The sequence below is a fragment of the Corvus moneduloides genome, chromosome Z, assembly GCF_009650955.1.
Source record: "Corvus moneduloides isolate bCorMon1 chromosome Z, bCorMon1.pri, whole genome shotgun sequence".
Classification (NCBI taxonomy): domain Eukaryota; kingdom Metazoa; phylum Chordata; class Aves; order Passeriformes; family Corvidae; genus Corvus; species Corvus moneduloides.
The window spans coordinates 25126321-25197849 of record NC_045511.1 but is presented as its reverse complement, the minus strand read 5'-3'; the positions used below and the strand labels follow the sequence as shown (position 1 = coordinate 25197849).

The 71529-nt window shown below is 42.5% G+C and overlaps 2 protein-coding genes across 3 annotated transcripts; both read left to right on the top strand.

Annotated features, from left to right (window-relative positions):
- The first annotated feature begins 32313 nt into the window (after positions 1-32313).
- Positions 32314-36302, top strand: LOC116438118 (sushi, nidogen and EGF-like domain-containing protein 1). Of its 2 annotated transcripts, XM_032096772.1 has the most exons (8): positions 32314-32418; positions 33159-33203; positions 33295-33330; positions 33624-33754; positions 34524-34805; positions 34952-35089; positions 35550-35728; positions 36182-36302. In XM_032096772.1, the coding sequence occupies exons 2-8, from the start codon at positions 33167-33169 to the stop codon at positions 36183-36185; spliced, it is 807 nt and encodes a 268-aa protein (XP_031952663.1). In that variant the 5' UTR covers positions 32314-32418; positions 33159-33166; the 3' UTR covers positions 36186-36302. The 2 variants fall into 2 exon arrangements, with proteins under 2 accessions (XP_031952663.1, XP_031952664.1); XM_032096773.1 differs by lacking the exon at positions 33159-33203 and having other exon boundaries at positions 32316-32418.
- A 1479-nt stretch (positions 36303-37781) lies between these two features.
- On the top strand, positions 37782-49173 carry LOC116438104 (IgGFc-binding protein-like). The gene is made up of 10 exons (XM_032096732.1): positions 37782-37917; positions 39093-39159; positions 40074-41327; positions 42004-42320; positions 42804-43134; positions 43687-44150; positions 45563-46124; positions 46763-47355; positions 47577-48154; positions 49082-49173. Exons 2-9 carry the CDS (start codon positions 39099-39101, stop codon positions 47961-47963), a joined length of 3969 nt encoding a protein of 1322 aa, XP_031952623.1. The 5' UTR covers positions 37782-37917; positions 39093-39098; the 3' UTR covers positions 47964-48154; positions 49082-49173.
- The last annotated feature ends 22356 nt before the right edge of the window (positions 49174-71529 follow it).

Below are 71529 nucleotides of genomic sequence, written 5' to 3'. Positions count from 1 at the left end.
GAGAGACACAGGGAGGAATTCACATAACCTTTTCACCTGACGAACACAGGCCAGATTTGCATGTGTGATTCAACCAAAATTACACTAAAATATACAGGGGGTTGTGCACGATTAGACCATTTCTGTTTTCAGCAGCTGGAGAGCAGGGGAATGTGTTCTGGTGTCAGGTATTCCAGATGCAGTTTACTAATGAAATAATAATTCTTTCAGCCTTTGTGCCTTACCATTTAAAAAGCTGTAGTGGGTTGAACCTGAGTTGATGGACAGTTTTTTAGACTAATGATGCTTCTCACAACTTACATATTTTAACTGCACGGAAAGGCGGGATTTCCCTGTTGTCCGAGCTCGCCTGCTGGAAAGTGGGGGGGCTCCGAGCCGCCAGGCCCTGCCGGGCCGGGCCAGGGCCACTGCCCCTTCCCCCCTTTTCCCAACGCTGCGGCACGGACCCTGGATCACTGCGGGGGGACTGTCCCAGAGCCACAGGCAGCTAAAACCAGCCATGGACTGCTCACAGCTAAAACCAGCCATGGACTGCTCACAGCTGGACCCATCCAGCGCGGCTTCTGGGGACAGGCGGGTGTCTCTCCTCTCCATGCGGAGCCGGCGGAGTCAACGGGAGCCGGCAGAGCCTCCTGTCTGCAGCCAGCACACTTCGCGCTGAACTGAAGAAGACACCACGCAGCCAGCAGCACAGAGGGAGCGAGGCTTTCCCCACCGTAAAGCCTGAACAAGAACACCCTTCAACATGGCAGCTTCAGAGTCAGAGAGAAAGAGAAGTGAGTCCCGTGGGACGGAGCTGAGCATGGCAATGGGAGAAAAGAGGGCGGTGCCGCGATTCTGGCGCGCAGCTTAAAAGAAACCTTCTTGCATGCCGTGGTAAGAAACTGTAATACCACAAACTGTTTGTCTCTTTAATCCATTTGAAGAACATGGGGGGATGGAGGATCCTCGTGTGCCTGTGAAGATTGTGAAGAGTGCCTATGCCAGGCTATATAGAAGCAGTAAGAGGCTTTTAGAGACTTGTGGCGAAGAAAGCCTTTGTGTGCAGGCCAAAATAACTTATCCTTAAAAAGATTAATAACCCCATGTGATGGCCCATGTTTTGCAGTGTGAAGGAACTGTGAGATTTTTCATGGGAGAGATGTTTTACACCACAGCAGATTGATTGTTTCCGGGTGGGTCTGCTGTTGGTGGCAGTTTGGGAACCACGTGCAACTGAAGAAAACCCTTTTTTCCTTAAGCATAAGAGAGAGACTTTTCAAGAACTGCAACACTGACTAACATCCCATGTTCTGTTATCCTTTGTGCAAGTTGGTAAAAGGAGAGAAGTGCTGGAAATTCTATTTTAATTCTATTAGTATTTTTATTATATTTTAATTCTATTAGTAATAAAACTCTTTCATTGTACTGCAACTGTTTAAGGTTTGTGCCTGCTTTGCTTTCTCCTAATTCTTATCTCACAGAGGGAAAATAAGTAAGTAATGAATATTTTGAATCAAAACCACTACAAAAGCAACATTAATTTAAAGCATTTCACTGTTGGGTGTTTATAAAGAGACAAACATGATGGCTTAAAAGGTGGCAATTTTCCATTTTTTTGCAGTGTCTTCTATAACAAATGAGGTATTAGGGAGCTGAAGACTCTGCACTGGTCTTCACCCAGCTCAACTTGCTGTTCACAACAGCAGCCTACAGTGAGTGCTCAGAGAAATCCCAGTTTCCCAAGTGAAATCATTTCAACATTTTCCTTGCGTATTGCTGAAAGACAAGGAATAAAAAACTAGGACATTTTTGAACATTTAAATTAAGGTAATTACGGATCTTAGTAGTATACCTTAACAACCATGTGGAGAAGACTTGCTGTCTAAAGGCAGCTATGAAGGTGTTTTTAGCATGTGGATGTAACTTCATGGTCACTTTAACTACACAGAGTACACTGGAAGTCACCCTGTGAAGAGCTCTTTTATTTCTGAAACTGATGGAAAGTGTTGAGGGGAACTTTATTTCCTGAAAAAAGTGTGGTGTCAGTGCAAGGAGAACTTACAGTCTTCCACCAGTTTAAACTTCTGGTTTTTCAACTGAAAATACATAAAGCCAAAACAATAAACCCAGTAATTTGTAATTCCACCGATATTTACGTCACGATATAATTTTCATTTAGAAAGCATTGAATCTTATTCCAGAGTTAGCAGTAGCAAACCCCAAATTGTCAGGTGTGGCATGGTATTTAATTTCTTCATCTTTTTTGGGTTATTTGAATGTCTCCATCTTTTTTGGGTTATGTGGTTATTTTCCCTCCAAATTGTCTGGAGGTAAGGATGGGGAGGGGAAAACAATGGATTTGAGAAAATATATTTTTTTCAGTCCAGCTGTGACTTAAATTAGTAATCTTGGTAGTATTATGTCTCATCTTTCCCTGGTACCAATAACAATGTAAAGTTCTTTTAATGTCTTGATGAAAAGCACACTCATTGGCTAGGTGCTTGTTTCTAGAGTAATATCACATATTCAGTAAAGGCTAATATTTATCTTCTGCTAATGGTCCAGGAAAATCTAAATTTTATGACACTCAGAGCTTTCAAATCTGTTGCTTTAGAGCTTGAACATTTATGTAAGACTTTCCATTTTTGAGCACACACAATAATACTAAATTAATAAAAATATACCATCAAATATTTAAAAATACCTGTAAAACTAATTCACATGAAATCTTCCTCAAAATCATACGGTGGTTTTATGTGTAAACTGTTTGCTTGAAAAAATGTTTTTAAAAAAATACCCAGAACATTTTTCAGGGACAACCACCTGCTTCCATACCAAAGATCTGCAAACAAATACCATTTCTACATTTAAAAATATTAATAAATATATTGTTTGGTTTATTTTTGGAGTTTCACAAGCAAGACACAGCTTGATAATAGATTTGACAGATAATTGTAGACAAAAAAAAAAAAGGCAGACATAATATTTGAGAAATCCCTATTGCCAAGCCTTTCTGAGTTCTGAATTCACTGAATAGCATATACATTCATCTAAAAAAGACAGAAAAATGTCTTGCTCATAGTAGAACAAAACTGCAAAAGAATTAGACATCTAAATATTTTTATATGTTCAGTGAGAAAGGAGTGTACTTTCAAATCCCAAAATAACAGGATTTTTTTTTTTTTACACAAATTGTTACAAAGGCCAGGGGGCTACAAAAATCCAGGGGTTTGCATTTGAAAAGAAACAGTACAACACTGCTCTTCAGAATTCTGTGATCCTTAGGTATGTGGAGGAACCCATATATGATCCCAACTCAATCAGATTTTTCATGGGATGCCTTTTAATAGACAGCCCTGATTTCCATTTTACTGTGAGTCAGCTCTGGAGGGGATCGGAAGTTTGTGTATAGACTTATTTGGATTCAAGTGAGAGAAAACTTCTGAGCAATATAACAAATTTCAGTAGAAATTAAGGATTATAATCCCTCATTTATACACTCAAAAAGTTGATTGTACTTTGTAAGGTACAGCTGGTTTGGCTTTGGTTTGGTTTGCTCTCCCTTTATCTGTGCAGAGGGGAGTATTTTCAAACGTCCTATGGTTGAACATGTTACATCACACAAATCACTTTTTGGAGCTCTCTGCCACTAATTCCACCAGAATTTGCAGGCTTCGTGTTGAAATGTACTTTTTATTTGTCCAGTTTTGTGTGACAGAGCAAAAGCAAACAGTATAAATTTATGAGGACTGCCATTTTCAGCCCAAACCAAGACTTAAATAAATTTTGACCTAGACAGAGAACTGATAACTGTCCAGAATAAAAGCCTTACTGAAAATAATTTTCTTTTTGTTATTAACCATGTATCTGAATTTGTTGGTAGCTCAGGCACATGCAACCCCACAAAAAATGCAAACTCAAGCTTACATATTTCAGTCTCAAGCCCTTACTGGAGGAACATTATGGAATAAACCACCAAAACCAGAGTGAAACAGCAGCCCATTCACAGAATGCACTCCATCCTCAAAACCTCATGCATCTGGTCATCTACTATCTTTTTCTTTCCTTTTTTTTCTTAATTTTTAATTAATTTGGGTCAGTTGGATACTGTATATATAAATCTCATAGTCTGTATGAGATTTAAAATTGCAAACCTTATCTGGTTCACCTGATCCATTATTTAGCAAAATACTTTTCTGAAACGCTTGAGGCAGCACTTCCAAAAAGCAGGAGGGACAAACTCTGAGCTAATTTCAGTTAGCTGGATGTTTTTAAATTCCAATACTGAAACTGGGAGGGCAATACTCGTGAGATGTTGTGTGTAAGCCTTCCCAGCTCAGTTTATACAGTCCCTAAATCTGGCAGTTTCAGATTTCATAGCTGTATCAGCTGCTGGGAATCCCAGAGTTCCCTCCCGGTCAGAAGAGCACTTTCAGAAGGCATCACATTTGGGTGGACACTTTCAGCTTCATAACTGTTGGCTTGAGCATGTATCTGTAATATTAAAAACACATATTTTGTTCTGCTTCTGCTGATCTCCATTTTCATGTGCAAAGTAATTTGTGAGCTTTATTGACAAGTTTGTAGTCTCAGATTAACAGCATTTCCTGAAGAGAGCTTAGCCCTGATTTCCTTCAAGCTCTTATGTACTTTAGAGAGACTCAGACAAATCCTAGAAAAACATCGTGTCCCTTTGCCCTTTGTTCCTCAGAGGAAGTAAAATTTTAGGAAAACACTTTTCAGCTTAAACTGGCAGTCTGAGATAGATATATGGGGAAAAAAAAAAAGACTAAAATTGAGTGTACTACATCTCCTTGCCCACCATCCCATGCTTGAAAAATATGATTTCACCATTTCTGGGATATTCTGGGAAGTGACCACACTTCCACAGACTCCATTCTCATGAATTCGTAGAGGCCCTGTGTGGATTTTTCCACTCATTTCAGGTGTCACACTTCAAGCCATGGTCTGTTACTATGAGGGGAAACCTGATTTTCCAGCTTCTTTGGACCCAAAATTGTGCAGCCCAGTCTCATTTCCAGCAGTGACAGTAATGTTGGCATTGGAAAAAAGAGAATATTAGCTGAGATTTCTCGAAATTGCCAAAATTAATTTCCCTGTGGTAAGATTTCTTTATTTTAGGGTTTTGTTGGCTGGAATTTGGCACAGAAACACAGGAACCCATAGGCAGCTCTGACCACTTTTACCATCAAGCCTCCCAGTTTGCAGACAGGTTTCCAACTACAGGTCAGCAAGAGACAATATGAGTATTTACATCTGAAAATCTGACCCTCAGCCTTTCTAGGTGTGTAAGTGACCTTATTTTTCAGAAGTTCAGCCCACCTTAAAGACAGGAAAGTACAGCACCTAGTAGAAACTCTTCTACTTAGATATCCAGGACTAGTAAGTTACTTCCGGTAAGTCAGATAAGAAAATCTTGAATAAAATAAATTATTAAAATGTCTAGTCCTTGTGAAATAAAAATATATTTCTTTATCCTGGGGAGTGAGTGTTGGAAATATTTATTTTGAAATATGCCTATTGAAAGATATTTTTAGTCAGACATTGCAGTCAGGTAATTTTTTTATCAAGGAAATTTTCCCTAGGAGACGGGAAGGAAGAGGGAAACTTCTCAAAGGCTCCTGTGTCAATACAACTTGCTCCAAGCATCACAAAATGATTCATCTCTTCTGGCAGACAGGGAATTTCCCTCTTGGGGGCTTTTAAAGGTACCAAAAAAAGTTACTACTGAAAATTTACCACCCTGAATTTCAGTGTAACAGCTGTCTAAGGAATTTTTATGATTCTTCTGGCCACGTTCTTTTTTTCTTCTTCTTTTTCCATAAAAAGGAAGAATCCCTCAAATTGTTATTGGATTACTTGTGGTTTGGAAATGACCACAGAGGAGAAAAAAATAAAAAGGGACATATGGCAAAACAGAATGAAAGATTTAATTAAACTAACCATTGCCTCCTAGATGAGAAATCTTCATCCTGAAGAAAATCCTGAGGAAAAATCCTGAGAAATCTTTACTCCTAAAGTTGAAAGCTTGGAACATACTGGGAAAAGATAATGCTCGAATGATTCATTTAAACTTTGCCTTTAAAGTAAGCAGGCAAGATAAAACCATAACAAAGCACATTCTAAACTACCCATATCTCCCTTTGCTTTTTTTTTTTTTCTTTATCTGCATTTTGCTTAGAAAAACACAGATATGAGGGTTCCAAAGCATAGATAAAAAGATGGGAGATACTAAAAGTTTAAATGGCCAGGAGGATTAAAAGCCTGAAATTTGATTGGCTATCAGAAGATGTTCCCACAATAAAAAATGGATTTAAGAAATGAAGGGGTTTTTAAAGAATACTGTCCTTGAAATTCCTTGACAATTGGAAAAGTCTAATTTTAAACAAATGTCAGAGTGCTTTCCCTCACTCTTAAATAACTCACAGTGAAAAAATATGTTCTCTAGTGGGTCTTCTTTTCTTTTAAAGAAGTTCTTCTAATTGTAGGCTTTTCCTCTCAGTACCCTAGGGGATATTATTGCAACTTATAAGTTATTTCTGAATGTTTTGGTTTTTTTTTTTTTAAAGAATTTTCGATTTCTGAAATTCTGCTTCGTGGTGACTAATGGAATTTAGCTTCAAAAGCCTGACACTTCAAATATTTCAAATTGACCCAACGTGTTCAATGTTGTTTTTAAAAAGAAAATTCAAATCAAAATCCTGCTGGGTTTTGTGGGATTTTGAGATGTGGTTTGTTTTGTTTTGATGTTTTTTCTTCTATCTCTTCACACTTGGGAAATAAAACAAGAGCTGAAAAATTATAGGAATTAATATGCAAGGAGTGAATCTTACTTGTTAGCAAATGTAAGAGGTGTTTTTATCCATTTTTCTTTAAAAAAAAGTGAATATACGGGTTAAAAAAGTTATGCTGTAGGTTTTGGGGTAGTTTTTTGTCTGTTTATTTATATTTTGTTTTTATTCCAAAAGCTTACACTGTCAAGCACTATCTGGCCTGATAATTTATTCACAATGTGAGATACCGGTGAGGACCAGAGACAGGCCTGGAACATTTAATACATGAAGAGAGGGTGCTCAGATAAAATAATAGTAGAAACTGGTATATAACTGGCCCAGGTCAGTGTTAGCAGCAAGAGAGTCTTCAAGTAAGTGCAAAAATGTTGGTTCTCAGTGGTCCTTGGGAAAGCTTTGTAAAAGCACAGTCACCATATGTGACATGGGGAGATAGTCTGAATTTTGGAAACTGAAACAAGAGTTGTGCCTAGGATTTGTTTGAAACTATAAGAGGAGCATTGGTTAAGTGGATGCATTTCTCATGGAAATGATACAGAAGTGTATGTATTATACAGCACATGTAGATGAGAGCAGAGACTTGAACATTTGCCTCCTGGATACTTGAAAAAGTAGATAGAACTGGTGTCTTTCCAGGCACAATTCATATTTAATTGTATTCAATGCGGAATAGCTCAACTCGATGCTGAAAAGAAAAAAAATGTTATAATACATAAGATGATTTACTGTATAAAGCAAACCATTTTCTGCTCAATAAATTCACTTTATTGCACAGATAACTTGTACTAAATTCACTTTTAAGCGGTAAGCATCTTTTAACTGCCAAATAAAATGCACCTGCCTTTACTTGCTATTTGTATTTCTTCATACATAGTATGGGATCATTAAATGCATTTGAAGAACAGCCAGCATCTATATCATATGTGGAGCAAGAGCCAAGAACAACCTGCTCTGTTGCTGTTTAGTCTGAAAACAACAGCATGCTGAACAGAGGGGAATTTTGGGTTTTTTTGAGAACCTGTTTTTCTTTGGAAGCTGAATTACAAACTAATCAGGACTCAGTCAAACTCTTTGTTTTGTAAGACCAGGCAGTGACTGGCATCTAAGCACAGAATGAAGTGCTGCAGAAACTTCATGGCATGTGTAAAAGAGCAGAGGTGTAATGGGTACTTGTGGCACCAACAAAAGATCAGCAGCAGACAGAGTCTGATGCACCAGAGGGAAGAAAACTTCCCTGGAGGAGAAAATGTGACTGAATCCTGTGGTATTTCTGCATTTGAGCCTTTCCACAGCAGTGGATTCAACAGGGCCAGGCTCCCAAGGATCTGTTTCTTAGTTCTGACCTTTATGTTTTTCATATTTACAGAAGGTTATCCTAATATCCAGTCACAGCTGGTAAAAGCAGAATCAGTGAGACTTTGTGACATGCCTGGATTTATTTCAATATCCCTAGTGAAGAGCAATGAGAAAAGTCCTCAAAATAAAACCTGGTATTAATAATTCTGACCACTCACTGGGCTTTCAGCATGTGTTTTCCTGAATGAATTTTTTTTTCCTGGTTTATGAGACCTACATTAAATAGGAAAAAAAAATCTATTTTTCTGCTTGAAAAAGAAAATGGAGGTATAAAAAAATTGTTTCCATTTCCAGAAGTATTATAAAGCCCTTCAGAGCCAAGTACTCGGCAAATCCACTTCAGGGTCCGGGGAGTCAGTGCTGTTACGATCCGGTTTAAACCCAGGAAAGCAAAGCAAGCTAAGTCTCTGAGCATAAACCGGAAAGAACTTAGAAGGTTCTAAATATTTCCAGAAACGAGATTAAAACTAAACAAGATTAAATATTGTTGCCAAAAAATGGATGTATTTTATTTAATAGTAGAGAGGGAAAGAGAAGGAAAGAGAAAAGAAAGAAAGAAAGAAATAGGAAAAGAAGTGTGCGTGGGGTGGGGGGACAGGGAGAGGTGACAGGGGTTAGGTGGAAGCAGATCACCCCTCCGAGGGTCCCAATGATGTCTCGTTGCTCCCCTCCATCTGGTCTGCTGGTGGTGAGGGTCCCCCATCGCCACTGTGGCCACGCCGCTACATGCTGCCACACCACGCTGCCACACCACATGCCAAAGAGTACAGAATCCTATGGATTAATATACACTTTGGGCCAGGTGGGAACGCCCACGTGCCTCTCTTGCAGGGGCTGCCTTGACACACTGTCCCTTGCAACACTGAGGGTCTGTTGCATCATCTCTGGTGCTCTGGGGCAGGGTCTGGGGACCCCTTTGAGGGGGGCCCCTGTGATGGGCCATGTCACCCCCTCCTGCTGTGGATAAGTGTAGGTTACGGGTGTGGGTTCGGCAATCACGGTGGGCGCCAGACTGTAGGTTCTGGGCGGGTTCGGTTGGGACGGAGACGGAGAGATCTCTATAAGCAGGTCTTGGGACACAGTCGGTTTATTGTAAAGGGCGTGGGTATTGGGGCACTGCTCAGAGCTGCTAGACTCAGCTCTGAGCAGGCCCAAGAGAGTAAGCAGGTGAGAGAGAGAGAGAGGGTGTAAAAGCAAGAGTGGAAGTAAGAGTAGAAGTGGAAGAGAGGAATAGAGAAGGAATAGAAGTGAGAATGGAACTGAGAATGAATAGAAGTGTCTGAAGTCCTGGTTACAATACAATAAATCATCTTCTGTACTGAATATTCTAATTGTCACTAACCAATCTAATACAAGATACAAATCCTATAGCATTTACATACAGCCTATAAGAGTTCTTATATTACCATAAAGTGTTACATCTTAACTTCTAAAAACTACTCTTTGGACCCCTTCTGCTGAGCTAGTAGGGTCTGCTCCGACCCTTGGACCTGCCTGCAAGCAGAGGGTATTGTTCAATCAAGAGGGGATTATCTTCAGTGGCCATACCATTGTTTTCTAGTTGTTCAGTAACTAAGACCTGGTATTTCAAAAGTGGCTTTCATTTCAATGTTGCCTGTAGTTTTCATATTCCCAAAATCTTTTGTCAGGCAATCATATTTCCAAGGTTTTCCTGTTTCATCCTCCCCAACAGATAAGCTTCTGACCAGAGGCTTTTCCAAGATACCCAAAGCCTCTCCTCCCCCGCCCTTTGGTGCAAGGGTCTCTGCAAGCCTGGCAGCTGATAGCCCTGGGGCTGTGGTCTCCATCTTGGAGGTGTTAAGCTTGTGCTTTGTGAATGTCCCCAGCCCTGACACTTTATCTTATCTTCATCAGGGAGCGGTGTAAGGCCTCACTCAGGGCCCCATTCAGGGTGCAGTAGTCTTTTTTGCAGCTTTGGTAATACAGTTTTAAAAGTCCTTCAAGAAAACGTTTAAGTCATAAAAGACAATATTTCAATCTCTGACAAGTGCACACCATGGGGAAATCATCTTTCTTGCCTAACTCAGAATTTAAAGTGCATACCTGGATCACAGGTCATGAAACCATTTCCTCTGACAAAGAGTTAGAGCATAACTCTGAAAACCTCTGTAGCTGCCCCCTCAACCTTGGTCCAGTTGCCAGCTGGAGGCTGTGGAGGTGACAACACCTCTGCCGGAACACACAGGTGATGCTGATTCCTCTCCACCTCATCCTTCCTGGGTGTTTGGGAGTTCCTGCTTCCATGTACGAATGAAGGAATGAGCAGCAGAGTGCAACCAGTTCAGGAGATATTTGTATATCACACTTTGCATGATATCATGTGCCAGAGATTAGAGCTTCAAGGTCAAATTGTAGGAAAAACAGCACAACTGCAGAGCTGAACTGAAACTGTGTGTCACAGAAAGGGGTGTGCTGTGAAAGACAGACTGGTCAATTGATATTTTTTCAAATTTGAGAAAAAAAATGGTGAGAAATAAGTCACTTAGGGCAAAGGCAATATATAAGAATTGCAGAAGTAACCAAGCACTAGTAGCTAATAAAAACCTGGTTTTGTCTACCACGTGTTCTGAGTGCTGCGTGGGTTTAACCATGATGAACCTGCCACCTCCTCTGAAAGGCCTGGGTTTGTGTCAGCAAGTGCTCTAAGTTATAAAATAGGAGTTGCTTTGGTTGGCATGAGAGTTATGTTTTTCTCTATTTTTATCTCGTTGATGCTATCAATGTATTACTGTTAAGCTGCACTGAAGAGTAAGTCAGGCTGCTGAGGTGAGCACAAATTCATTTGTGACTCTGTGTGCACAGTGGGATTAAGCAACAGGGCATGAAGGGAGTTTGATAACCCTGAATTTTTTTACTGGTTTTTGGTCCATGTAATTTTGCTCAGTCTAGACAAGTCTGCTGTTGTGACTGACCATTTGTCTTATTTTTGTCTGCAGCGAGGAGCTGTCTGGTGATTGTTCTCTATGAGCACAGCAGGTTCAATTACAGGTTGAATGGGTATTTATGGGTGCATTTTGCAAAAAGCGTGGCATGATTTTGTAGCTAAAGGAACATCTTAGAAAGTCTCTGTTAGGCTTTTAGACACTTAATTGCTCCTTGAGTTGATACAGTAGTTGGTGAATTGGTGAATTTGTACAAAATGAGTTTGAGTCCTCAGTAAAGAGATTTATGTAACTTTATTACATAAATCCTGGGTCAGACCCATTAGCTGATGTAAATCCGCAGAGTTCAATTTCCATATATCTGCTATGATTTATATTAGCTCAGAGCCCAGTCTTATATTTTCTCAGCCTGACTGGATGATTATTTATTAAAAGTGAATTTGCTGTTTACAATACCCTAGAGATGCAAAACAGCCAGGTTTCTGCCTTAGTTTCACTGAATGTGAACTAAAATCATAGGGAAGCAGTAAATTTGGAATATTTTTTTCAGCAGTATTGATACAGAGACAATTTTGTGTTAGCTGTCTGTTCAGAAAGTCTAAACCACATTGCAACTAATGTTTCACACAGGAAGCATATGAGAAAACATACGGAATGAGTTGTCTTTGCTCAAATATTCAGGGAGGTTGTGAATTTGAATTGCTGCAGCCGTTCTGCACATTCCTACAAAGAGACACAAGCAAGAGACCCTGCAGTGGAACTGTCCCCTCAGAGGTACTTGGCACTGATTAATAAGGGCCAGGGTGATGCACAAATCATTTTCTCTCCGAGGATCTATGAAGTAGCCCTAGGAGGAATGGCGGTGATACTACTGCATTTCAGCCAGGCTGAGCTGGCACAGGTAGCAGGAAAACCAGAAGAAATGTGATCCCCAGCTCATCTTGCCATGCACACCATGGAAGGGATTTCCTTGAAAACAAAACCCAGAAGGAGTTGGTCTGTGCTCCTCTACAACAGGGCAACAGAGCAAAGAACACAGGATGGGACATCTTCCTTGGATGGTGGTCAGCCTCAGACAGAATCAGCTCTGTGGGTTATGGGGTACAGACGGTGTTTATTGCTGTCTGGGACATTAAAACAGGTCAGACCATAAGAATGCCACCTGTTGGTCTTCGTTCTCTTGCCTGCAGACAAGCATACAGAGGTGTCAGGCCAAATCAGGCAATTGGTGTCAGTATTTCTGCCAAGAATGTGAAACTCATACTCCAGTCAAAGCAATGGGCAGTGTAAAACGTGAGATGGAAATCATGTCTACACCTGGGCAAATATTTCACCTACACCAGACTTGGCATGCATAAGTGTGTGTCCTGATCAACATTCACATTTGAGCTCTTCCCTAATCTTTACTTTTTTAACCCTTAAGGGGGCTTCAGCTGAAGTGGTGTTTATATACAAGTCTCTGACAGATTTCTTTCCCAGCAGTGCGTATGACAAACCCACTCCATAAGATGACAAGTGACTGCTGGGCTCCCATCGGGCATCTTTGAATCCCCAGCTGAGACCTCAGGAGCTCTGTTTTTATGTCTTTATTTAGCCTTAGTGACAGGGGTGTCTCGGCTGAGCCCACAGAGTGTCAGCCAAGGCGGCAGCTGTCACAGAGAAACACACTCAGACACATCTCAGATGATGCCCTTAGCAGCGAGTTCTGCTTTCTTGGGGCTCCCCTGACACTGCCACTTGTGCATCTACCATCAGGGAAGGGAAATTGCATTTCAGTGCTCAGGTCATTCACTGACCAACCCCTCTGGAGGGATGTGTGTTTCCTTCTTGCTGGTACCCCCAGTGCCTGCAGAGCTCCTGTTACCAATGAAATTCCCTGACTGAACTCATGCTTGATGAGTTTTCTGCCTGCCAATAGCCACGTGGGACCTGGTTCTCATTTTTCTTCAGCATTCCTTCCCTTCCATCTTCACAGAGAGAAGAATGGACCAGAAGTGACAGCTGTCACTCTGTGGCTATTGGAACTAATGGATTTATAGGGTCTGACAGCACTGGGCAAAAGGGCGCAAAATGTGAAAACCTCATTACTGCTAGAGAAGATTTCCTGCCTTTCACTGTTTCTCAGGAATTAATATTCTTTTATAGAAGTTTTTCACTCTTTTTCTCAATTATTGTTCTTTTTTGCCAGGGAATGGCAGCCAGCATTCCTTCAGCAGATCACAGGGAAATGAACAGGGGACTTCTTTTGATTGATTTGTGAAAGTACTAACAGATTTGTATCACAAAAAATAAAAAAGAGGTGGGAAGTTATACCTGCTGACCCTTCTACCATGTGATTAATCACTAAAATAACACTTAATTTTTTTTTTTTATATTGGATGAGCAAGGTCAAGCACACCTGATGCCACATGAGAATGAGGAGATGCTTTTGGAGGCTTTTGAAACCTTGAGGATTTTGACACCAGGATTTGGTGTCCCACCAGCTGCAACAGACCCATGTGATACCGAGAGGACTTTTGCACTTCATGACAATGAACTAGGAAAGTGAAGACAACATGGGGAGTCAGAGGGAGAGGGAATGGAGGGAAGAACTTTGATTTCTGGGTGACTCTGGGGAACATTTAGGACTGTTTTCACATTTATCTGTTGGTTTTCCAGGTCATTCCCTCTGTGTTCTCCCTGACCTTTACAGTTTATCTCAATATGAGGCAGCGAAAAGTCTCCTTAGAGCTACTTTGCTCCAGGATTGCTCTAATCTTAGTTTGTATTTTAGGTAAAAACTTCCTTCCTTCCGAATTCCTTCCTTCCTTCCTTCTGAATTCCTTCCTTCTGAATTCCTTCCTTCCTTCTGAATTCCTTCCTTCCTTCTGAATTCCTTCCTTCCGAATTCCTTCCTTCCTTCCTTCTGAATTCCTTCCTTCTGAATTTCTTCCTTCCGAATTCCTTCCTTCCTTCCGAATTCCTTCCTTCTGAATTCCTTCCTTCCTTCCTTCTGAATTCCTTCCTTCCGAATTCCTTCCTTCCGAATTCCTTCCTTCTTTCCTTCCGAATTTCTTCCTTCCAAATTCCTTCCTTCCTTCCTTCCGAATTCCTTCCTTTCTTCCTTCCGAATTCCTTCTGTCCGAATTCCTTCCTTCCTTCCGAATTCCTTCCGAATTCCTTCCTTCCTTCCTTCCGAATTCCTTTCTTCCTTCCGAATTCCTTCCTTCCTTCCTTCCGAATTCCTTCCTTTCTTCCTTCCGAATTCCTTCTGTCCGAATTCCTTCCTTCCTTCTGAATTCCTTCCGAATTCCTTCCAAATTCCTTCCTTCCGAATTCCTTCCTTCCTTCTGAATTCCTTCCTTCCTTCCGTCCTTCTTCCAAATTCCTTCCTTCCGAATTCCTTTTGAATTCCTTCCGTCCAAATTCCTTCCTTCCTTCCGAATTCCTTCCTTCCTTCCTTCCCAATTCCTTCCTTCCAAATTTCTTCCTTCCGAATTCCTTCCGAATTCCTTCCGAATTCCTTCCTTCCAAATTCATTCCGAATTCCTTCCAAATTCCTTCCTTCCGAATTCCTTCCTTCCGAATTCCTTCCGAATTCCTTCCGAATTCCTTCCTTCCGATTTCCTTCCTTCCAAATTCATTCCTTCCTTCCAAATTCCTTCCTTCCGCATTCCTTCCTTCCAAATTCCTTCCTTCCTTCCTTCCTGGATTCTAATTTCAATTACTTTGTGGTGAACTGATGAGCTCAGAATAGATAAAAGGAAACCCATGAACCTGTATGTCCTGGGCTGATGTTGTGAAGCTGCTTTATTCCTTACCCATCCGCTCAATGCCCAAGGACGCTGTGCCTTTAAGATGGATCCGAGGGAGCCGGTGAACAGCTCAGCCCAAGGGCTCCAGGGGCACGGCAGGGCTCAGGAGGGATGCACCGGGAGCACTGTGTTGATCTTTGGGTTTCTTTTTTGTTCCAGCTAGCTGGAAAAAGGTTCTGTTGTTTTTTTTCTTGTTCTTTTCTCCCTTCCCTCCCCCTTGCCTCACTGCTTCCCTTTCCTTCTCACCGGTCCGGGGAGCCTGTGGGGGCAGCCCTGGCTGGTCCAAACCCATGTGTCTGTTCCCTCTTCGGGAATTTGTTGTATTTTGAGGGGGTTTTTTATCCTGTTCTACCCTGTTTTGTTTGTGTCTTAATAAAATAAAAAGTTCGGTGGGTTTTTTCCCACTTTCACTTCTTGTGACCCATTTGTCTCATTGATGGAGGAAAAGGGGAGTCCCTTTTCCCTTCAGAGGAGATACTCATTCTGGAGTGTTTCCTCCTGAAGTTTCATCCCAAAAACCAAGACACTATAGTTTCTGATCTTGCACTTTGTCATTTCACTCACGTACTCTTTTGAACACTTCTCGTGTTAAAGGGGTTTGTGTCCCTCCATGTTTCAATTCAATGTAGTTATTTTATTTCATTTATTTTATCTTATCCAAAAAGAATTTTAAGGGCCTTGATTTTGTTCCTATTTGGAAAGGAAAAGCAAAGAAAAAAACATCAAAAAAACCCAACTTTCAAATGGTGCTATGACCAGGAATAACCCTGCCTCTTCCTCTGTTAACTTTTCTGAAAAATTTTGCCCAGGTTCTTCCCCCTAAAGTGCTAAAAATATGATGTCACAACTTTCCTTTTCATGGAATCACAGAAAATGGGCAAGGTTGGTAGAGACCACGGGAGCTCATCTAATCCAACCTCCCTGCATAGGCAGAATCTTTCCCCCCTTTAAAAAAAAATTAATTCTTGGCAGTCACACTGAGTCTGATTTTATACAGTGAAGCTACTGAGCATTCATCACAGCAACAGAAAATATTTCTTGGGTGATTTTTGAATTTATTTCTTACTTTATTGATGAGTAGTGGTAAACAGCACTGAAGTGACTTGCAGCTTCACACAAATCTCACACACTGCATATATCCAGGAGGGATGTTTTTGTCAGAGGGGGCTGAGAGGCAAAAACCAAGTGATTAAAATCCAAAATAATGCTTAGAATGGTACAATAAAAGAAGCCATTTATTTCAAGAATAATCCAGGCCCACCAGTATCATTAATCTTGTCTGAAATGACAAAAGAATAGCAGGTGGGGGTGGGGGCAGAAGGAGAAAACAAGACAGAGTGAAAAAAGCTATGTCTGTTTGGCGGGATTTTGAAAGACCAAAGGAAGAATTATGTTTATAACCATCCAAAGAGGGACATTAATAAAATTAAGAGTTTCTCATGGAAAACAACCCTTCAGATTGAAAAATGCATATACACGAAGATTTGTGCTTCTGGCTGGTGTAACCTGGTTGAGGGGCTTTGCACCAAAGGGGGCCATGGACTCGTCAGTCCCTGGAGATGCACCATGGAGGAACTCAGGCACTTTCTGTCCTGCTTTCACTGGTACCTCGCACAGCTGGAGATCAGCTGTGTCAGAACCAGTGCCAGGGGTGGCTCTGGAAAGGGCTGGGACCCTGGGGATGGACAGGCAACCCTCATCTGGCTGCAGCTTGAGCTGCTGCAGTGCCATCCCTGGGGACATCTCAGCTTAATGCTACAAAAGCCACAACACCACAGCCGGGCAGGGCTCTGTGGGGACATGTTCTGCAGGACAGGATGTTTTGGAGGCATGCCAGTCTGTGGGGCCCCAGTTTGGCTGCAGCCCCTGCGTCCCAGTGAGCGTTGGGTGTTTGGGTATGGCAGACCTTTGTTGTTGTTGGCTTGGGGTTTTTTGCAGTTGAAGTTACAATTCCCCCATTCTTCCTACCTGACAGCCCATTTTGTCTCTTTATTTCCTGAATATCCCTGGTGCAGACTGAGTTGTAACAAGAAACCATTACCCAATTAGCACAGAGCCTGTACATGGCAGAAAGAAGCCCAATAGATTAATTTAAAAAGAAGTCAAATAGATTCATTTCATGCAGCTGCAATCTAAATTTCCATTAGTAACAGTTTAAAAAGACTGAGCCCAAGTCCATTCAAAGTAACCAATACTTGGACAACCTGCAATCCTTCCCATCTTATGCTACAGGTAATAATTTTTTCCTCTGCAATCAATGCAGCCAATTGTCTCTCAAGTGCCTTTTAAATATATTAACAAGCAATAAGCTGCTGTCAACACATTACAGAAATTGATTCCCTTCATAAAACACATAAGTACCTCTCAGGAATAATTTGGTCATTCTTTGTATATGTTCAAACTTCACATATTTAGCTGAGCAGGAAGCATTTCCTTCTGCATCCCTTAGGAAAATTTCTTCACAGAAACAGCTAAGTGCTGATATTTTTCTTTTTCCCACCAATATTTAACACTTTAGAGCAAGGACAAGAAGGGAGATGTTTTTCCAAAGAGATTAAGAAACATGTATTTACTTTAAATCTATATTTTTCTTAGAAAATACCTGCAATACTATCATATTTTTCAACAGAAACACAGTCTTTTAAAATACTTTGATTGTGCAGCAAGAGTTTGTCAGACATATTTCTGAATTCCTGCCTGTCCGTTCTCTTTCCACAAAAGATATTGACTTGAAACAGTGTCCTTGCAGCAACATGTTGGGAGCGGTAAAAGCTCTTCCCTGAGATAGTGACATGTTCTGGATCGAAACTTAGTAATACTTGCTGAAAATACAACTCAGGAAACACTTGCAATAGTTGAGTATTGAATTTATTGGACTTGAGTTGAAATACTCCACTTTTGCTTTGTCAAAATAACCTCCTTTTAATTCACCTGGCAAATTTCCACATTGGACTCCCCTTATTATGATCAGAACATATGCTTCTCATTTGCAGGAGGCACAAGTTCCTTTCTCATGAAGGGATCTTCCAACAGCAGCTCTTCACTCCCTTACTTTGCTGTTCAGCTTCTCCTACTGAGGATCTTGTTGGTCTTTACTGCATGGCACCTGAACCTCTCAGGAAATCCAGATAGTATCATTCTCCAGCTTCTCAGTTTGCCTGGCCTGCTGGTTTTCCAGACAGCCAGTTATCCAAGCCTCCACTGTGGAACATCAGAGGTCAGTGCTGTGGAAGTCTGCTGCAAGAATCAGATCTTCAAAGTCATTGCTCACATGGAGATACTTACTCATGAGGGCCAATGGCAGCTGGGCAGAGGGGCTTTCTCTGATTCCTCCAAAATCATTTCCAGGGATTTGCCCACCCAGGGCAGTCCTGCTGCTTGGATTGTGTGGGGCTCCTTGACATCATCAGTCGTGATGGGACTTCACCACCCTGCTCTATTATCTCATCACAGGACTCTGCAAAACTCTGCAAAATTATACCACAAGCCATTGCTTCATTAAAATAATAAAGAAATAAATAAACCTCTGAATTGAGGATCAGGAACACACTCTTTTCTACCCAACTCCAGTGGTTTAATGTTTAGAATATGAGGTCAGTCAATTTCCTCTTTCCCTCTCTAAATCAGTGCATAATATGATGCAATATATTAAAGGAATTGAATTGGTTTTTGCATCTGAACCCTGTGAAACCAACACTTTAGAGAATATTCTCAGTAAAGTTAATGAAAAGCAGCAGCTGTAACCCCATCCATTCCACAGCTTCTGACCTAATTCTACCCATATTGGAAAAAAAATGCCCAGTCACAGGGCAGGTTTCCTCAGTCTTTTGTTTGTCTTTTCAGACATATTCTACAATTGTATTCTGAATTGGCTGGGGGATGTAAGACTCACTATTTCCTCCCAATACAAACACCTCAATCATGTGGCAACTCAACCAATTTGCTGTTTTCTGTCTGGGTAAGTGATTATTATTTTTACTGTTTCCTTCTGTTCGTAGTTCCATGCTGTTTGCTGACCGTAAAATGACGCATTTATTTACTGCAAGTGGCTTGTGTGGATATTGTGGTGAGAGCTCCCTTTGCAGCAAAGTGAAAACACTGCTGAAGCCTCATGCCCAGGTTTCCTCCCTCCCCTGGCCTCCTTCTGACATTCACAGACAAAATCTGCAAAGGACTTCAAGGGGAAGGCTGAAAATTAAACAGGGTGGTTTGAGATGTTTTGTTTCCATCCAGCCTTTCTCCTGAAGGACTGGTGCTCTTCAGCTGGACTCATCCACCATGGAAACCAGGGCTGGGAGGAGCTGGGAAGGCAGTTGGAGCAGAGAGCCAGGATTTACCACCTGAGAGTTCTTCCAGCAGAATAAATACTTTGAGTTCATAGGCACCTCCACACAAACAGAACGTATTTGGAAATCCCTTTGAAACAAGTGCTGTTACCATCTCCATCATCCAGTGCACCACATAAATTGTCCTTTCCACTGGACAATGCAGCCCAAAATACATTTTCAGTGGGATGAGCCAGCAGAGAGCTGGAAGCAAGAGTGAGACAGGAAGTTTTGCTATAAAAAGGCTGAACCTGCCCTCAGAATTTTATCCAAAAATTGTCTTTTGCTGTCATCTCAAAGCATGGATGCTGCCCTGCAGCAAATGACTGAAGGGAAAAAAGACTTTGTCACGACAGTGTTTTAAAATAGCCTTGCCCGATAAACAAAACCCCCACCAGCCTTTGTATGAAAGAAAGGACAGACAGTCCAACAAGCTGTCATGGATCTCACTATTTAAATAACGAGAGAAAAAAAAAGTTACCAAGTTGGAAAAATTTTTTTGCCATCATATTGGATAAGTTATTTTACTGAACTTTGTCTTGACTGTGTCTGACTTTCTGTTTCCTGCTGAAGCAGCCCATGGTGTCACTGACACAACTCCTCTTTAGACTAGGGCTGCAAGGCTTTGGGAGGCCCAGGGAACATGGCAATGCAGGACTGCCCATGCCAGCTCAGGTCCAAGGGTCAGTAAGTCTGTGATCATATCCTGTAAGCTTTTTTAAGGGGTATGAATGATACAAGCCTAGAAGTAATTTTTTTACTGATGGTTAACACTTTCTTTGCAAGCAGTTAAGCTTTATGGAGCATCAGAGAAGACATGTCACCTGTCACACCCACCTTGGGGCATTGGCACAACTTTCAAAGTATTTTATTTTTGCTGAGCCTGTTGCCAGTGTAGCTAGATTTTGGCAGTTTGGTTGAGAACAAAGTCATAAAATGACATGAGGAGGCTTATCAAGTAAATTAATTAGATCAATTATTTACAAGTTAAATTAATGCCAGACAGCGTGGATGTTGTGTTGTAAGCCTGGCATAAAACTGAGAAGGCCAAATGCTAACTACAGAATTAGATGTAAATAACCCTCTTTGATGTCCTCTAATTAAACATCCAGCAGAATGACTTTGGCATCAAAAGCACATGAAGTTATCAAGTCTAGGAAGAAATCCCAATATTTAGAGTGTACCTGTCATCAAAATACATACAGAAAGTAAATTACTCTTTCTTTGATGAGACTGAGCAGAAAAAATGTCTTTCCACAGGGCAAAAACTATGAGAAATGACACAGTATGAATTTAGGAATGGGAGTCAATTAGGGTAATTACACAGTGCACTAGAGGTCATTCCTTATGCTCTCTGGAACCAGACTGAGCTGCATTTGCAAATTGCCCCCTGTGTGCAGGAGTTGTGTCTTCCTTGGTGCTGGTCAGTGAAGAAAAACAATGGAATATGCCTTTTTTTTCCAATTTTCCTTTAGGAGAAACCTCTTTATTGTCACCAAACGAAAGTGAAGATTAAACAAGGTGACTGAAGCTGGGTAACACAACCACTCCCCAAACAGAAAGTGGAAATAATTTTGTTTCAGCTAAAGGGGACAGAAATGGGTGATTTGGCTCCTCTTTCATACGCAGTGATACAGAAAAAGCAGTGAACATTGAATTATAAATGCCTTTAAAAGATTTCTGCAACTAGGCAAGGACATCTAATTAGTTTTAGAAAGTATCTCATTAATGAGTGTAAATAACACAGTGAAAGTAATTAACTTATGCAATGTAAATTGCCCATTGCCAAATATTTACAGTTACAGCTTTACCAATAAACTTCAGAGACAGCTATGCACCAAAAGAAAATGAAGGTTAAAGTATCTTTGAAAGCTCACATATTTTTATAAGCATAAAATTAAACCAATCATGACTCACCAAAAAATTATTAATTGCAAATTGCAGACCCATGTCCTCAAGTAGCTGAATTCCTAATTCCACAACCCAAGAGAAGAATTTTTTCTTCTTCAGAGACAGAAGACACTAAACACTAAAAACACTAAACTGTAAAACACTCAGTTATTTATAAAAAATGGAGTTGTAAGAAATTTTTGTCAGAAATTTCAGGAGTTACTTTCCTCTTGCAAAATAAATCCTGCTCTTAGTTCTGAGAAAAATACACAATACTGGGGAAGAAACACCACTCTAGTATTTCTAGAGGTGCTTACATTTTTTGCTTTCTGATCAAGGCATGCCATAGCTCGAGTTTTGCTGTCAAATCAGCTACATTATTCATCAGGAAACCACTTAAAAATCCTGAAGACTCCGTTGATTCTTGGAAAAACATTTTCTGTGGGTTTTCTTTCCATTATAAGATTGAATCAGCATTATGCTTAAAAAAGCAGAAGAGGAGAAAAACACAGATGAAATTACCTTAGAGGACTAGCTAGAAGCAGAGAAGCTGAGGAAAGAAAGGAAAATAAAAGCTGATAAAAAACAGCTTTTGGCCTCATTCCTGCACCATCAGATGTAGCTGAAAAACATATAGATAATAAAAATATAAAAATTAGGAAAAATAACCACACCACTCATTCTCACAGTATTGGTTAAATGCTTGCAGTCTGAAATTTCACAAGCACGGGGCACATCCCATTCAAGGAATTATCAGTTCCTTATGTGCTGAAAGGTGCAGATTTCTGACTGTGTCAATTAATCAATTACTTTGCAGAAGGCCCCACTTTTGCTGATCACACTGCTCAGGGAAGCCCGAGGCAGTGAAGTGAAATTCAGGTAGCAAGATTACATCACTGTTATCCACATAAAGAAGATGTGATTTACCACTGTGTTTTTGCAGATTTAGATGCAGCATAAATACCAATACCAATGCAGTGGCACATGCGTGCTACGATTGATTACTGAGGGAAAATGGAAAAGACTATTTCATAATTCTACAGGGGTCCTAAGGCATGTGAAACTGGAGCTGGAATATATTTCTGACCCCCAAGATGGGCTTTTTCACCAAAGTTCACATTTCAGAGGAGATCATTCTACTTTTCTCCTTAATGGTATTTCCTAAATAGTTTATGTAAAAACAGAAAAAGCACCCGAAACCTAACGAACCCCAAACATCATCAAATGTGTCAGAAGATTATTCAAGTATTACTCAGTGTATTTATCTGGTGTCATTATGCCACCGTTATGCCCTTGCCACATAATTTCCAGGTTAACACAGTTAACAATACCTGACAGTAAACCCCAAAATGGCAAGTGCTCCTTTTTGTTTGTTTGTTTTGTTGGGGTTTTTTTTTCTCTGTTTGTTTGGTTTGGTTTGAGTTTCTTTTGTTAATACCAGCAGAGGCTTTTTAACCAAATATTTGAGTGCACAGAAGTTTGGTCACAGAAATCTTTGTAAACACTAATTAATACAGGTGATGAAGATGAAAAGTGTTACAGGAATTTTCTCTGAGCTTTCTTTTCTTTTTCAAATCAGCATAAAACCACAAAGTGTGTAATTGTCTAAGGAATCACAATGGGAAAAGCAGGTAAGTTACCAAGTTTTTCTGACAGTTTTGAGCTTTTGTCTTAAAGAATCATGTTTTCCTGAGAAAACCAGCATCATCTAGCCTTATAGTGGTGCTAGTGCTATAACGTTAAAAAAATCAAGATATTAATTAAAAATTAAAATTTTTACATGAAAACATAAATCAGTAACATTTGTAAAAAAAAAAAAAAGTTGTTCAAAATCATTTTCTTTGCAGCTCTTTATTTTCCTAATGATATCTACAGGTAATGGGAGTACCAAGAAGCCATTTAAAACAGAGTGGTATATTGAGAGTGGTCTTGTTAACAGGAATCTTTCAATAGTATCATTTTCAGTGTGTCATCCCTGTTGCTTATGAATGCATTCTGTTCCTTAGCTTTTCCTTCATAACTTCCCCCCAAAATCCCTTTTTTCTTCCTTCCCCTTCACATAAGTGAACTTTTAAGTTTTATCCCAAAAATTTCAGAAACTTCTGATCAATTTAAACATACTAACAGTTGTTAATAATGAGGCTTTTCAGTACAATAAGTATGTTTTTGTGTAGTTACAAGAATAATTTTTGAATTGAGTGAAAATGTCAAGCAAGCCCACTGATCAAAGAAATGTGTGCTTAAAATTATTTAATAATTGAATATTTAATTTAACAATATTTATACTAAATAAAACACTTTATTTAGTGTAATCTGTTAATTTAGAATAGCAGATTTAATCATTATTGTTAAAAAAATATTTGGGTTTTTAATCTACAAAAATGTGGTTTATGTTTATCAGACACAGAAATTGAAAGCTACTGAGGAAACAGAACTTTTAGTACAAAATTAATTAAAAAGAAATAAACCCACACAATGTTAAAAACAAATGACCAAGGATGATTTCTTTAAATATCAGATCACAATTCTTCTCCACTTAGATATCATTACATTTGCTGGCAAACAAGACATGTTTTCAAGATTTTTCTCCTTATACTTCTGAAATTTAAAAACTGAAAGAAAATGTTTTAGTGAGAATGTATGTTATTTATGTTTTGGTTTTCTTAAATAAAAATTTCAAAATTCAAATCTGGGATAAGCCCAAAATCTTTAGCAGGCTGACAGAAGTGTGAAACGCACCCTGCTGATTCCTCAGCAGCTTTCAATTTCTGTGGCTGAGGAAGTAATTTGAACTGCCACTGGGCATAAAATTCAGGGGAAACTTACCTAAGTATTTAAAACATGTTAAATGTGTTAAAATGAAGATGAAATGAAGAATATATCCAGGTGCCCACACCACAGCAATTTTGCACTACAAGAAACACTCCAAGTGGTCACTAACTCGTGGCCTCTCTAGCTTTGCAGGGATTTTTGGTACAACAGGAGCAAACCAGGGGCTCATTGTCCTGACCTTACAGCTCTGTGCTGAAATTCAGTCACTTGCAGTCATTAAGGAAGGTATATGGCAGAAGAAACAAAGACACAAAAGGCTGAACTAGCACCTCCACGGGTATAAAACCACCAACTGACCAGGGAGAATGAAGCCAGCACGTCCTCACTCTCCAGCGAGGCCACTCCTTAGACAGTAATTCTCCCTACAAATCTAGCTAATTTCAGAGGCGAGAAATTAGATGAAACACACCACTGATCTGCCAGCCTCATTCCTACACGAAGTTTAACATCCTTGGCCTCTCCTGAGTTCACAAATATAAAAATGTACAAGGCAGCTTGGAGCATGAGAGAACAGCGAGACGAGCTTTTGTCTCACCCATATTTCAAACATTCCATTAGAGGTTTAATGACTGACATAATTATGATACAGTGCTTGTGAGATTCCAGGTCATTAACCTCCTCTGTCATGTGTAAAATGGAATAACTCTGTGGTAACTACTAAAAGAGCTATACGCAGAAATAATTAATACTTATTAGACGAGTCACACTGAAAATATGTGGACATCAGCAGGTGCTGGAGCTGGCTCTGGCTGTGTAAGACCCTGCTGCCTTCTCAGGAGGGTGGGATATCCCACCCTGCAGTAGTTGCATGTTGGAGGGCTGGGATCTCTGTAGGGTCCCCAGGGGTGTTTGCCAGCCCTAGATGGACAGATGGACACCAACATTTAGAGAGTCTGTCTAAATCTCTGGTCCAAACTCTATCAGAAGGGTTATTTTACTGACCAAAATGTTTTCATCACTGTATTGATGGCATTGTAAGAGGACCTTGATGACTGAATTCCCTTACCTGTGACAAACAGAGAGCTCTGGGACAGGGCCCTGCTCTCTGGCACGGCTTCACATCCCCCAGCAGCTGGAAATGGATAGATTTAATGAAGAAAAAGCCAAGGAGGCATCAGCACAAGTTTTTTATTTACATTCTCTCTCAGACATTCTACACAAGTAAATGGAAAAGAAAAGAAAAGGCAAATAAAAAAAATTCCTGTGCACTTTCTGTTTTTTCGAGATACTAATCTCAGACGTGTTCTGCCAGCAGTTCCCAGTGACCACAAACATTTCATCTCACTAAAGTATGGCTCAGGGACCTTAGGCTGGATGTTCCCAGCTGAATGCTACTGTTTGCTTAGAGGAACACTGTCCAGCTGGATCACCTAGAAATCAGGTGACTTCCAGCAGTCACCCTGGAAACCTTGGTTAAAGCCGCTGTGTTCTGCCCTGCAGCACCTTCGCCTGGATGCAGGAACAGTTCATTGCCTTCCAACAGCCCTTCCCTCAACAGGAGCACAACAAAAACACAACAGCACATAAACACAAATGAGTTTGGTAAATCTGCCCAGCCTTTTTAGACCTCTTGAAAGTAATGTCTCCCAAATGTCAGGTGGCAGGAGGACAGGACCTGTGCAAAGACCACATAAAAAGACACGTCTCACCCCAGACAAAAAAGCTGCTACCCTTTACTGTAGGTCCTCATGAAATCTTAAAATCAATTGGAATACATTACGGCTTACATTTTGTGAGCCTTAATTAACATTTTAGTGAAAGGAATTGGTATTACTTGTGGCTTCAAAAGAAACGAACATAATTCTGGAACTGCCTATCTCTGAATGGATAACACAGGTGTATTACCACTTCAGCTGGGCTCAAGAGTGAATTTTAAAGTCATATTCATGTATGACACATTCATTTCATGGAGCCCTTTCAGACCATGATGATGATTTTTTTCTAGAAAAGGCTTCACCAAACCCTACTATTCAGAGGGTCTCCTAATATGCTGCACCTCCTGCAGCCTTTCAGTCCATAGGATCAGCCTAGGGTTAATCTAAATAAAACACTCTGAATCTGTGTAATGTGAATGTCAGCTCTAAATGTTGTGTTGTGCAGATCTGCTCCTTTTGCTCTACAGCACATGCTAATGTATGTACACTCTTGTGTTACTTCTGGTCAGCATAATTTTGACTCTACTTGAGCCATATCCATAGTTTCCCAAAACACAGATAGCTGGAGAGTACTACACTGCCTATAGGAAGTCAGCAATTACAGAAAAATTCCTTGTTATATTGCTTGTCAAGATTGGAATTTTGGTGTTACAATCAGGCCAAAATTCTACTACCCAAAACTACAGTAGGCCAATTCCAAAAGTTTTTGACGCACCTACCAAAATCGAGCACAGCTGAGAAATGTTTCTGTACTCATTCCAGTGTTCCTCTGTTGGCCTTTATTTTTTCCTCTGCCTTTTCAATGAAAGAGGGCCTTTCTTTGTTCTTTTTCGTTTGAGTAAGTACCTCATAGTCTAGCCACCTGCTTTCTCTGTCTCTGCCAGAGGGCTGGGGAAGAGAATCAGAACTGCAAAAGCATAAAAATCTCATGGGTTCAGATAAAGACCATATAATAAATGAAGAGGGAATAAAAAAAAAGAAAAAGAAAAGTAACCCATCAGCAAACTGGGGCCCAGGCATTCTCTAAGCAGTGACTACTTTGGGAAGAGCTTCCCTCCACCTCCTGCAATTGCACTGCTGAGCAAGGTCCTGGATGATACAGAATATTGGTTTGGGTCACTTTGAATCCAAGCTGTGCCAAATCCCATCACTTTTCCAACCCCCACCTGCTCATTGAGAGAGCATGAGAAGCAAAGGAGGTGTAGATGCTGTTCAAACACTGTTCAGCAATAATAAATCACCAGCGTGTTGTCCATGCTCCTTTCGTCCCAGATCTGAAACACAGCCCCATATGGGTAGTCAGAAAGAAGTCTCCAGCCAGGCCCAGCACAGAGCAGGAACACTACTTTTTCTTTTATTTAACAGTCATGGATGGCACAGATGTTCTGAACCAGATGTTTTTAAAATTTTCCCAAAATTGTAATGCCTCAGAGAGATTTCCCTCTGCACCTTCGACTCACCTTCTCTCCCTTTGGCTCAGCTATACACAGACAGACTGCTTCTGTCAGTATGGGAAGTCACTCTGAGAGTTTGCTGAGCTCGGGAGTTTCTGGGCACCTGAACTTTCAAGGAAATTCAAAACAAGATTATAGTAATCACCTGGGGAAGGCAGAGGCTATTTTGAGGGTAGAAGACTGCAGCACCCTTCTGGAAGCATTTTACTGTGCCAAAGCTGAACACTGTGTTGAACACTGGAATCTGTCAGTAAGAGTAAAGGAAGACACCAGATGTAAAAGGACTTATTATAAATGATACATGAGATATCTGTCGTGTTGATTTTAAAATTAGAGCTGGTCTTTAACATTTCATAGAGGACAAAGACATGCATGCTTTTGTAACCAAATTCCTGCCACTGCAGGATAGGCAGAGTCTGGTTCTGGCAGGGGAACATTTCGTTGAGGTGGTATTTAATCATTGTCATAGGTGTTCTTGTCACTTGAGACAGCACAGAATTTTAAGTCTTTTTTCCCCTTCTCCTCTCATCATTTTCATGAACTGCCAACAGAGAACTGAGAAATTTCTCCACAAGAGGTTTTCAATGCCAGTTTTAATTAGAGCATTTGTGTTAGCACTAAACAGTCAGAAAAAAGTTCAAGGCTGAATCTACCCACTCACACAAGATCTACTCTTCTAAATCCTGTAAAACATCTGCACAAACCTTGTGAAAGCTGGCTTCCTAAATCCTGAGTTACTGAATATCAGGTTTGATTTAACTGGAGGTCTCTGTGGCCACACACTGTGGCCACTATGTAGAGTCCCTCCCTCATAAAAAAACATGAATCTGCTTGTCCCTCTTAATTGTACACAGGTCCACTTAAAACTCAGTCCTAGTTCAAAGCCTGCTGACAGGCTGTGAGAAGCAAACCAGTAGCACAAATAATGCACAAAACAGCAACAAGAGGGTTGTGTGAGTCACAGTTAAGCAGATCTGACTGCCTGGTAGGAAGAAAAAAGGAAAAAAGAGGAAGGAGGATGTACAATATCCCTTACCTTCCCCATCTCTTTCGTGTAGAGCACTTAAGTTCTCACCAACAAAATTTTCCAATGCAAAGCTTTTTTCTACCAGGTGTCACCAATACTTAGAATAAAAAAAAATTAGTTCTTCTGAAGATGTTATTTTTAACCCACTGTGAATCTTAAATGGTCAATGGTCAACATGATTTTTTGGATAAAATCTCTACCTGGCTGCTCTTAGGCTTCCCTGGGCTCTAGAAAGCCTGAGTGCATTGTGCAGTGTTCAATGTAATCATAAAAAGAAGCTACAGTCTGATCAAAAACAAAAATAGCTTCTCAGAATAGGTTAGCTGTGTAATTTGAGCTTCTTAGTCTCAACTGTAGCTGGAAACTGCTGTCAGCAAATAAAATTCCTTTCTAGTGCAGTGCTGGTCAACTTTCCAGAGCATGATACAGCTGTCATCTTGGCAGATTGTTAATTCATACCGCAGCACACAGATGCATCCTAATACAAATATAATTCAGTCACAAAAGATGCCTGGTAAATACTTGAAATTTTTTCCTAAAATGCTGTGTTCTGTTGACAGACCAGCTTTGTTTCATGACTGGTTTGCCTATGTGATTCAGATCCAGGACTGAAATGGTTTCAGGTAAAATCACACAGGCAGGGGAAAATGGTGCCACAGCCAACATCAAGATGTGCTCAAAGCCTTCCATCTGTTCCAGGTAATGTAGAACTGAGTTCTGACTAAGGTGCTTTTGCTAAGAAAGCTGTAGTTTAAAATCTTAGAGCTTTGAAATAAAATATGTGTTAAATTTAACTGGGTTATTCTAAATTATGTCAATTTCAGTTAAAAAGAAAGATATTACTTTCTTTTAAAAATTATTCTAGGCCTTAGAAATTATTTCTTGACATAAGTAAGGGAATAAAAGTGGAATTTTTGAAATCTTATATTCTTTTTCAAATCTGAGTTTTAGCTCTAGCAAATTTTTAGCAGTAAAAAAGTACTCTTTCTCCTTTTATGGGTAGATTTTTTCTTAAATGAGCCTTTGTTAACAAAAAAGAATGCCAGTTTCGATGGAGCACACACAGACAAGCCAATTTTAAATAGATTATTCCTTGCTTTTCTTTTTCATTTTCTGAAGTATGACAAGCCAGTTGAATCACAAATTTAATAATGTGTGCTCAGATTTTTATTGCAAAGCTGTAAATGAGCTTCTTTTTGTGTCTCCTTGCATTTGCTTCTCTTTTCCAAGGCTCATTGCAAAAAGCAACTAATGATAAATAAAACCCAAGTGTCAACCAGGGAGGTGTTCCCAGTGTCTCTTTCTCTCTATACTAATTAGGGGGCATAAGAAATTTAAGCACAGGGATTAAAAGCAAACAGAGACACCACTAGAGAGCAGATACAGGAGCTTTCACTACAAACTGGTACTGACAGATATTAATGCAATTAACTCAGTGCAACACTAAACCATCACTGACCTCCTGTTGCTGCAGAGTGGGAGCTGTGCTTCATCACTGGGGCTTACAGAGTCTTTTTAGAAAGCCTGCTGGCATCCCCAGCAGGTTTCCTGAAGGAGTCAAACAGAGATAAGCAGCATCCAGTGACCAGCCAGATAATCTGGCTCAGTGAGCCAGCCGAGAGCCTCCTCAGCAGGCAGGTGTCTGCAGCAGTGACTGATGGCATCATCCCAGCACGCTGGGGACAGCGTGTCACCCGTAACGGGGTCTGGCTGTCCTTGCCACACACTCTGGGGACCCTGATTAAAACATGCCATGCCTGCTTTCCGCTCCCGACCGAGGCTGCCCTTGGGCGGGACAGGCGATCCTTCAGGCGGCGATTTTTCCAGCTGCGTGCGGAGATCATTAGCACGGCAGGAAACGACACAGGAGCTGCCTCATCACATCAGATCAGTGTCTCACTAAGTCCTGCATCACAGCCCTGTGGACAGCCCTTTCCAGAGGCTTTGGGGGAAGGTGAGAGAGGCCACCCTGTTGGAATGCTGTAGAGTGAAAGTTCCAGAAGGAAAATGCAGCTGGTGTGTCACCTCCCTCCCTCCACCAGAAAAATAAAGAATTTATTGTGTTTAAGGCCACAGCTGCTGAGGAAGAAGGGAGTGAGGCTTAAATCCAGTGTTCTGGGATCAGTACCAGAGGGAAGAGGCAGGGAAGGGTGTTCTGCTTCTCTGTTGTAACTCTTGCTGGTTCCAGTTGTATGAAATTACAACAAAAACAACCTCCTCAAGACGCCAAATGCAGCAACAAATATTCACGGCACCATGTTCTAAGGCCAAGGTTTAAAACTAATGGGAATCCAAACTCCCGATTTCGGGTGTTTAAACAGACAGTTTTCCAAGCAGACAGAATTTGTGCCATTTGACTGAGCCTCCTTCAGGAGCTGAAAGTTGGATGCTCAGCAAGGAATCCATCAAGAATTTTGGGTGGCCTCGAAAGACATGACTCTCCAGACTGTGTCTTTCCCAGGCACCTGTGGCTAGGAGGCCAGCAAGGTAGTTTCTCACAGTGGACAGAAGGAAGCAACTGAATTTCAGAAGAAAACAGTTATTTTAATTCAAACTCCATATGTAAATCTCTTACCTGAGCTGAAAGTTCAGTTCAATCTAGAGAAAAGGAAAACCAGTATTTAACACTAATCAGAATCAACATGATCCATTTAGTATTCAAGTCCCAGGACAAGAAGATATGAATGAAAATAAGCTTTAAAACCAGCATTCAGCAAGATTTCCATCAAGCACAATTTTGCAGTTCATCCCAGCAATAGCAGCGTCCATGAAAGCTGTGTGTTGTGATAAAGTCTTAAATCAGGGAGGAAGAATAGAACAAACCAGTCCCAAACCAAACAAACCTCTTCATGTTGCACTAAGTTACAAAGAGCAAGAAATTTCACACCATCTTGTCACCAAACACTGAAAGCAGTGACACAAAGTGACTCCCAACATTAACCTTTCCTTGGAATTCCACTGCTTCTCCCTGCAAGGCCCTGGCAGAGTTTTTGCCGACGTTGTTGGCTCTCTCCAACAAAGTCACACAGGATTTTATTCCTTGCAGGAATGTCCTGGGGTTGTTTGCAGTGCAAGGACCAAGTGAGGTCCAGGAGTTGTGGTGAGTTTTAAACTCTGACCATTCAGAGCTGGTTTGAGGGACCAGGTTTCTGACCTGGCTGGAGGGAGGAGGGTTGTGAAACTGACCCCAAAATTCTGGAGAATTTGGGAGTGGGTGGGTGGATCCTGTTGCTGATGGGATCCCACAAGAAGTGTGGGACCCCTGTGGGTGAGGGGGTGAGGCACCCATGGTGACATCCCAGCTGACTCTCCTTCATGGAGCCCCTCCAAAAATCCAGTGATTTCCTCAGAATTGTTTCCCCCTTCAACCCCTGTCCGCCGTATCCAGGGAGACAGATTCAAATATGTCTGGTTTTTTCCCAAAATTAATGAGAGAAGTCCCAGCTGAGGATTCTGGAGAAGTCTGAGCTCAGCTGCTGGACAAAGGAACAACAACTTCAAAGAGCTTAAAGAAACCCATCTGGAATTGGGGGAAATAAGGTTTCTTAAAATATAAGCAAATAAAGGGGTTTTCCTTAGAAAAAAAAAAAAGAAGAAAAAAGAGAAATAATGAAGGATTTTCCTGCAAAAAATGTTTTAAAATGCCAGGTAAATAAGGAACAAGAATTTTTCCTTAAAATAAAGAGAATAAAAGGGTTTTTTTCCCTTAAAAAATCCCTAAAAATAGAGATATTAACTTTCTTCTAGGAAAAAAAAAAGAAAAAAAAAAAAACAACACCAAAAATGAGGGTATTTTAAAGGGGATTTTTTTTCCTCCAAAAAATAGCATTTCAGTGTATAAGGGCTTCTTTCTTCTTCCTGCAAAAAAAGGCCAAAGTATATAATAATGATTTGTCTTATCCTTCACAATAACAAAAAAAAGTCCTCAAAATCCCAAATAAACAGGGATAATCTATTTTCTTCCTGATAGCAACAAAGGAGCTAAGGGATCTATAATTAAAAAATAAGTTTAAAAGTACTTTTTTTTGTTTAAAAAAATTAAATCAGGGAGTAGAAGTTGAAAGTTTGGAAAGGGGCAAAAACCTCACATGTGTTGAGGAGGGATCCAGAGGTGTCTCCAGAACCCCAAAATTATTCAAAAAAGGGCTTCACTGTGCTTAAAAAAAAAATATATGGAGGAGCCCAAAATCCCCAACACGTGATTAAATGTCCCTCTCTAAAGAATCCAGGGAAAGCTCAGAGAGATTGGATGGGCGGAAAGTTGGCAAACTACGTGTTTCTGTAGTTTTTGTTTTGATAAAAGAAGGAGCAGGATGAGGCAAAAGCCAGCAATGTTGAGTGTTTGAGCTCATTTTCAGGCTGCAGTTCTTCGCTTCAACGTAACCCAGGTAAGGGAATTTTTATTCTGGTGGGATTTTGGTCACTTCTTGGAATACTGTCTCTTTAAAATCCTGATTTTTCATGGATTTAAGGAAGATTTGTCCCTTTAAATGACCTAAAAATACATGAAAAAATGTAAATAATCCTAAATTTATTCAGAAAAAAAGGCAAAATTCCTGAATTCGGGCATAGAAGGGGAAAAAATTCCTCAATTCATGCACACAAATAACAAAAATTTAAGATTCAATTAAATAAAAATTAAATAAAAATCCAAATAAATAGAAGAGAAAAATAGCATTCATCTAAAAAACTCTATTGAATAAAATGTCAATGCATTTAGAATTAAAAGTTAAAATGAAATTAAATAATCACTTAAATAAATTTTCGATCAAAATTCAAGCATATTAAATTAAAAATTCAAAAATTACATTTTAAAATTGGCTGAATTAAATTATATTAATGCTTAGAAATGCACTAAAATGAATTAAATTAAAAAGCCAACTTTTCAAATTCTTCAATTCTTTAAAGAAATGGTTAAAATGCCACACATACACAGAGCTCCACACACAAAATTCCTGGGAAAAGTGTGTGTTTGGTGTTTTAATGTGGATTTTTTTTGCCTCTGAAACCTCATTTTACTGCATTGTCTGTTTTGGGGGAGCATTGTTGGTTTGCTTGTTTTTTGGGTATTTTTTTAGGTTTTTAGTGGGGTTTTTTTAAGTTTTCCTGTTTTTTACAATTATTTTAGGGTCGAGGATGTCACCCACTAGTGTTTTCTTCCTCCTGATTTTAGGTAAAGGTTTGTTTCTGAAAAAGTGTTGTCATTTTCATCCCTGTTGGGAAAATGATTGATCGACTCATTTTCCTTCCTATTTTTTCCCCAGGTTCCATGGTGGACACCAAAACCTCATCTGAAAAAGGTGAATTTTGGGGGTTTTGCCCCAAAAAAACATTACTTCCACCTAAATCAAAATTTCTCCCACCCACATCATACCATTTTCCCACTATTCTCCCAAAATCCATGTGTTCCCCCTGTAATTCCACTGGGGTCATTCCCTTCCACCCCAGTTTCACCATGAAAACCCAGGAGAAGACACATCCATTTTTAGGTAACCAAGACCATGGGAACCACAAATTTGGTGGGTTTGGCCCCAAAATCCGTGTCATTGGGTGGGAATTTGGGGGCAGTTCCCAAATCCTGATTTTCCCACAGAGTCCCTGCTCTATCCCTATGGACCGCACCAGGGGGATAAAACTAACCCCAAACACGATGATGGGACATCCGAGGAGATCACCCTCTCTGCTCCCTTTACCTTCTACGGCAAATCCTACCAAACCGCCTTCGTAGGTCACCTCAAGTTCCATATTTTTGGGAATTTCCTCCATTTTTCCCAGTTTTCCCTCCATTTCTACTTAATTTTTCCTCTGTGTGTGTGTGTGTGTGTGTGTGTGTCCCCAAAATCCCAAAATCAACCCTTCTTGAGTTCATAGAGGGATTTGTTCTTGGACACTGAAACATCTTCAGATGGGGGGGGGGATCTTAAGGGGACTGGCGCTGTTGGGGAGGTTGGAGGGACTTGGGGGGTCCTGAGGATGGTGCGTGATGGTGTGGTCCTTTGTGGTCGTATGGCTGGTGAGTCTTGAGGCAGTTGGTTTTGGGTGGTCCCATATGGGTTGGATCCTGGGGTGTGTTGGTGGGTGTTGTGGGATCACATGGGTGGTGGGTTTTGCGAGGGTCCTGGAAGGGTGGATCTTGGGAGGGTTGGTGAGTGTTGTGGGGTCCTGTGGGTGGTGGGTCTCAGGAGGGTCCTGGGGGTTGTGGGTATTGGGGGTTCTATGGATGTTTGATGTTCATGGGGTCCCATGGGGTGGTGTGTCTTGGGAGGTTGGTGGGTTTTGAGGGGTTCTATGGGTGTTGGGGGGTCACATGGGTGGGGGTTCCCATGGTTTGTGGGTCTTGGGGGAGTCCTGTGGGTGATGGATCTTGGGGAGCTGGTAGGTGTTGGGGAGTCCCTATGGGTGGTGGTTCTTGGGGTGCTTGGAGGGTCCATCTCAAGGACTCCACAGCACAAGTCAAGGTGTTGCACCCACCCGCTCCTGGTGTCACCTCCAGGTGAACAACAATGGGGTGATCTCCTTCGATGAGCCTGTCAGACAATACACCCCAGACCCCTTCCCTCTGGCGGATGGGCACCCTTTCGTAGCTCCCTACTGGGGGGACGTGGACAATGTGCTGGGTGGGGACATCTTCTACCGCCAGACCACTGACCCGGCGCTGCTGGCAGACATCAGCCAGGATATCACCCAGTACTTCCCCAAAAGCCCCTTCACTGCCACCTGGGCCTTGGTGGCCACCTGGGACCATGTGGCCTACTATGGCTCCACCTCACAAAAGGTGAGGTCCATGGTCCAGGGGGCATGAAGGTCACTGCTTGGCTCTTGTTGACCCACTTGGTGGCCTTGGTGACCCACTTATTTAGACCTCCATGACCTATTCTTGACTCCCATGACCCATCCTTGACTCCATGACCTTTTCCGTAGGGCAACACCTTCCAGGCTGTGCTGACAAGTGACTCCAAGATGTTCTACATCATCCTCAACTACTGGGACATCCAGTGGACCACAGGGGCAGCAAGTGATGGGGATGCTGAAACAGGACTCGGGGGGACCCCAGCACATGTAGGCGGGGAGGGTGGAGGACAGGGAGGAGGTTGTCCCATTCCATTTTCTGAGGATTACGATGATGAAGGTCAGGGATTGGCCCATCCCATTTCCTGGGGATGATGATGATCATGGTCATGATGAAGGTCCAGGAAGGGCCCACAACATTTTTGGGGAGGTCAAGTTGTCCTTTCCCATCTTCTGGAGATGATGATGATGATGATGAAGGTAAGAGGTTGGCCCATCCCAGCTATTGGAGACAGTAATGATAATAGAGATAATTATGATGATGATGATGATGGAGACAGGAGATTGGCCACCCTTCTTCTGGAGATCATGATCATGATAGTGAAAGTCATGGATTGGTCCATATCATTTCTGGAAGACACCAAATATGTTCACATCCTAACATCATTTGGGGGGCCCACCACCCCTTTGGGTAGGGTTGGCCCACGTAGATTCTCCCCCGATTTTCCAGGCGGGATTCAACAGCGGTGATGACACCAATTTCTACAACATTCCCGGATCCCAAACCGATGCCATCATCAACATTACCACCACCTCCAATGTCAAGGTCCCAGGACGCTGGGTCTTTCGAGTGGACGACTTCCAGGTGACAGGTGTGGACCCCGCCAAGCTGAACAATGACTGCTGGTTGTAAGTTGGGCTTTTAGGGGAGAAAATTTGGAATTTTGAGGAAAGGGGGAAATCTGTCAGGGTGGAAAATTGGAAATGTTAAGGAAAACTGGGAATTTGGGGAGTAAATTCAGGGGTGAGGGGGGAGAAGTGGGGATTTGGGGGGATAATTTGTGATTGTGGGAGGGTTGTTGTGAATTTAGGGGAAGACTGGGGATTTCTTTTGTAAAATTGGGTATTTGGGGGGAACAGTAGGAATCTTGGTTGGTATATTGAGAATTTTGAGGCAAATTAGGAATTTGAGAATGGGAATTTTAGGAACAATTGGGAGTTTGTTGGGGAATGGTGGGGATTTTCTGAGATAATTTGTGCGGAAAATTTGGATTTTTTGGGGCAATATTGGGATTTTTTGAGGATATTGGGGATTTAGGCAGAAAGGGGTTCTTCCTCTTGGGCTGCTGCTGTCTCTTCTAGGTGAATTGAGGGGAGTGGGGCAGAGGGACATCAGTACTGCCACCGTTGTCACCGAGGAAGTTACTGCGAAGGTCAAGGTTATGTCAACTTCTACCAGAGTAATAAAATTGCAGCCAAGACATTGCGGTGTCCATATCCTTGTCATTGTCATGGTACCTCTGGTGATGTTATCACACTCATCTCACCGTCACTGTCAGTGTTCCAACAGTTACAGGAGGTCTGAGGGGTTTTGGGGTGAAATGTGACTGAATTCATCCAATTTTGCCTTTTTGGGTGTTAATTTCTGGGCTCTTTCACAGCATGAAGTTACATGCACATGGCACCCGTGTGCACAACAGACACAACCCACAACATATAATTTGGCACACATCCACCCCCCCTAAAATATTACATCTAAAACACGCTCGGACATCACAAGACACAACTTTACCCCTCCCCACCCTTGACCCCTACTCACAGAATCACAGGATCATTAAGGCTGGATGAGAACTCCAAGATCCTCAAATCCAACCTCTGACTGAACACTCCATGTCAAACAGACCACAGCACTGACTGCCACATCCAGATGTTTCTTGAACACTCCAGGGATGGCGACTCTACCACATCCCTGGGCAGACCCTTTCAGTGCCCAATCACACTTTCTGTGAAGAAATTCCTCCTGATGTCCAGCCTGAACCTCTCCTGGCGCAGCTTGAGACCATTTCCTCTTGTCTTGCTGCTGATTGCCTGGGACAAAAGATTCATTCCCACCTGGCTACAACCTCCTTTCCAGGTAGCTGTAGAGAGTGATAAAGTCATCCATAATCATCCTTATCTCCAGGCTGAGCTCCCCCCAACTCCCTCAGCTGCTCCTGGTGATCCAGACTCTTCCCCAGCTCTGATCCTTTCTCTGGACATGCTCCAGACATTGAGTGGCTGGTGCCACTCAATGTCCTTCTTGTCATGAGGGGCCCAGAGTTGCCCCCAGGATTCAAGGTGTGGCCTCAGGAGTGCCAGCACCGTCCAGAGGGACGGTCACTGCCCTGGTCCTGCTGCCACACCCTGGCTGGGACAGCCCAGGTGCCATTGGCCTTCTTGGCCACCTGGGAACACCTGGGCTCATGTTCAGCTGCCGTCACCAGCATCCCCAGGGCCTTTCCCAATGAGCAGCTTCCCAACCACTGTGGCCCAGCCTGGAGCTGCAGGGGGTTGTTGTGACCCAAGGGCAGGACCTGGCACTTCCCCTTGTTTCACCTCATGACATTGGCCACCATTGATCCCATCAATTCCTCAACCCACAAAATGCAATTTTTTAAAAATCCCTCCCTCGCCCTCCCTTATTTCCCTTTTCCCTCCTTTTTTACCCCAATAACACCCTCTATTTCTCAAAAAAATACCATTTTTTACTCCCTCACCTTCTTGTTACTGCAGAACAATTTAAACCTCATTGGGCAGAAAAACCTCGATATCTGGTAATGCCAAATTTTTACATCAGTTTTAGAAAAAACCACCCTGTTTTTCTCTCTGTTTTCACCTTTTCTGGCCAAAAATTATCTCATGTCATTGGGTGGGGTTGTCCCCTGGGGATGCCTGGATTAGTCATTTTCTTTCCCCTTTTTCTGCCAAAATTATAAAATAATTGAGGGAGGAGCCAGATCTGCTGTCCTGGGATTGTGTTTTCTTCACAGATTTGGGGATAAAACGGAGCTCTTTGGGGATACGGACCTAAGCTGGGGATCAAACAGGGCCGAAGGCAGGTAAGGGCAAAAGTCGATCTGATAAATGATAAATTTTTTTGCAGGAAAGACTCCAAAGTGGGAAAATCTACCTGAAAACTCCTCAAACTCCCCCTCCTCTCCCCCCCCCCCCCCCCCCCCCCCACCCCAGCCCTGGGTCTGGTCCTGGAAGCATCGGGATTGGAAGGTTTGTGAAGGGATTCTGGGGAGAAAAAGGAAGGATAGGGGAATGGAATGGAACAAGGGGGGGTGAGGGGAGGAAGGAAAGGAAGAAGAGAGAAGAAAAGTAAAAAATAAGGAGGAAAGGGAAATTGGGGAAAGAAGAGAGGAGAAAAAATAGGGGAAAGGGATAAAAGGGAAAAAAATGAGAAAAAAAAAAGGCGAGGAAATGAAAACTAGGGAAAGAAGGGAGGAAATAGGGGGAAATACCAGAAAGGGGGAAAAGAGTGAGACAAGGGAGAAAGAGGGAGGAAAAGGAAGCCAGGGAGGAAGGAAAAAAGAAAAATGCAGAAAGTGGAGGAAAAAAAGGGATAAGGGGATGAAAGGATAAAAAGGTAGGAGATTTTAAAAGTGGAAGAAAAGGAAAAAAAAGGGGAGGTAAGGAGTAAAAAGGGGGAAAAGGGGTAGAAAAGGGAAAAAAGATGAAGAAATGAAAAAGCCAAAAGGAGATTTGGATGGAAAAAGGGGATTTAGGGAAAAGAGGAGAAAATGGAAAAATTAAGCAAAAGAAAGAAGAGAATGGGTAAAACAAGGGGAAAAGAGGAAATTACAAAAACATAGAAAGAGAAAAAAGGAAAAGGGAGGAAGGGGGAAAGAAAAAAAGAGGGAAAGGGAAAGGAGATGCAAAGGTACCTTGGCTGGTGGGGGAAATGATGAGGACAGGAGGTTGCCCACTCTTCTTCAGGAGATGATGAAAATGCCCCCCAAAAGCCAATTTAGGGGTCAAGTACACTAAAATTCAGATTTTTGAGTAAGTGCAATTAAAATAGTGAATTTGAGGACAGCTTGAGTGAGAAGAACAGATATTGGGGACACATTTGATAAACCATTGATTTTTGGGATGAGTGCAAGGCTGAAACCCACATATTTTGGGGATTTGTGTAAATTATATGTCAAGAAATGGTGAATTTTGGGAAAATTCTAGTGAGATTTAAAAAATATGAGGATTTGACTGTTTTCTTACCTTTTGCACCCAGAGCATCATGGACAGCAGCCTGGGAAAAGCTGATGTACTGAGATGGTTCTGGATTGTTATGTTCTGGGGTAAGTTGAAGCAGAGTGAGGAAATGCCCTAAAAGCTCTAAAATTCCCCTGAAATTATGAGTTTCCTCAAAATAAGGGTTTTCTAGCCCAAAACAGCCTTTTTCTAGCCCAGCCCAAAAGCTCCATCTTTTGCCCAGGGAATTAACTGGGATTCCATCAAATTCACGATTGTTCAAAGGGTTTGTTTCTGTGAATGATGATCCAACAGATTATTCTAATTCATTAAATATTTGTTCAGATCAAAGGACTTTACTCTCCCAACTGGAGAATGAGTGTATGAAAAATTCATCAAATCACTGATCAAATTAACACTCCATCAAATCAGTGATCTAACAAATTAAAAGTCCATAAAATCAATCAAGTACTTCAAATCCATAACCTATTAAATCAATAATCCATCAGATCAATACTAATTTAAATATTTTTCTCCAAAATAATATCCCATCAAATCAAATCGATAGTCCGTAAAATTAATAAACTGGCAAATCAAAATCAATGATCCATGAAATTAACACTCCATCAAATCAATAGTCTGCCCACTAAAAAGTCCATTAATTTATTAATCCATTGACTCAAAAGTCCATTGGCTCAATAATCTATTGAATCAATAATACATGAAATCAATGTTCCATCAAATTAATGGTCTAGCAAATGAAATCAAAGGTCAATCAGATTGAAAGTCCATCAAACCAATAATTTATCTAATCATTGAGCCATCAATTTAATAATCTATTGAATCGATAATCCATCAAATTGATCAAGTTGTTGAATCAGTAGTCCACGAAATCAATAATCCATCAATCAGTGATCCATGAAATCAATTGTCCATCAAACCAGTAATCCATCAAATCAATCAAATCTCCATCAAATCAATAATATATCAAATTACCCACTCCTCTCCTTCTCCCCCCCAGCTCTCCTCCATGCTCCCAGCATCACCTCTGAGATGTCACCACCTCACCTGGGTGATGAGTTCCTGGTGGCCTTCCTGCAGAATGGTGACCAACGTACCCTTCGTAGCGACTTCCGCCTCCTCCTTCTCACTGGGCCCTCCCCGTCCACCACTGCCACCATCTCCATGAAGAGACCTGGATTACGGATGACGGTGCAGGCAGCTGCCAACCAACCAGTCCTGGTGAAGATCCCACCCCAAGCAGAGATGATGGGAAGCCAAATTTTTGAAAATGCCGTGGTGGTGAAGACCACTGCTGCCATCACCGCAGTGATGGTCAACGACAAACCCACAGCAGCTGATTCTGCTGTCATTATCCCAGTCCACAGGTGGGGGACGGAATACCACGTGGTCACTCCCAACCCCGGCCCCACCCGCTATGCCCAGTTTGTGGTGGCCGCTTGGGATCAACCCACCACAGTCAACATTCATCTCAACACTGACGTCACCTTCCGTGGACGGCTGCACCGACGTGGCTCCACCCTCACCATCCCCCTGGAGCCTTTCCAAGCAGCGCAGATCCAGAGTGCAGCCGATCTTTCCGGAACACGGGTGGTGGCACAGAGGCCCGTGGCCATCTTCAGCGGTCTCACCTGTGTGGGCAGGTTGAGCCGCTGTGATCATGTCGTGGAACAGCTCCACCCGATCAGCCAATGGGGAAAATCCTTCCTTGTGCCACCAGTGCCCTTCCGGGGACAATCCAACCTTGTCTACATCACTGCTGCCCAACCAACACGTGTCACGGGTCATGGTGAGCGCACTGAGACCACGCGAGAGATACAACCCAACCATGCGCTGCTCTATGGCACCCAATCCCCGCTGGGCTTGTTCCTCACTTCTGAAGCTGGTGTCCAGGTTTTTCTGTTGGGCAGTGGCAGCAATAGCGGTGCAGTGACCTTTGAGCCATTTTTTGTCAACATCCCAGACATCACCAGTTACTGCAACTCCTACAGTGTCGTTGCGCTGGAGGGGTATGACAACCGCATCCTGCTGGTGGCCAAGACAGCAGAAACTTCTGGAATACTGCTGAACCAGAGGCCGTTAGGGAGTGTGGCGTGGGAGCCGATCCCTGGGACAGAATATTCATGGATTGGGATAAATTTAGGAAGCGGATTTGGAATCCATCATGTGGCGCATGAGACAGCGGCATTTGGGGTGTGGAACGTCGGGATGGGAGAGGGGAAGCGCTATGGAGCGGAGGGAGCTTGTGACAGTGGTGAGTGGAGGTGGACTTTGATATCAATAAATGATCTAGAATTATAGAGATATCAATAACAGATAGTTATAATAATTATACTTAAATACATGTAATCATCCAAATGACAAAAATCAATTAAATAAAAAATAATAGTATTACATAATAATATTATATTTTAGTAATATATCTTATATGATACTATATAATATTATATAATATAATAGTAACATTTTAAGAAAATACTAATGTACAAACATATAGGAAAAATAGTAAAAAACTAAATGTAATGTATTAAATAAATAAATAAGAATCAATGGAGAAATACATAGATAATACATAAAAATCGCTATCTAAAATATAAACATATAATAAATATAAATATCTAAATATTGGAGATAAATGTATATAAAATAACATGTCTGTGATAAATTTATATTTATACATTATTTAGAATTGTATACATTTATTATATTTTGAATAATTCTGTAAGATAGAAATACATAAGCAATACGTGGATAAATAATTCTTATCTAAACAAATATAGAAATAATATATAGATACTTAAAAATAATACAGAAAAACGTAAGTGTAATTACAAATCAGACATTAAAAAATGCAAAATATATAAACATAGACATATCAATAATATAATCAATTAATATAATTTAATCCCCTGTCACTAATAAACCCACAGACCCCTGCCAGCAGGTGCATTGCCGCCCCAAGGAGAGCTGTCACCTGGACAAGGGTGTGCCCACCTGCCGCCACGACTACCTGGGCACCTGCACAGGCTCCCCATCCCTGCAGTACCACACCTTTGATGGGGCATCTGTGTCCACCCGTGGTGGATGCAAGTACACCCTGGCCAGGTATTGTGGGAACGACCCTACCCTGCAGCACTTCGCCGTGGAGGAGCAACGGAGCCAGGATCACTCCGAGGATCCATTGGCCAATGTCTACATCTATGCCTACAATGTCTCCATCCGTGCTGGTGAGGACAGGGCCATCCAGGTGAGTTTCCCCAGGTATCGGATCTATTGTTCCCAATAAAACCATTTGTTCCAAGTGGATTAAAATTTATGGGTGAGTTTGACCTTCAAAAAATGAGGAAAAACACCAAAAAAGGTGGAAGAGGATAAATCATTGCAGTGTTGATGTTGGCATTAAAAAGGAAGTAGAAGTGCCACACCTATGGAATTTGGGGAATTTTTTCCATTCCCAATCAATTTTCCAGGTGGGATGTGATTTCTTCCAAACTTGGTCTCTGTACAAACAAAATTAGCTCAGAAGATAGAGAAAATGGTTCCAATTCGGGGTTTGAGCTTTTCTTGGTGTGAATGTCCAGGAATTAGGGCAAAAATTCTGATTTGTAATGCAAACTGATCATTCACAAAATAATTTCTCCCTCTGTTTGTATCTATGTGGTTTTTATGTCGTTGGAAACCACCTGCTGAGTTTTAACCCTCCTCCTCCACATCCTCCCCTCCCCACAAGGTTAACAACAAACCAACTGATCTTCCAGCCAGCCTGGAAGAGGGAAAAATCCAGATTTTCCAGAATGATGGTCGGACCATCCTCCAGACAGATTTTGGGCTGCAGGTGACCTATGATGAGGACCAGGTTATCATGGTGGCAGTGCCCAGCAGCTATTTTGGGGCCAGCTGTGGCCTCTGTGGCAACTTCAATGAGGATACAGATGATGAAGCAATGGTTCCCAATGGTATTCCTGGTGAAGGTGGTGAGGATTGGGCAGAAAGTTGGAGAGATCCCTCATGCCAGGAAGATTGTAGAGGCCAGGAGACTGCACAGGGCACAGAGGGCTGTGGTGAGTTCATGGGGGGAATCTGCAAGGGTCTTGGGGTAGGGAGAAAATACTCAGCTGTGGGTATTGGCCTATAGCAATGGTTGTAGACATCAACACAATCAATGTGTCTTTTCACCCCGAAACATCCCAAAATCCACCTATCTACTTGATCTGACCCCAGGTGTCCATAACACATGGAATTATACCAGCATTTTCCTGGAGGCTATCCCTTCTTGGTGTCTCATGAACTCCACAAACCTTGTAGGTATCAACATAACGAATGGGGAAGGAACCACCCCAAAATCTACCTGATCTCACTCCAGCTCCCCAAAAACGAGGGAATTATGCTGAGATTTTTCCTGAGGGTTGTCCCTGTGGGGTGTCCAGTTTGTTTTAGGTGTCAATGTAACCAACACCTCCCTTACAGGGAAGGCTTGCATTAGTTGGTTCTCCCTAAAACACTCCTAACCTCCCTGATTTGACTTCAGGTGTCCACAACACATGGAATTGCACTAGGGCTTTCCTGAGGACCATCCCTGTATGGTGTCTCACAGACTCTTAAATCCCTTGTAGGCATCAAGGCAACCAAAAACCCCAGCACCACTGCCTCTTCTTGTTTCCACAACAATCGCTCCTACAAGCTCCATGAGGAATTTTGGGAAGATGGGAGCTGCCGGAAGTGGTGTCGGTGTGAGGGTTCAGGGACAGTGACTTGTAAGCCAGGGGGATGTAGATCCCATGAGAAGTGTGTCATGGTTAATGGCATCGCCAAGTGTACACCCAACAAGCACTACACCTGCATCGGGACGGGTGACCCGCACTACACCACATTTGATGGGGTGAGGTTTGACTTCCAAGGCTCCTGCATCTACCAGTTTGCCGCCCTCTGCACCCCCAAGCCCACACTGGTGCCCTTCAATGTCACCGTGGAAAACAACCACCGCGGCAGCCGTGCTGTGTCCTTCACCAAGACCGTCAACCTGGAGGTCTATGGGAGTGTCATCAGCATGAGCCAGGAGCACCCACGAAAGGTCAAGGTGGGCAACCACTCAAGGAATACTTTTCACCCCCAAATTCCCTCAAAAAATCCTTTTCATCACCAAATTCCCTCATATTCCCCTTTTTTTCTGTTCTAATTATCTTTCTCCCACCAAAGTCTTTATTTTTCCCCCCGAAGTATCCTTTTTTATGCCAAATTCTCCATTTTCCCCCAGATTCCCCCTTTTTTCACCTAAATCCCCCTTTTTTTCCCCCAAATCCCCTTTATCTCCCCAAATGCCTTTTTTTACCACGTATTCCTTTTTACTCCTCTACTCCCCCCTTTCCCCCCAAATTGCTCGTTTCCCCCCAATTTCCCCTTTTCCCCCAAAATTCCCCAATTTGCCCCTCAAATTGTTCTTTTTTCCTGCAAAATCCCCTTCTCATGAAAATATTTCCTTTTCTCCCCTAAAATTCCTCTTCATTTGTCCATAAATTCTCCCCTTTTCTGCCTAAGTACTCTTCTTTTCACTCAAATCCCCCTTTTATCCCTCAAATACTACTCTTCCCCCCAAAATCACCTCTTTCCCCACAAAATCCTAATTCCCCCAATCCTCTTAGTTCCCCCAAATCATGTATTTTCCCTGAAATTCCCCCACTTTTTCCCAACAAATCTGCCTTTCCCCTCTAAATCCAACTTTTTCTTTCAAATTCCCTCTTTTTCTGCCAAATTCCTATTTTTCCCCAGACTCCCCCTTTTCCCCCAAAAATTCTCCTTTTTTCTTAAATACCATTTTTCCCCCAAATTCCCATTTTTTGGTCAAATTCCCGTTTTTTTTCTTCCCAGCTTCCTCCTTTATCCTCCAAATGACCCCTTTTCCCCCAAATTTCCATTTTTTCCCTCAAAATACCCTTTTTTACCCCAAATTTCCCTTTTTATCCTCAAATTTTCCCTTTTGTCCCCAGTTCCCATTTCTTCCTCAAAAATCTTTCTTTTTCAAATCATCCCTTTCCCCCCAAATTTAACTGTTTTCCCACAAATTCCCCCTTCTTTCCCAAATTCCCCATTTTTTCCACAAAAATCCCCAATACCCCAGATTCTCCTTTTTTTCCCTGAAAACCCCCACTCTTCCCCCCAAATTACCTTTTTACCACTAAACTCCAAATTTAACCCCAAATAATAGTAAGTATATAGTATATTAAAAACAAATTAAAATATAAAAATAATTCCAATAAAAATGCAAAAATAAATAAATAAGAATGAAAAGAATAAAGATAAAAATGAAAGCAAATAAAAAGTCAATAAGAAGAAATAAATGTAAAAAGAAAAAAATAGAATTAAAAATATAAAGTAAATTAAAATAAAATTGTAATATAAACAGAAATACAATAACCAAATAAAACTACCAAACTATGATTTCAAACCTCTTCCTTCCTGTCTCCACCCCTTGTCTCCCTCCCGCTCCTGCAGGTGGATGGCGCCTTTGTGTCCCTTCCCTTCACCCATCCCCACTTTTCCGTGTTCTACCGTGGTGTCCATGGCTTTGTCACCACTGACTTCGGTGTCACTGTCACCTTTGACTGGTACAGCTATGCCCGTGTTATCCTCCCCACCACCTACTCTGGTGCCGTCTGCGGTCTCTGTGGCAATGCCAATGGTGACCCTGATGATGACTTTGTCACCCCCGGTGGCCACCGCGCCTCCGATGAGACCCATCTGGGTGACAGCTGGAAGGTTGGGGATGTCCCCGGGTGCTCAGCTGGTTGTGGCACAGAGTGCCCAGTGTGTGATGCAGTGCAGGTGCAGCCATACCGTGGAGACAGGTACTGTGGGGTGATCGCCCGAGCAGGGGGACCCTTCCAGGAATGTCACCGTGTCATCAACCCGGAGCCGTTCCTGCAGGACTGTGCCTTCGATGCCTGTCACTACAAGGGACACCGTGACACTGTGTGTCAGGGTGTCTCTGCCTATGTCACCGCGTGCCAGAGTCAAGGGGTGAATGTGGGGATGTGGAGGACAGCAGAGTTCTGCGGTGAGTGTGGGTGGGATGGGGGAAAATGGGGCCCTCCTCCCTTCCTCCCTTCCTCCCTTCCTCCCTTCCTTCCTTTTCCTTCCTTCCTTCCTTTTCCTTCCTTCCTTTTCCTTCCTTCCTTCCTTCCTTCCTTCCTTCCTTCCTTCCTTCCTTCCTTCCTTCCTTCCTTCCTTCCTTCCTTCCTTCCTTCCTTCCTTCCTTCCTTCCTTCCTTCCTTCCTTCCTTCCTTCCTTCTTTCCTTCCTTCCTTTCTTCCTTCCTTCCTTCCTTCCTTCCTTCCTTCCTTCTTTCCTTCCTTCCTTTCTTCCTTCCTTCCTTCCTTCCTTCCTTCCTTCCTTCCTTCCTTCCTTCCTTCCTTCCTTCCTTCCTTCCTTCCTTCCTTCCTTCCTTCCTTCCTCCCTCCCTTCCTTCCTTCCTTCCTCCCTTCCTTCCTTCCTCCCTCCCTTCCTTCCTTCCTCTCTCCCTTCCTCCCTTCTTCCTTTCCTCCCTTCCTCCCTCCCTTCTTCCCCTTTCCCTTCCTCCCTCCTTCTTCATGCCCTCCCTTCCTCCATCCCTCCTTTCTTCCTACCTTCCTTGAGGGACTCCCCTTCCCTTCGGATATTCCCCTCACTCCCTCTTTTCTTCTGTTTTTTCCCCCAGCTCTTTCCTGCCCCCCTCACTCCCACTATGAGCTCTGTGGGAGCCCCTGCCAGCCCACCTGCCACACCCCCTCCGTCCCCTCTTCCTGTTCCACATCTCCTTGCTCCGAGGGCTGTTTCTGCAACACCGGTTATGTCCTCAGCGGCTCCGACTGTGTCCCCCACTCCGAGTGTGGCTGTGAGTACCTTGGTCACTACTATCAGAAGGACACTGAGTTTTACCCCGCATGCCGGGAACGCTGCCACTGCGGGACCAACGGCACAGTGACTTGCCAGGAGGCGTTCTGTGGTGCCCACGAGGAGTGCCGGGTGGAAGATGGCGTGTTGGGATGTCACCCCACCGGTTATGGCCGGTTGGTTGTGTCGGGAGACCCCCACTATGTCACCTTTGATGGACGCACCTTTAATATCCCGGGATCCTGCACCTACGTCCTGGCACGGGTGTGCGAGCCGGCACGACGATTGGTCAACTTCACGGTGTTGGTGGAGCATGAGGCAGGCAGTCACGGTGACCCAGTGCTGATGAAGAGGGTGGTGGTATCCATCCATGGGTACACCGTCACCATGGAGCGGGGACGGAGGTGGGAGGTGACGGTAAGTCTGGAGACCCCCACAGTGATGTGGTGATGATGAAGAGGGTGGTGGTGTCCATCCGTGGGTACAGTGTCAACTGCGGAGGAGATCCGGTGATTCCCATGGTAATGCCATGATTATAAGGAGGGTGGGTGTTTCCCTCCACATCTACACTGTCACCATGGAGTGGGTGTGGTGACTCTATATTGCGTGTTACACGTGTCACCCTGTCCCCATTCCAGGTGGACTCGGAGCGGTACACCCTCCCACTGGTGACAGAGAACAAGAAGTTCCGCATTGGCCAAGAGGGGAATAACATCATCCTCCACACTGCCGCAGGAGTCCGCATTCTCTACAACACAGCCACCTTCCTCCTCATCACTGTCCCCGACGTCTACCGTGGCCAGCTGTGCGGCTTGGGTGGTGACTATGACGGGGACCCCAGTGACGACTTCCGGCTGCCCAACGGGGTGCTGGCAGGAACCACTCAGGAATTTGTCACCTCCTGGAAGGTTCCAGAGAAGGACAGAGCATGCACTGATGGCTGTGACAACGGCGTGTGCAGCAGGTGTGATGTTGCCAGTGAGGTGACATATGGCAGGAACGGATCCTGTGGCATCATCCTGTGATGCAGAAGGGCCGTTCCGGGGGTGCCACCCACGTGTCAGCCCTGTGGAGTATTTCACCCACTGCGTTCATGACGTCTGTGCTGCCAGAGGGGACCACACTTGTGCCTTGTGCCATGCGCTACAGGCGTACGCCGCCGCTTGCCAGGCCGCTGTCGCTATAGTCGAAGCGTGGAGGACAAAGGACTTCTGCCGTAAGCCAGGAAGAAGTTCCTCACTCTGGGTCCTGTCTCCCTCAAAAGCCATATTTTCTCCTAGGAAAAAAACCCCTAAAGTTTTGGGAAAAAAAATCCCTCAAGATTGGGAAAATTAGTTTTTGAGAGAATTTCCCCCAGCTGAGGAAAATTTTTCTCATTTTAGAAAATGTTCCCTCACATTTTGAAAAAGTTCCCCTGAGTTTCAAAAAAATCTTCATGTTTTGCAAAAATTCCTTCAAATTTTAGGAAAAGTCATCCAATATTAAAAAAACCTTTAAAAAGTGAAAAAAAATTCAAATTTCAAAAAAGCCTTCGATTTTTGAAAGAATTCACTCAAATTTTAGAAAAATTCCCTTCTGTTTTGAAAAAAATCATCCTCCCATTACTCAAAAATTCCTTTAAAATTTGGAAGTTCTCCCTCAACTTTGATTAAAACCTTCCAATTGTGAAAAAAGCCTCAAAATCTGAAAAAATTGCTTACCATTTTGAAAAATAATCAAATTTTGAATAATTGCTTCCAACTTTGAACTTCTTTCCTCTAATTTCGTAAAACACCCTTCCGTTTTGAAAAAAATTTGCAGAAAGACTTCCAATTTTGCTAAAACCCTTCCCATTTTGGAAAAAAGCTCAAATTTCATGAAAAAAAACCCCCAAAATTTTTGAAGGGACTACCCAATTTTGGTAAAATGAATAACATTTTACTGAAAACACTCCACTATGGAGGAATAATGCCAATTAGGAATGGTGACCTCAAACTTAAAAAAACACAACCCAATTTTGAGAAGAAAAAAACCCCAGTTTTTATGAAAATGCCAAAACTAATAACTAATAAACTAAAACAAATAAAAGCCTCCCATTTTGAAAAATAATCCCTCACAACTTTGGAATTGTCCCAACAATGCTGTTTTCTCCCTTTTTCCCCAGCACTGTCCTGCCCCCCAAACAGCCACTACGAGCTCTGCACCCGCACCTGTGACCTCACCTGTGCTGCCCTCGTGGGCCCTGCCCCCTGCACCTGGGGGGGCTTTGAGGGGTGTCCGTGTGACGAGGGGTTTGTCTTCGATGGGGACACCTGCGTGTCACCCGAGCGCTGTGGCTGCCTCCACAGGGGACGCTACCTCAAGGTCAGATGACAGGGCAGGTGACATCTGAGGCTTGGGACTGGTGGGCTTATTTTGCTGGGAATCAGGTTGGGGGTTGGGCTGCCCCATCTAGAAAGTCCCAGAGGGTCTGGGGGAAAAAAAGGGCAATTAACAGCAAAAAGGACAATTGGCAGGGGAAAAAAAGGGCAATTACTGAGGGAGTAGCCTGGAAAAGTGAATTAATAATTAATGAGGAAAAAGGAACAATTAATGGTGAAAAAGGACAAATAACAGGAAAAATTTGTGATTAGCAGGGAAAAAGTTACCATGAACTGGTTGAGTTGCCCAAAGTCCCCCAAATCCACCTGAATTTCTCACTCTCTAGGATTTTCCCCCTTGGAAGTTGGGAAATACCCACAAAATTCGGGAGATGGGGCTTAAAACCTGCGTTATTTCCTGTTCCAGGCAGGTGAGATTGTCACCTTCAACAACTGCTCCAAGGAATGCCACTGTCACCCATCACGGGGACTGGTGTGCCGGGACACACAGTGTCCCCAGGACCAGGTGTGCGTCACCCGTGATGGGGCACAGGTGTGTGCCAGGAGTGAAGGCCACTGCCGGGTCATGCCTGGAGCCACCTTGACCACCTTTGATGGCATCGCCGGGCCCCTGTTGACCAGTGGCACCTACAAGGTGTCAGCCCTCTGCAATGAGAAGGCGCCAGATTGGTTCAAGGTGGTGATGGAGGTCAGCAACTGTCGTGACACAAATGTCCCTGCGGCCACAGCTGCCATCGTCTTCGTCCGTGAGGGCGTTGTCAGCGTCAACGGCAACATGGAGGTGTGGGTGAGTGGGGCAGGTGAGGGGGTTTTGGGTGGTTTGTGTCAATCTAGAGAGATTTGGGCAAAAATCTCTCTAGATTTTGCCTGGTAGTGAGCTACTTTGTCTGATGTGGAGCGAATTTGCTCCATAATGAGCCATTTTTGCAAAAAAAAAGAGTGATTTTGGCTCTAGCCAAGCTAGAGCCCTTTGCTCTCGAACAAATGGGTTTTTTATCATGTGTCTCGTAATTTTCTGTAATTTTCCGTAATTTTCCCAGGTCAATGGCCTCTTCAACCAGCCCCCCACCACCATCTCTGACTCTATCACTGTGACATCGTCCCGTGGGAATGTCACGATCACCCACCGCTCTGGGATGTCCGTCACCATCACCCAGGACGGGGAGGCGACCATCCCCTGTGACCTCAGGCCTGGCCTCCCGTCTCTGTGCCTCCTGTGGGAATTTCAACGGAAACTCCAGAGATGACTTGAAGCTTCCGGATGGACGTGATGCCCGGAGTGTTGGAGAAGTGGTGGACATGTGGAAATCCCGGGATTTTGCTGGATGGTGAGTGATTCCTAATTTACTTACCCCCAAATCCAAGAAAAATTTGGTTTTCCACCCAGATATTTGGCAATAATGTCAGTGGGGGAGGGGCTGGGCAGATCCTGGAAGGAATTTTCCAGTTTCTTTGGTTTCATCCGCAGCGACTGAAGCAGGATCCTGTGGGAACGATCCGGGTAAGCAACTGCTTTGCCAAAAAATGAGCCATCTTTCATTATAAGGGGCCTTTTTTTGCCCAATAATGAGACATTTTTCTCAACAATGAGCCATTCTGCATAGTAAATACCATTTTTTCCCCAAAATTGGCCATTTTCCCCAAAATCAGGCCATTACGCATAATGCTGACCCACTTTTGTGTAAAAATGACCCATTATTTGCATATTAACAATCCATTTTGCTTAACACTTCCCCATATTTGCCCAAAACTGACCCATTTCTGCCCAAAATGATGCGTTTCTCTTTCTTCCAGCCACATCTCCCACCAGATCCGTCAAGAAGTTGATGCTCCTGTATATCCCATCCCGTAGGTGGATCCACCTCAAACTCCCCCAAATTTGGGAAAATTCTGGATTTTGTCTCAAATCCATGAAATTTTCCTGGATTTTTCCCAAATGGATTAACTCTGCGTGGATCCTAATGCCCTGATATCCCATCCACTCTCTAGAATCCAAAAATAGATCAAGTTCAGGTCAAAAAGACCCAAACCCCAATGTTTTTTCCCATACAAAAAGGATCTTGCCAAGGGCTGGTTTTGATACAACAGTCAATAAATGCTTCTAAAGGCTTTTTGGGGGTGTGAATTTGAGGTTTATTTGCTGATTTGTAAAATTGGGGGGTCATTATCCCAAAGGGTAGGGATATCTTACCCCTAAATGTGGGTCAACATGGTCCCCAAGTGTGGGGCACTGGGACCCCTCTGTGGGGCATTGCAGCTCCAGAGTATGTGGCCTTCCTGACCCCAAAGTCCAGGACACTGTGACCCCTAAATTGTAACACCATGACCCCCAAGTGTGACACATCACAACCCCAAGCGTGCGGTGTTTTGACTGCAAATTTTGGGGCCATGAAACCAAAAATTGTGTAGCACTGTGACCCCTAAGTGTGGTATGTTTGACCCCAAAGTGTGGTGTAATGTGATTCCAAAGAGTGGGGCACTATGACACCTAAGTGTGGGGTGATATGATCCCCAAGTGTTTTTACCCCAAAATGTGGGGCATTGTGACCCCAAAATGTGGGTCACTGTGACCCCCAGGTGTGAGATATTGAGGCCCCCATATGTGAGTCACTGTGACCCCAAAGTGTGGAGTGTTTGACCTCAAAGTGTGGCACACCATGACCCCAAAGTATGGCACACTGTGACCCCCAAGTGTGAGGTATCTTGACAGCAAAGTGTGGGACAATGTGACCCAAGAGCACGTGGCACTATGACCTCAAAGTGTAGGGCATTCTGACCCCAAAATATGTGGTGTTTTGCCCCCAAAGTGTGAGGCACTGTAGCCCTTAAGTGTGTGGCATTGTGACCTCCAAGTGAGGGACATTGCAACCCCAAAGAGTGGGTGAATGTGACCCCCAAGTGTAGGGCTCTTTGACCCCAAAGTGTGAGGCACTGTGACCCCAAAATTTGGGACGATGTGACAATAAATGTGGGGTGCTGTTACCCGTAAGTGTGGGGCACTCTGAACCCCACGTGGGGGGCCCTTTAACCCCAAAGCATAGGATATCATGACCCTTAAGTGTGGTGCATTGTGGTCCCCAATTGTGGGACATTTTGACCCCAAAATGGGGGGCAGTGTGACCCCAAAGTTTCGGACAATGAGACCCAAAAGCATGGGGCAATATGACCCCCAATTTTGAGGTGTTATAACCCCAAAGTTCAGGGCATTGTGACCCCAGTGCTTGGGGTACTGTTCCCCACACTGAGCCCCTCCCTCCCCAGTCTCCCCTGTCCGTGCTGAATCACCCCTCACTCCCTCCCCACCTCTTTTTCCCTGTTTCTTCCCTATTCCCACCTGGATTCTTGACCACCAAGACTGTGGGGTGGGGACTCCCAATTCCTTCTCATTTACCTCCATGGGAGCAGGATATCTGATGTCTCCTACCCTGCCTTGGGAAGTCCCCAAATCTCCGAGTTCTCACCTCAAAAATAATAGCAAATACTAAAACCTTGGCAGTGGGATCCAAAATTCCCAGAAATACGAGAGGACCTGGCAGAATTCCCAGATATTTTCACAACAACTTGGGTCCAGCAAAAAGCCCTTGGAATTCTTCTGAAATAAAAGCTGCAAAAATAAGCGTAAAGGTTTTTAACCTTTTTTTTTTTGCCATTCTCCCCCTCAAAATCTGGCATTTTGTGGGTAGTAGATGCATTTTTTGGGTAAAAACTGGGAAAAGTTGGTGTGCAGGTAATTTTCAAGGAGACAGTCATGTGACTGGGGATTGTCTGGGGGAGTGGGGTGCCCCAAGGTGGTGGGAGGTGTGTGAGGTCTTTTGGTGTGACCCAAAGTGAAAGGAAGGTCTTGGGGATGGGAGCAGTTGGGAAAGGGGTTTGGGAATGGGGGTTTCTGTATTGCAGGTGTGGTGGAGGGGTTTTGGGATCCCCCAAGGGGGGGGGAGGAGGCTAAGGAGAGGGTCCAGCATCTCTGCCAGGCACTGGAAGCCCTGGGAGCACTGGGAGACAAAACTCAACTGGCATATTTCAAATATTATGTTACTCAAATATTCCCATATTCAATCAATATTCAACCATTATTATCGCAGTTGGGGTTTTTGTTTGATTTTTGTGTGACACAAAACCTTTGAGAGGGTTTTTTAATGGTTTTCTGAGTCAAGAATGAACATCCTCACAGTTTGCAATGAGAGTTCTTGCCTCCTTCACTATGAGCTCAGCATGTGAAAGGTATTTTTTTTTAAAGCATGTTCGTGGTCTGACTTTATTTTATTTTGGTTCTTAATTTTTTTCAACTATTAAAGGTTTTTCAGTCATCTACTTATGATGGTTTCTGAGCCCTGGAACACCTCGATTGTGGAGGATGTCTTGGAAGCCCTTTTAGGTTGTCATGTTGTAAGAGATCAATTGCAATAAATCAAAGGTTGATCAATATTCTGTCTTTTCCTCAGAGACAAATGCATTTAACTTTTCCTGCGTTTTAATGGAGGAAAAACTCCATTGACACGCAGGGATTGATGTTAACTCTTAAGTCATCCTTATTTGATAATTTATTCTGCTTCAAGTATTTTTATAACACAGTCACAAAAGATGCCCAAGTCTCTTGGAGAATAAAAGCTGTTGCTTTAAAATCATTAAGAGAATAAAATAAAATCCTCATTTAAATTTTTTTAAAAAAAGAAGATTCCCTTAAAATAAGACCATCCAGAGCGTACACATTCCACGTGGTGTTTTGCCACCTGTTCAAGCCAAATATCCTCCAGCAGTTTTCCAGGAGGAAAAGCTCATCTAGCTCAAAAGTACAGCCAGTTGTTTCTACATCAAAGACAAAATGCAGTTAGTTTCTGCCTCAAAATCAGCAGTCTGAGAAAATGCCTCCAATTAAAACAAACAAACAAGTCTCCCTTTGTTTTGTTGTTTTTCTTTTCTTTTGCCTGCAAGCATCAACATTTTAATTCTTTTTTTTTTTAAGATCATGCACTAGCTTTGGCTGCAAGGCCACAATTTAATTTACTCCTTAGTTGCACCCCTAATCATTCAAACTTTCAGTAAATTAAAAATGCCACCTTAAGCTTCCACTGAAAACCTTGTGGGAAAGTGGAAGTGCAGCTTTGATAATAAAGCACAAAAATATAAAGCAAAATGTGTGAATCTCACATTTTCTCACAGAGGATCTATAATGTGATCAACCTTTTCGTCTACCTATTTGTCAGACAAACTTAATTTAGGGAAAAAAAATTAAATAGGTAGTTGCAAATTAGTATCACCTTCTCTCCCTGTATATGTCAACAGATATATCCATAGATCCATCAGCCAGGGAGCGGTGGTGGCAATGATGGCAGCATGCAGGAGGTGGCACATAGAATCACAGAGTCACGGAATGGTTTGGGTTGGAAGGGACCTTAAAGCCCATCCAGCCCCACTCCCTGCCATGGGCAGGGAGGGATACCTTCCACTACCAGGAAAACCAGGTTGATCCAAGCCCCCTCCAGCCTGGCCTTGGACACTTCCAGGGATGGGGCAGCCACACATTCCACCCTGATTTTTGGACTCCTAATTAGTCACAGGCCTGTGTTTTTCTCTGGGATTCAAGATTCTTGGCTGGGGTCTCAATTTGTCAGTGATCTTTTATATTTGATGGTTCCACATACCCTCCCTGTGCCAGGGAGAGAGCAGAGTCCCAGCAGAAGCACTGGGTACCTCCAGTTCGTACCCTTGTGCCATGGCACAAGGCATGTGGTCTACTTTCAGAGTATTTCCACAAGCAAAACCAATGAAGATTACTTCTGAACCACAGAGAATTTTTCCCCCCTCATGGAGAACTTTTTTACTTAAACTAAGCAGGTGACTTCCCTTTTGGAATTGAAAGGGCCCAGGAGTAAACCTAGCTCCAGTCTCAGAGACTGGGTCACTTCTTCAGTAATTTTCTGCCTACAAATTCCACAGTAAAATTACCAAAGATATTTTCTTTCTGCGAAATAAACCTACATGTTTAGATATGGCTTTGTAAAATTCCTGTCTATGAAAGTGGATGCAATCTATAAGATTACGTAATATTGTTCATAATACTGATCCAGCTCTGGGAAAGACGAGCAGGTGTAAAGGTGTAACTGAGCTGGATGGAACAAGATAAGGCCAGACCATGGAAAAGAGAGGAAATAATGATACTGCCCCATATATCACTGTGATTTGGCACTGCTAAAACTCAACCCCTTCAGAGCTGAGATAGTATCGTGATAGTGGTGCCTTGCCCAGTCGCCATATTGCAAATAACTACAAGAATTGGGAGCAGGCTTTGATGCCAGCTGACTCAGAAACAGGAGAAGCTTTTAGTCCAACAAAATTATGATGAAACTGTGCTGTGTGAGTAAACTCTGATCACTTGCCAAAAACACCTGCTTTCCATGACTGCATCCTTCCTGCTATCTGCCAGCAAGCCTCCTTCTGCCTCTGCCTCCAGCCCTGGCATGGCAGTGAGCTGGCAAGGCATAGAGTGAGGCTGAGGTTGTAATCCTATTGTGTTTACAAAGTCTCAGAGCGTTTTGGGAAGCACTCTCACGCTCTTTGTCGAAGTTGTTCAATAATGTCCTCAGACAGCAGAGCTAGGAATTATAAATCCAGCACCAACGCAGGCAATGCAGTCAGTGCAGAAAAGTTCAATGACTGCTTCACTGTCCTGGTGAAGCAGGAGTGGAGCTGGCTGTGCAAGGAAGGAGCTATGCCTCTTAATTAAAAAAACAAAAACCCAAAAGTGTCCTTTTCCACTGATGAATCGTGGAGGAGGATGGAAAGATAAGAGGCATGGAATACAGCAGAGGAAAGGTGTGGAGAACTGCTGGAATACAAATGCAAAGCACCAGGAGAGCTTGCACCAACCAGACCTCTGTAGATGAACTTCAGCTTCTCAGGCCCTAAATGCAGTGAAGCAAGGAGGAGCTAGAGAAGTGGGAATATCTCTCAAAACAAGTCACACTTTTAGCTTGGCTTTCACTGCAGGGAAGATGTCCCCTGAAGCTTCTAAATCAATGTTCTGATGTTCTGTCATGGAAAACCCTCTCAGTATATTTTATGCAGATATACACGACCTTGCAACTCTACTATCACCAAGGGCACAGGAGCCCCCTCTGGGGCTGGTTTAAATGCCCACTTCCTAAGGGTTTTTTGTTGTGTTTTGGCTGCAGCAAGCAGGTGTTAAGAGATATTACAGGCTGTATCCCTCTGGGAGGGCCTGGTATCTGGGAAAAATGTAATAATCACTGATAACTTGTAAATGCCTTCCTTTGCCCAGCACGGAAGTGTCTCTTCTGCACTTCTCCTTTTCCTCAGAGGGCAGGAGTTATGAATCACCAAGGGAGGAAAACAATATAAACTTCTTTTGCTACCAGTTGATTCTGAACCACCCTTGGAGTAATTTTGGCAGTCCTGGATCCATAGCAAATCATATAGGACTTGATTCAGTCACAAATCCAAAACCTGTGGAGATAAACTTTCAATTTGGGAGCGCTGGGAGAGGATCTTGCAGCAATAACCTTGCCTGTCTCTCTCTCTCCTCCCACAGTATAGCAAAATAAATGTGTATAGATACTTCTTATTTGCTTGCTTACACTTATTTCTCAGAGCACTGAACTATGCCTCACCCATTTTTCTGTAATCAAAGGGAAGTGGGAGGAGGAATTGTGTTTCTGTGCCAGTCTACATGTTTTACTGCTTCTGCAAGATAAAGGAAATGAGGATCTGTCTGTCTGCCTGATGCAGAGGGTGATTCACACACCTATTACAACAGAAACACAAAAGCCATGCAGCTGTAAAGCCAATACAATTAAAACTGGGTATAATTAAAACAATTGTCTGATGGCAAACGGGCACTACAGCCCTGTACAGCTATTCTCAGAGGAGAATATAGACAGATAAAAGGTACCTTTTTGGCAGAGCAACACTGCTCAGTAGATTTAATTTAAACCATATGAGATTATTATGTCATATTAATCAGAATACTTTTGCAGAATCTTTCAAGTAACAAGCTTTGTGTTATGGTCTCTCAGCTGCTTTTCTCTGCCCAAGTAGCACTGTGACTACGATGGCTGTATAATATGAAATTACTGAATTTATGGACATACAAGATTTTCTTCATGTCTGAAAATGTTTATGAAAGGTCCTAATATGACTAAGAGGGAAATCTACAAAAAAGGAATAAAAAAAAAATCTTCATTCTCCCAGAAAGGTCACAGGTAATGAAAACAGAAAGGTAAAATCTTCTGAAAAAGGGCAAGAAAATGCTTGCCTTTTTTTTTTTTTTTTTAATCCAGAAAGAGTGATATTCATGGTAAGTCCACATGGTAAATTATATTCATATCTTATCACCCTTAATGAGATTAGAAGTGCCATGAAAGGGCAAGTCAATGCAAAACCACAGGTGACCCTACTGCTGACAGATGCAGAAAATGAATCACTGCCCTGTAAGTCCCTCCAGAAATGCTTCAGGGGCCTGCTTAATGCTTAATGCCTTCCTGGCCTGCTAAAAATAAATCAGCATTAATTCTGCTAAGGAAAAACTGCCTTTCTGTTGAGTGAAACAAGGCCACCCGCTTCAGGTAGTGGGGAAAAGAAGAGAAGCCACCCAAAGAAAAGCCACAGAATTCCTCAGTGAAGCCACATGGTCCAACAAACAACAGCAGCAAATACACACTGCTAAAGGAAAATGTATACAGCATCAGTGATCAACTGATGTAGGTTTCATTCTTCACACAGGAAGAGTTAAGCAACAAACGAAATTACAGCAACGGGGCAGTTCAAGCAGGAGTCCATTGTGGCTCATTAGAATATTCAAATGTTTCTCCCAGGAAGGAGTCATTCCACCATGATTATAAAGCCTAAGCCCTTTCTGAAGGCTAAATCAGGTGCTGCAGGGGGAAACCAAGGCATGAGGCAGGAGGGGATGAAAGGGCTGCTCTGGTCTCTCTCCTCCCACCACATGCCCAGGAACACCTGTCTCAATGCTAGCAGAAGAGCAGTGTCACTGGGGCAGGACAAAAGGACACTTTCTCATGCATCATGGACTCTGAAATACCCCGTGTGCTCCAATGGCTCTGACATTTATGGCACACATCTGTTGGAATGATATCAAGCTCCAGCCCAGACACTGTGACGCAAAACAGATGCCCATGGCTCACTCCTACAGCAGGTGGTACAGCCTTGTTAAGCATGGAAATGGAAGGGGGAAAGGGGCCAGGAATTGCTGAGGTGTGGTGAGAAAGTGGGCTGGATTAGCCTCTGGGACTTTGCATGGCATGGCACATGTGATAGAGAAGTGATAAAAAGAGGAGCAACCTAAGCTAAACTGACTCATATTTGCCCCAAGCTGGAGACACAAGCATGGCTCCCATGGCTCAGAATAACTGGGTTTGAGTCCATGGCCATGTCTGGACAGGTTGATGAATATCCAATCTCTCCAGAGAAGCAAACCACATATTTCTTTAAACTGCCCTTTTGACCCTGCAGGAGGAAATGACCATTTCTTTAACACATGCGTCACGAAAGTCAAACCATTATCCTTGTCCTGTGTGTACCAACTATTTTTCTCTCTCTTTGAAATATCTGCAATTTTCTTTGTGATTTGGACCAGGAACCTCTGAGCACCACCAGACCATCACCCTCAGGAGGCTGGTAAAACCCTGAGCCAGAGAAAATCCAGCATCAAACACATTTCAAAGCCACCTAACAGTGCTGACTTAACTAAAACATGTGTACAGAATCTGCTAATCTTTCACTCGGAGCTGACACACCTGAAAGGAGCAGCTGTGATCCTGTGTAGTCTTTGTGATACAGATTATATGCCAGTGATGTTGTGTTAAGCATAAAGAAGAAGAAAAGAAAGATGAAAGAAGTTTATGCATAAGATTAAGCAACTGGGATCTCTAAAATATCCATTTAACAGCAGTAAAAAATGTGAAATCAGGAGGAGTGCAGGCTGAGCTCTCCCAGCGAGCATCTGGGGCAGCTTGTGCACCAGGGTTTGAGTCATGCAGCCTGTACTTTAACGCACCAGTTCTCCTACATATCTACTTGTTACAGACCAGACTTTTATTGCATTCACAAGCTCAGTGTTTCCCTGACAATCTGGGGAAATGACACATATCACAACCTGAGTGCAAGAGGTGCAAATGTCACATGCTGGCCATGGGGCAAGAAAACCTGTGAGGGGCAAATTTTATCCCAAGCCCTGGTGGTCAGGAGGCTGAGAAGGACATGAGCACTGAGGATGCAACAGAAGCCTTATTTTCATGCAAGACATAAAGGATTTGAGCATATAAATCAGAGTGACAGATGGTTGAAAAAGACCTGGAATAGGTGTCTTAGTGCTGCAGTGGATAAACCCCTTCAAACAATTTTACAAGGAACTTCATGGATATAGTTGGCCATGGCATTTTTTATATTTTGCTGTGCAATTTGCCTAAACTTGGTGTCAATGTTTTTATTGCTCTCACCCCTCATCATTCAAGAGCAATATTGAAAATTTTTATCAGCATTGAATCCTTCTCCCTGCTTAAAGTTGACTATGCAAATACTGCCTTCAGCTGCAGAAATCAAAACCTGTCTTCAGCAGGACTGAGCTGTCCCCACCTTGTGCAGGTATAACTGCACCTGCCACCAGCCAAGGTCTCCAGGTGAGACATCTGTTAGAAGACAAAAAAGCAAAAAAAGACAACATTTTCTTTATCCCTGGGATATCTGAAACATCCATTGACAAGAGAAATTGAAAAGTTTGCAAAATTCAGTATGGAGAAGGACTGGCCTACAGAGTTGTTACAAGTTGAGATGTTGAAACTCTTGGTGAAATTGAATAAAAATTTTATTTTCAAGACTTGTCTTTCGTTATTATATTTAGCAAGATTGAGGTCCTTGACTCTCAAGCCTGATGCACCCCTTTGTACATGTAATGAGTGCACTAGGAAAGCAGACACTTTGCAATTTTCAGAATTAAAGAGAACCAACAATTACATAATTTATTGAAAGCCATCCAATAAATGTACTGCTCTGATGTTTTCTGCATCACGTCTGTAATTATAAATAAATAGCAGATCTCATATGCCCTTCTTAGAATAGCAAAAATGGCTAAATACTGAACAAGCAATGTTTACCATTCAAATCCTACAGCCTTTCCAGTTTTGCCATGTGCGGTAGATTTTACTCATACAGGAAATATTTTTTAAATATTTGTTGTTTATTTTTTTCTTCCATAAATATGTGGGAATAGCTGGTCTCAAGTAAAAAAAAAAATCAAGTCGGGAAATACTTAGGCAGAAATGTGGGGGTTTTTGCCCATTATTGACACATGTAATGTTTTATTTATTGTACAATAGTTTCAAGAGAGGCAAAATTTCCAATCTGGGAGCAAAACAGGGCAACCAGTCTTTGACTGATTGAGCATACATTGCAAATAAACATTAAATGTTTCCAAGAATTTAACTGCTCTGAAATTAAAACCGCTCTGACCTTGGGTTTGGGTTTTTCAATGTATTGAACTGCCGCTCTCCAGCCATTTCCAAACAAACAAACTGACCTAAAGCAGCTACTCAGAACACAGGATTTCAAAACTGCAAAGCAATCATCCCCAAGTGTGGGGAGACCTGACCTGGGAGGTTTGTCTGGAGTCTGAGGGCAGGTGGGAAAGCTCTGCTGGGGCCCAGGAGGAGACAGGGCCAAGGGGAGGCAGAACTGGGAGATGCCCATGATGGAAGAACTTCTGTGACTCCTAGAAAAACTGCAAAGTGCAGGTACTTCTGAAGTGCAATTTTGCGTTAAATTGAGCACATTTGGTCTTCCAGGAATAGCACAAGGCACGTAGATAACCTTTCCTACTCAATTGCTGGGGAAAAAAACCCTCCAGCGAAATACAAATACTTTCATAAATACACAAGCAGGTGAATGGCATTTAATTCCAAATGTGGGAAATACCTCACACAAAACTTGGGACTGAACATGACCTTTACTTTCCCAGCAGATGGTTTCCCAGCTTTTTTCTTAAAGTTTGCTTAGAATGTGTCTGATGCCTGTAGTGTGCAAAAACCCATTGGATTTAATGACAGAGCACATCTCCTAGACCGTATTATCCTGAATTTCCCTGTCCTTGCAGGTGCAGCCCCTTTCTGTTGGATGGTTGTTAAGCCACACCAGGTGATGTCTTCTTATTTTTTCTTCAAAAATATAAACCATGAGATCTCCAAGAACACAGGTCAAGTGGCTATTTATAGACAGCCTGACATGTGAAAAACATGCCATATATTCTGAACAGCTATATCTTGTGTTACTGCTTGTGTCACTTTTATCTCTCTTGATTTCTGAACCTACAGATATAAGAGAATGTTTGTTTCCTCCGGATATGGGGATTATTAACAACCAACAAAGTGTGCAAACACAAACCACTAACAAAATCACCATTTTAAGTAAAAAACACAAGACACCCCCAGCAGAGAGATGCTGTAAAAAACAGTGTTGTGAAATTACTGATGAAAAAGAAAACATTAAATTATTGCACCTTTTTTCCAGGATAAAAGTAATCCTCTGCCTTTCATGAAAGAAATTACATTAAGGCTGTTTTCTCGCTATGGAAAAGCCATCAAATACGTGTCAAACAGTGGAGACAATGTGTGAAATGCATGAAATCAAGTGAAAAGATGGGGTTTAACTGTTGTTTACTATTGTTTATGCAATGCCCGGGAAAGATCCAGGCTGGCCTCTAAACATCTCCATCATGCTGCATGATCTGGGCTGGAGCTGGGACACCAAGGGTCTGCAGGGGTCCCACAGTCTCCCTCCCTAACATGGGGTGAGGAGGCAGCAGATTCCTCCTCACAGATGTAAAATAAGTATGGGATACCTCAGGTTGCCACAGGGGCCAACCCAGGCTGGGCAAAGCTAACAGGGGAGATGTGGCATGCTGGGTTTGCTTTCCCAAAAATGAGATTCAAATTTTGTGCTGAGGTCTCACAAAAACACCCACAGTTTTTGTGGGAAAGGATGCTCGGGTTGGTGTAGTCCCAGTGGCTGTTTGGCTATGTGAACACACTGGGAACCCAAAGACCCCATCAGTATGTGCAGTCATGGCAAATGAGTAATTTGGTGCATTCATAGGAGCAAAATAACCATATCAACGCTTCCCCTGCCTTTGAAAAATGTGTTTAAAGGTCAGCAAGCCAAAAAAGAATACTTTAGAATATGTTTAGCTGAGAAACCTATGCAAATGGTGTGTGCTAATTCGCAGCTGAAACCTATAAATGTCTGAAACCTCCCTGTAATGACTCCCTTAGCAGATATAATTCATGTCCTTTGTGCACATGCAGGATGGGGAAGTGTCAACTTTTGCTTTGTGCCTCGTTTAACCATCATATATCTATGCACTGCCATGGAGCAAGCTTTGTCCCTGAGGTTCCAGAAGACCAGAGTGAAATTTAGACTGAATATACACCAATAAAAATTGTAAAATAGAACTGCAAGGTGAAAAGCCAGAAAGTAGTAGCAATCTGGTGCACAGGTAACTGAATTAAGTTGCCACAGGATGTTTCAAGGAAAGAAGGAAAGGGAAAAAAGAAAAAAACCCTGACCAACCAACCAACCAACCAATCAGCCAACCAAAATCCACACAAACAAATGAAACAAGACAAAGCAAAACAAAACGAAAAAAAAAACCCCAACAATTAAAAAAAAAAAGTCTTCCAAGGCCTCTGATGCATCACAGTGTTTGTTTTCTGTAAGTGCCACCTTGCACAGGAGAGGGAAAAGGGGCACAGGGGCAACTGGTGGCACTGGGAAAGAAAAAGCTTTAACTGAGCCCTGTGCAAAAGCACCTGCTTGATTGTAGGGTACACTTACATACATCCAGAACACTTTTATGGAAACTTTTCAGCCTGTTTCTGTGAGACTCCCATCCATATGACAGTGTTGCAATCCCTCACTGGTTTTTTTTCCACAACATTTGGTGCATGTCTAAAAGCTGGATATCCTGCCCATCCATGTCCAAACGAGCACTGCCAGGTGTTTTTTACAGCAAACTCTTTTCCAAAGAAACAACCAGGAGTCAGAACACCCAGGAATTTCAGAAAATGGAAGTTCATGCCTTGAAATATGCAGGGCAGTGTGTGTGTCTGTGTGTATGTGCAGGGGAAACCCTTTACACTATCAAAATTCCCTTTGTTTGAGACTCAGGAGACAAATCTTTGTGGTCAGTTTTTGAAGTCTTTTTTTAAAAGTTTTTCTGAAAGTTTTTCCATGGGAATATTGTAAGCAGCCCTGTTTGTTGATGACCTGTGCTGTATGCATAGATACATACATATATACAGAGTCCTGCACATGTTAGCAAAAAGTTTAGGAAGCAAATAAAGATGTAATACAAAGCCCTCTAAATAATTTGGGAACCATTTTTCATAAAATTGAGAAAAATTCTGTCACAGAACGACTGAATCTAATCATAGTAGCTAAAGATGTGCAGGAGAAAATAGTAGCACTTCCAGTTTTCCATCCTCACAGGACCTCCAGATATGTGAGATATATTCCATGTTTAGAAGGAAAGAGAAAATAAAACAAGACAGGTGAAGCACAGAGTCAAAAAAGTTTTCAAACAATGTTCTTTAACCAGGGTGTTCAGGAGCTGACCTTATTTCTACAAGTTAACAGTTGGAGTGAGTAGTACTTAACAAATATCCCCCACATCCTTTGAGATTTTGAGCCTGTCAAGAGCATAATGTGCTAAAAAATACATTCTTCAAATGAGGTGACACTGTGCCGTGTGACAAAATGGCATCATGCAAAAAGAAATTATAGAAGGCAACTCTATTAAAAATTAAAGAAAAAATGTTTCATTTTAAGCTAACTATTACAAATGACATCATACAGAGAGGACAGAAAATGCTTAGTGAAGGTGAAAATATTGACTGTGGTGCTTCCCAACATATCTCCTCAAGTCCTGACTATGGTTTTGGGGCAAGATGTGAAAAGTCAACTCTGGAAGAAGACTACTTTCAGGAGTCTGTTTGGGAAGAATGGGAATATTTTTGATGAGTATGTCACAATGACATTACACTCCTGATGAGGAGGAACAAGGTCACTGATGAAAATGTGTCAAGGGGCAGAGCAGTGACCTCCCAGCAGACGTGCAGAAACCCAAGGTGTGTGTGCTTACTGCACCACTGTGTGCTATGTCTGCACAGTCAGAAATGCAGGAGAGCAGAATAAAGCAAAATCAAAACACTCCAAGCAGAACGGGATACATCTGATAGATGACAAAAATGCTGCTACTTTTGGAAGGAATGAGTGCAAAATGCTTAAAAACCTGAAAGCCCACTGGCAGTCTGGTGAGTTTGTGATGGACGGGTTCCTGTTGCAGGCTCACCTCCCTAAAGCCTTTCTCCTCTCACTTCCTAAAATGGGCTCTTTTGTTTCCAGATTCCATCTGTTATTTTTGCAATAATGCTGTTTGTGTTGGAAAAATGTCTCTGTGGAAAATCTGTGGATCGTCTCCACTGGCGTCACAAAGTGGTCTCTGGACACAGGAATGTGGCTTCCCTGACGATGACACCAAACCCCAGGAGTGTCCCATAGTGACGGGACGTGGTAGTCCTGTGGGTCTGGGACTGGAGACTGACATGGAGACATTACACAAAGTAATCCCAGGAGTGCTGGGAAGGCCAGTCACTGTCTCAGAAGATGGAGATGACAAGCAGGATGCTCTCCTAGGGTCTCCTCAGAGGCAGAGTTTCAGTTTAAATCCTTGATTACAGCAGCTTTCAGAAGAGTAAGTTGTAGCTATGTAGATCTGAAAGGAGGAAGCGTTCTAGGACAATTCCCTTATTCAGCTTGCAGAAAGGCTGAGCAGACACATTTGTGCCAATTTCAAGCAATTGATATTTAATAAAGACTTGTGGCTGGTTTTGGTCTTCGTCTTAAACAACTCGGTTCAACTTAATTTGTCTTAATTTCAAAGCATCTTTTTCAGAGTGCACTCCCTGAATTTCCAAACCGTGATCCTCACCCAGAAGTGAGAAATACAACAGTATTGCCTCATCTGAATGAGTCCAAGGAAAATTAATCTACTGGCGTAAGTTACTTTCATTTGAGTAGAAAACAGACTGTGTATTGATACAGTACACCCTGTAGAAATGTGTGTTGTGTTGATATCCACAGTTCTTCAAAAAGGAGGATTTATCTTTCTGTCACACAAAACATGGTAACTGACCAATTTATGCTTTGGCATGAATCCTATTCTATTCTATTCTAATTCCACGTAACAACTGAAGGAATAAAACTGACTAATCAAGTGCTGGGTTAAAAAAACTATGTCAGTGGGTGTTATAAATCTGCCATTTATTTCAGTGCATGGCTCTTTTATTCCAAGCTGGTTCTTGTATTCTATGTTTGAACCATTTTGTCCATAGAGAAATTTTTGCAAACATTAACAAAAGCAATAATTAGTCCCAAGGGCCACAAGTCCAAGTCCATGTTTTGTGAGAAGGGCACAGAAGGGTGATACCAGAGATGACCTCACGGTGATGTCCATCAAGCTCAAAACCAACCTTAGGGATTTTATTGCATTTTGATGACCTAGGGATTGCATTGTCAGACATACTAATACGAATTTTGCAGTGAAATTTGATGAATGGGACAGGGTTTAGTGGCTCTCACTGGGGAAGTGAGATGGTGGCACATTGCATCACTTCAAAGCCATTATGCCAAGAAGTTCTCTGTGTCAGTACTGTTCTGCATCCATTTCCTTCATGTGAAATGGTGATTTAAACACTTCCAGGGCTCACCTTTTCCCCTACAGGGCTTCATCTGCTCATGTCATTTCATACAGTAATGAGGACTAATTACGCACTGTGTCATGCTGCACTGGAAAAAATGAAACCTTGTTCCAGAGAGTGATGCCCAGATTGGAGGTGCTTGAACCTTACCTCTCCAGCCTGTGGAAAAACAGGAGCTGTCAAGTTGCTCCCTCCATGTATCTTTCTACTACATACCCAAATGGAGTGTTTAATTTGTCACTTTTAGCAGGAAAACATCTGCAAGTGTATTTCTACCTACACATTCAGAAATGGCTGATAACTTCATGTGTTTTGAGCATTTACAAAATAAAAACTCTCTAGCTAAGAAAATCAAAATGGCTGATTTTTCCTTTTTTTCTTTTGTATCCCCCTCTCCCCACCCCACCCCACCCCACCCCACCCCACCCCCCCAATGTAGGATTTTGAATGTGAAATTGAGTCCTTACTGTGTACGTTCATGGTCCACAAAGGAAAGGTTTATTCACAGTGGTTGTGGCATAGGAAGAGGACAAGGAGCTGCAGAACAACCACCTGTGTGCAAGCTATTTGGGCTAATTTGGCCAGAATTCAGCACAAACTCCCCAGTAAATGCAGAAAAGAGAGAAAAACAGGTTAATGCTTCAGTTCATGGGTGCATGTGCAGTGGATCTTTATGTCTGACTGGAGCTTTGGGAACTCCAAGGACATAACAGGACAAAAATTGAGAGCTATCACAACCACCATGATGCAACTGATCTGACCACCAACAGAGGGATTTATCCCTCTCCTCAAAATCAGTGTTGCCTGGCATTTAATACTGTGTTGCAGGCATTAATTTGCCACTGATTTATATGGAAATCCAATAAAACTATAAAAAGAAAGTCCTTTAAGACCAGATTGTGAATGGCTGAAAGTGAAATTACAGGGAAGGGAAAGAAAGGAAGGAAAATCTTTATGGGAGACAATATTTTTTTTCTGTTTTCTGAATTTAGGTGGAGGTGGAGGAGACTCTAAAGTTGGCATCAGGTGTGCCACTAGGTCACTGTGACACCAGAAGCAGAACAAGGTCAGGTCACACTGGAGCTGGTCACAGCATCCTCTGCACCCAGAGGAGCTGGCAGTCCACCCACTGCCCTCACAGCCCTTTCCTGAACAGTGGGCTGTTGTTTCTCCCCTCTGGGCTCATTGAACATGTTCAGCCTTCTCAAACAACACCCTGTGGCAGCCAGATCATCCACATAACAATTTTCCTCTGCTATGACAGGATTCGCCTAAGCCTCCATCAACAATGACTGTGCATAATAATTTAAAGGGTGATTTTCCATGACAGACTGAAATCATGACTTTGGATTTTGTCTTCTGCCAGCTCTTTTTGCCAGTAGAACTGGGTTACTGATGTACCTCTTTGAGGAAGTGGAGCAGAGTTTAGGGTGACACCATGGTCAGGTGACTTCTGCACTGTTGTTAGACAGCTCTGAGCATGAACCTGGTCTGATAACTTGATCCTCACTGCTACCACAGTCTCAATGAACACATCAGAGAATCAGTTTACACTAAGAATGGTGTTTCATGTGAAAATAAAGCATTGACATTTATGTGGTTCCTCTTTATAGAGCTCGCTCTGTGTATTTTCTTGAAGGATTAATTATCATGATTACTTAAGAAACTCCCCCCTACTGGCAGCAGCTTTCTCAGGTGCTGGCTGGGGACACTCCATTTTTTTCAGTGTCATTTTCTGAAGCAGAATAAACTGTGAATTTTTTTTTTCATGTCAACAACTTGAATTGACAAGGACAGATTTCACCTCCTATTCAATGTATTCCTTTGGACACAGCTACTACCTTCACCCCAATAAGAGTCCAAATTAAACCCAAAATGAAGTAAGCAGAAGACGAGATCTTCATTGATACAAAGAGCATTTCATACAGCACATATCAATTATATTAGCCAAGTCTTAAAATGTTTGTTTCTCAGTTCTTAAAACTTTGTTGCTCTGATCACTGGGATTTTGGAGGAACTTCAGAACAACAAGAGGCTTGTGTTTGTCCTCACCAATTTATTTCTAACCTTGCTGAAACCAGCAAGAGGCATACCTGACTTCAGCCGTCCCGCTCAGGATCGAGCTCATACATTTTCAAGTGTAAGGTATTTTTACCCACAGATCTCACAGCATGTAGAGATTTTCTTTTTGGTACAAAGATGCAATTTCAGTTAGGATTTTTACCTTCCAATTAGTTTGTTTTAACCACAGCCATGCATATTTTTTTCCTCCCGGGACATTATTTTCCTTCCATACAGCTTCTAGAGATGAATAAAGGAAAAATAAAGATCCAATCAGTATGGCACCATTTCCTTCAGCTTTTTTGTCCCTTCACCTTGTGTAATACATTATTTGCTCTACAACGGGGTGTAGTTGGCTTCTAAGTGTAAAATGAAATCTTCTCTTACAAGTCCTAATTTTTTTTAACTTCCAGAGTTATTTGCACACTAAAAATGCTTTCTATTATTACATGTGAGCAGAGCAAATTAATTAGAAGGCTCACAATGTAAGGGTGACTCTCTTTTTAAATTGCTATTTCAGCCCCCTCATTCAAAAGCGCAGTGTGAGTCCAGTGCTGGCTGACTCTGTGAACACCCCACAGTGACCACTGTGGGGTATGCCCAGCCACTGCCCTGGAGGGACGACTGCTGAGATAAGAGATTTTGTGATCGCCCAGCAGGACTCCCTGGAAAGGCAACCATTCCTTTGGGTCATGGCGAGGAAAGGTAGACCCACAATCATTTGGGAGACACTATGCAGATCATTCTGTAACCCATCGGTCTGTCCCAGACCCTCTGCAATCCATTGGTCCCCTACTGATCCCCTGTATCCCTATAAAGGGAAGCTCCCTCAATCCCCTCAAGAGAGAGCTTGTCCGTGGATCTTCCCTTCGCCGGAGGGGACCCACAATAAAGCTACCTCCGTGCGGAACCAGCCACACAGGCCTTCTCGTCTCTCTCTCTGGTCTGGTTTGGCCTAGAGGCTGCCCTGCAGAGCTGAGCTGGAATCATGAGCTGATATCACTAAAGAGCTGACAGCCGCTGCAAGGGCCCTCCTGCCAGCAGCTGAGGGAAGACACCGGACCTCGGGAAGGCGATTCCTTTCGGGACCATCTCCCTGGACCGGTCACCTCTTCCTGGGTCACAGTCTTGGACCCCATCCCCAGCTGTAATAGACCACATCTGAAAACCTAATGTAAATAGATGGTAACCAAACATCTCTCAAGAAATACTTAAAATATTTTTTTATTCTTCCATAAACAAGTCATTTAGTTCACCACAATGGCTTTTCTTTTTCAGTTTTCCTATTTCTAGCAAGTGAATGGCTCAAGGATTGATTAACTGCATTGCCTTCTCACATGCACAACCACAACTGATCGTGGTGAAACTTTATACACTGAAGGTTGGTTCTTTCATTATATTTTTTGGGGGAAAAAAAACAAAGGTCACTATTTACCATTTCAGAAATTCTTGTTTTGATGAGCTCTGCCTCTGTACACTGCACAAGGTATTGAGCATGAAACAACAAGCACAATTTTTAATGGGAACCTTTTGTAAACCACAGGTTTCATGTAGCTCCTTAACACACTAATTTTTTTTTATCTGGGTGAAAGGAGATTGCTCTCGGAAAGAGAATGCTGCAATATGTCCCTTGGCATTTTCATGGCTGATAGGGCTTGATCTGAACTGCCAAAATTATTAGGGCTTTTCTGAGGAAGTAAAAAGAAACACTGATCTGAGCTGAATGCCTGCAAATATCCATGGAAGAAATGCAGCCTGGCCAATAGGATGGAATTACTGCAAGAACACATTACATTTTGGATATAAAAACACAGGCTTTGTTCTTAATGAGAACCTAATCAGGTAGCTAATAAAACTGGCTTGGCATTCAGATATGCATAAATGAAACAACTGCTCTTACACGGTGCAGAGACAGGGACAATGTTAAATGTGCAGGCACTGCATTTCACACTGCTGTGAGCAACCCTCAAAAACACCTTGTGCAGGAAAGGAGAGTTGTCACAGACTGAAAACTGGGGCCAGCCAGGCTGGAGAAATAGCTCATTAGTTAATGAAGATGCTTTTAAATTCTCCATCATAACAAACATCCTCAGAAACTCTTGTTATTAATTACTACACATTCACCTTTTGTCTCAAGCCACACTGTGCCTCATTCTCCATCCTGCTCTCATTGTCACTTTACATTGGCTTTCTATTCTTCCTCTTTTTGTAATTCAGGAGTCAAGCAAATACATACCACCATCATATTTGTCAGGTTTTGAATTAGTCAAGAAATTATTTTGAACATACAAAATTTAAAAGATAATAAATCATTGGGGGTACACCTTCAGCCTCACCACAGGTTGGACCTGGAGACAGGGAGCTGCAGCAGCCTCATCAGCCTCAGTCTATCAGATACTGCATTCAACAGTTCTAACAGAAACTATTTGTATTTTTAGTTACATGTTTGTGAGATGATAAAAATAATCCTCACGTGCACATTTTACAGCAAGAGACTGATAAAAGAGAGAGCTTCACTTCAAGAATTTCCTAGAGGAAATGTCCCCTGAGCTGACCAGAACTCTAAAGTGCCCAGGTGAGAGGAAGCTGTGTCTGCCTTATCCTCCTGCTTCAGTCTGGGAACTGAAATGGATGCTGAAGATCCCCCAAAAAGGGGATCTCTTGCAAAAGGCTCTAGAAATTGGGATGGGAAAAAAAAGTGAACTCATCAAGTAACTAATTCCTCCAGATAGCCTCCAAAATCCTGTCAGACTTGATACAAGAAAACTGTTTTCAAGTAGCAAAAAGAAAAGTCAGTGATCATGAGGGGAGGGATAGAAGAGAAACTTCTGCACTGAGGGAAGATTCGTTCTTTTCCCGAAGAGTGTAATGCATCACACTTGCTCAGATAGGAAATGGAGGCTTCTCTCGGTGCAGAAAGCTCTTCTGTGGAGGAGAGCCAGCTGGGAGGAATTAGGTGTGACCACAGTCTGTGTGTTCTTAAACAGCCATGAGCACAGATCTACCACAGTGGTGAGCAAGGCAGGAGGATTACCAGTTCTGGTAAGTATTGAAACAAAACCCTCCGCCTGATTTCTTGGGAAAGCACATTTCTCAGCAGCACAAACAAAAATGACACTGGCAGTTCTTCCCCACTCACAGCTGGGCTGTCTCTCCTCTGTGAGAGTGGCTCTGGCTGTTACCAGCCTTTGGATCTTGAAGGGAGTGGAATAAAAAGTCTTAAACATATTTCTGTTGTCACAAAGGAAAATGTTTTGCTCTTCTCATGCCTGCTTTCTCTGTCCACATGTCCTTACACATGAAAGGCTCCGTCATGTCCACACAAGTTTTCTGGAGAATCACTGTGAAATTACTGGACCCAGCAAAATATTGACACATTTTGGTGC

Bases quoted from the DNA above. Each gene is read 5' to 3' on its own strand.
- LOC116438104 (XM_032096732.1), top strand. From the start codon at position 39,099: ATGGACAGCAGCCTGGGAAAAGCTGATGTACTGAGATGGTTCTGGATT. The intron at 39,160-40,073 runs GTAAGTTGAAGC...TCTCCCCCCCAG, and splicing joins CTGGATTGTTATGTTCTGGG to CTCTCCTCCATGCTCCCAGC. The intron at 47,356-47,576 runs GTAAGTCTGGAG...TCCCCATTCCAG, and splicing joins GACGGAGGTGGGAGGTGACG to GTGGACTCGGAGCGGTACAC.
- LOC116438118 (XM_032096772.1), top strand. From the start codon at position 33,167: ATGTCACCCACTAGTGTTTTCTTCCTCCTGATTTTAG. The intron at 33,755-34,523 runs GTAGGTCACCTC...TGTCACCTCCAG, and splicing joins AATCCTACCAAACCGCCTTC to GTGAACAACAATGGGGTGAT. The intron at 35,090-35,549 runs GTAGGCGGGGAG...CCGATTTTCCAG, and splicing joins TCGGGGGGACCCCAGCACAT to GCGGGATTCAACAGCGGTGA.